Source organism: Loxodonta africana, chromosome 11 (genome assembly GCF_030014295.1).
Source record: "Loxodonta africana isolate mLoxAfr1 chromosome 11, mLoxAfr1.hap2, whole genome shotgun sequence".
Taxonomy (NCBI): domain Eukaryota; kingdom Metazoa; phylum Chordata; class Mammalia; order Proboscidea; family Elephantidae; genus Loxodonta; species Loxodonta africana.
In genome coordinates, this window is record NC_087352.1 from 23,833,471 (window position 1) to 23,886,952 (window position 53,482).

At 42.5% G+C, this 53,482-nt stretch overlaps 2 protein-coding genes across 6 annotated transcripts; one reads left to right on the plus strand and one right to left on the minus strand.

The window, feature by feature from the left end:
- Positions 1 to 2,102: 2,102 nt before the first annotated feature.
- Positions 2,103 to 31,676, plus strand: NCR1 (natural cytotoxicity triggering receptor 1). Of its 5 annotated transcripts, none has more exons than XM_064293344.1 (8): positions 2,103 to 14,392; positions 14,476 to 14,511; positions 14,696 to 14,980; positions 17,870 to 18,148; positions 18,816 to 18,866; positions 19,826 to 19,873; positions 20,016 to 25,821; positions 27,725 to 31,676. In XM_064293344.1, exons 1-7 carry the CDS (start codon positions 14,359 to 14,361, stop codon positions 20,243 to 20,245), a joined length of 963 nt encoding a protein of 320 aa, XP_064149414.1. In that variant the 5' UTR covers positions 2,103 to 14,358; the 3' UTR covers positions 20,246 to 25,821; positions 27,725 to 31,676. The 5 variants fall into 5 exon arrangements, with proteins under 5 accessions (XP_064149414.1, XP_064149417.1, XP_064149413.1 ...); XM_064293347.1 differs by having other exon boundaries at positions 14,834 to 14,980; XM_064293343.1 differs by lacking the exon at positions 14,476 to 14,511 and having other exon boundaries at positions 2,103 to 14,440.
- On the minus strand, positions 29,100 to 53,176 carry LOC100668429 (NACHT, LRR and PYD domains-containing protein 7-like). The gene is given in 13 exon segments (XM_064293186.1): positions 29,100 to 31,731; positions 32,741 to 32,911; positions 35,200 to 35,370; positions 35,716 to 35,970; positions 40,087 to 40,254; positions 42,271 to 42,441; positions 43,146 to 44,739; positions 45,553 to 45,627; positions 48,965 to 49,048; positions 49,051 to 49,169; positions 49,171 to 49,243; positions 51,540 to 51,568; positions 53,169 to 53,176. Coding segments are annotated over 13 exon segments (3,051 nt in total). The 3' UTR covers positions 29,100 to 31,598.
- Between the last annotated feature and the right edge of the window lie 306 nt (positions 53,177 to 53,482).

A 53,482-nucleotide genomic window follows, 5' to 3' on the forward strand; every position in this document is an offset into this window, starting at 1 on the left:
AATAAGGGTTAGTATCTAATTTATGGCTACCTAGATTTCATCCTGGGAGATGCTAACAGTTAAGTACTTGACTGCTAGCAGACAGGGTGGCAGTTCGAACCCACTCAGAGGCACCCTGGAAGATAGGGCCTAAGGATCTCTTTCTGAAAGGCCACAACCTTGAAAACCCTATGGAAAGCAGTTCTACTCTGACACACATGGGGTACCCATGAGTTAGCATTGACAGTAAATGACAACGGAAACAAGATTTTATCCAGGCAGTGATGTTGATGAGCTAAACAGGCAAGGCAATGACAATACGGAATGATATGATTGATAATCTTCACTGGCCTTAATCAAAATTAAAATAGGAAACTATAGCTACATTCTAACATAACCAGATACACTACCAGTTGTGATAGTGTATTCAAATAAATTCTTTCATACAAAACTCAAAACTTTCTAAATACTTCAACAATTTTTCTTTATATAAACTTTCCAAGATCCCTTCCATCCTTTAACCAAAGGAAATCTAAATTGGCCATAAAAAAAGAAAAGAAAAAACCATTGTTGTCAAGTCAATTCCAACTCATAGCCACCCCACAGGACGAAGTAGAACTGCCCCATAGGGTTTCCAAGGCTGTAATCTTTACAGAAGCAGATCAGCGATCACTACAGAGTGACTGGTGGGTTCAAACCACTGACCTTTTAGTTACCAACTGAGTATTTTAACCCACTGTGCCACCAGGGTTCCTAAATTGGCCATACATGTCCCTAAATACCATTTAATTCATTTGCTAGTTCTGTACTCATGGAAACTCCACTATAAAAATGTGGGGTCCCACTGCCAGTGATACTGAAGGTGGTACTACCTAGTTTCATTGTTTACAGAGAGATCAGCTCTACTTGATAAAACTCTTGCTGTGGTCTTGGCTTAATTCACTTCCTGTGATTAAAAAAAAAAAAAAAAAAGCAAAATTTTCTCAGTCCTCCTTGCTAACTGTTTTTCACCTGTTATTGCTCAGATCTACAGCTTGTCCTGAATTTATGAGCAAAACTGAATATCCTTATGTCTGCCTATCTATGAGTTGATTTCTGACTCATAGCAACCCCACGTGACAGAGTAGAACTGCCCCATAGGGTTTCCTAGGCTGCAATCTTTAAAGAAGCAGGTAGCCAAGTTTTTCTCCCTTGGCGTGGCTGGTGCGTTCAACTGCTGACCTTTCGGTTAGCAGCCGAGCACTTAACCATTGTGCAACCCAGGCTCCTTACCAAACTCACAGTTAATATAAAACTAGTTTCAGCCTGGTAAAACACCTGAGAACTCCAAAAGAATCAAATGGAAGACACTATAGCCACAGTAGGAGTCCTTGGGTGGCAAAAATGGTTCAGCACTCTACTACCAGCTGAAAGGTCGGTAATTCGAACCCACCCAGAGGCACCTTGGAAGATAGGCCTGTCAATCTGCTTTTGAAAGGTCACAGCCTTAAAAACCATATGGAGCAATTCTACTCTACACACATAGGGTCACATGAGTCGGAATTGACTCAACAGCAACCGACAACAACATAGCCACACTTATACAGAACAATACACATTGGAATTCTACTGTGATGAACCCTCAGTAAAAATGGTAAACCTCTCCAAAATACGTAAAACAAACTCTAAAACACTGAAAAGAGAAATTGATAGTTCCACAGTAATAGTAGGAGATTTCAACACACCACTCTCGATAAAGGACAGAACATCTAGAAAGAAACTCAACAAAGATACAGAAGAGCTAAAGGCCACAATCAGCCAACTTGAACTCATAGGCATATGTAGAACACTTCACCCAACAGCAGCAAAATACACATTCTTTTCCAACACACATGGAACATTCTCCAGAATAGACCACATCTTAGGCCACAAAGCAACCCTTAGCAAAATCCAAAACATTGAAATAATACAAAGTGTCTTCTCTGATCACAATGCCACCAAAGTAGAAATTAACAACAGGAAGAGCAAGGGAAAAAATCAATTGCATGGAAACTGAATAACACCCTGCTTAACAACTTTTTTTTTTTTTTTTAACAACTGCTGGGTAACAGAAAAAATCAAGATGGAATAAAAAAATTCCTAGAATCAAGTGAGAATGAAAACACTTCACACCAAAACCCTTGGGACACAGCAAAGGCAGTACTCGGAGGTCAATTTATAACAATAGATGCAAACATCAAAAAAGAAGAAAGGGACAAAATCAAAATATTAGCTACACTGGAAAAACATACCTTGCTCGTGGATAGGAAGACTTAACATTATAAAAATGTCTATTCTACCAAAAGCAATCTATGCATTTAATGCAGTTCTGATCCAAATCCCAATGACATTCTTTAATGAGATGGAGAAACAAATCACCAACTTCATATGGAAGGGAAAGAGGCCCCAGATAAATAAGGCATTATTGGAAAAGAAGAACAAAGTGGAAGGCCTTACTTTACCTGATTTTAGAACCTACTATACTGCCACAGTAGTCAAAACAGCCTTGTACTGGTACCAAAACAGATACATGGACCAATGGAACAGAATTGAGAATCCAGATATAAGTCCATCCACATATGAGCAGTTGATATTTGACAAAGGCCCCAAAACAGTTAAATGGGGAAAAGACAGTCTTTTTAACAAATGGTGCCAGCAAAACTGGATATCCACCTGCAAAAAAATGAAACAAGACCCGTACCTCACTCCATGCACAAAAACTAACTCCGAATGGATCAAAGACCCAAATATAAAATCTAAAACGATAAAGATCATGGAAGAAAAAATAGGGACAACGTTAGGAGCCCTAATACATGGCATAAACAGTATACAAAACATTATTAAGAATGCAGAAGAAAAATTAGATAACTGGAGCTCCTAAAAATCAAACACCTATGCTCGTCCAAAGACTTCACCAAAAGAGTAAAAAGACTACCTACAGACTGGGAAAAAGTTTTTAGCTATTACATTTTTTATCAGCGCCTGATCTCTAAAATCTACATGATACTGGAAAAACTCAACTGCAAAAAGACAAATAAGCCAATAAAAAAATAGGCAAAAAATATGAATAGACACTTAATTAAAGAAGACATTTAGGTAGCTAACAGATACATGAGGAAATGTTCACGATCATTAGCCATTAGAAAAATGCAGATCAAAACTACAACGAGATTTTATCTCACTCCAACAAGGCTGGCATTAATCCAAAAACCACAAAATAATGAATGTTGGAGAGGCTGTGGAGAGATTGGAACACTTCTGCACTGCTGGAGGGAATGTAAAATGGTACAACCACTTTGGAAATCGATTTGTCACTTCCTTAAAAAGCTAGAAATAGAACTACGATATGATCCAGCAATCCCACTCCTTGGAATATATCCTAGAGAAATAAGAGTCTTTACACAAAGAGATATATGCAAACCCATGTTTATTGCAGCACTGTTTACAATAGCAAAAACATGGAAGCAACCAAGGTGCCCATCAATGGATGAGTAGATAAATAAATTATGGTATATTCACACAATGGAATACTACGCATCGATAAAGAACAGTGAGGAATCTGTGAAACATTTCATAACATGGAGGAGACTGGAAGGCATTATGCTGAGTGAAATTAGTCAGTTGCAAAAGGACAAATATTGTATAAGACCACTATTGTAAGAACTTGAGAAATAGTTTAAACTGAGAACAAAACATTCTTTTGTGGTTACAAGAGAAGGGAAGGAGGCAGGGTGGGAGAGGGGCATTCACTTATTAGATAGTAGATAAGAACTACTTTAGGTGAAGGGAAAGACAGAACACAATACAGGGGAGGTCAGCACAACTGGACTAAACCAAAAGTAAAGAAGTTTCCTGAACAAACTGAATGCTTCGAAGGCCAGCATAGCAGGGGCGGGGGTTTGGAGACCATGGTTTCAGGGGACATCTAAGTCAATTGGCATAATAAAATCTATTAAGGAAACATCCTGCATCCCACTTTCAAGAGTGGCGTCTGGGGTCTTAAAGGCTAGCAAGCAGCCATCTAAGATGCATCGATTGGGCTCAACCCACCTGGATCAAAGGAGAATGAAGAACACCAAGGACACAAGGCGATTACGAGCCCAAGAGACAGAGAGGGCCACATGAGCCAGAGACTATATCATCCTGAGACCAGAAGAACTAGATGGTGCCTGGCTACAACCAATGACTGCCCGGACAGGGAACACAACAGAGAACCCCTGAGGGAACAGGAGAGCAGTGGGATGCAGACCCCAAATTCTCATAAAAAGACCAGACTTAATGGTCTGACTGAGACTGAAAGGGCCCTGGTGGTCATGGCCCCAGACCTTCTGTTGCCCCAGGACAGCAACCATTCCCGAAGCCGACTCTTTGGACATGGATTGGACTGGACAATGGGTTGGAGAGGGATGCTGGTGAGGAGTGAGCTTCTTGGATCAGGTGGACACTTGAGACTATGTTGGCATCTCCTGCTTGGAGGGAAGATGAGAGTGTGGAGGGAGTTAGAAGCTGGTGAAATGGACAGGAAAAGAGAGAGTGGAGGGAGAGAGCAGCCTGTCTCATTAGGGGGAGAGTAATTGGGAGTGTGTAGCAAGGTGTATATGGGTTTTTGTGTGAGAGACTGACTTGATTTGCAAACTTTCACTTAAAGCACAATAAAAATTATTAAAAAAAATATTAGCTACACAACTTGAACAAATAGAAAGAGAACAGCAAAAGAAGCCCACATCCACCAGAAGAAAGGGAATAATAAAGACCAGAGCAGAAATAAATGAAATAGAGAACAGAAAAACAATAGAAAGAATCAACAAAACCGAAAGTTGGTTCTCCGAAAGGATCAACAAAATTGACAAACCACTGGCCGAAATGACAAAAGAAAAACAGGAGAGGATGTAAATTAGCCAAATGGGGGACATTACAACAGACCCAACTGAAATAAAAAGGATCATAACAGATATTGTGAAAAACTATACTCCAACAAATTTAAAAACCTACAGGAAATGGGCACATTTCTAGAAACACGCTACCTACCCAATCTAAAACAAAATGATGTTGAAAATCTGAACAGAACTATAACAAGAGAAGAGATTGAAAACGTAATTTTAAAAAAACTTCCGACAACAAAAAAAGGCCTGGCCCAGATGGCTCCACTGGAGGATTCTACCAAACATTCAGAGAAGAGCTTACAGCAGTGTTATTCAAAATATTCCAGAACATAAAAAAGGGAGGGATACTTCCGAATTCATTCTATGAAGCCAGCATAACCCTGATACCGAAACTAGGCAAAGACACAACAAACAAAGAAAATTACAGACCAACATCTCTCATGAATATAGATAGAAAAAAAATTCAACAAAATTCTAGCCAATAAAATTCAGCATCATATCAAAGTAACACACTTCGAGCAAGTAGGATTCACACCAGGTCTGCAAGGATGATTCAGCATTAGAAAATCAGTCAAGGTAATCTACCATATAAATAAAAGAATCACAAGATCATCTCAGTCGGTGCAGAAAAGGCAATGGACAAAGTCCAACACCCATTCCTGATAAAAACTCTCAATACAGTAAGTATAGAAGGGAAATTCCTCAACATAATAAAGGGCATCTATGCAACAGCCAACATCATTCTTAATGAACAGAGGCTGAAAACATTCCCCTTGAGAACAGGAACAAGATAAGGATACCTTTTATCACCACTCCTATTTAACACTGTGCTGGAAGTCCTAGCTAGAGCGATAAGGCAAGAAAAAGAAAGAAACATAAAAAAAAATCAGTTGGATTCCTATACACCAACAAAGAGAATGACAAAAAGGAAATCAGGAAAACAATACCATTTATAATAGCCCCTAAAAAAATAAAACACTTAGGAATAAATTTAACCAGGGATGTAAAAGACCTATACAAAGAAAACTACAAAGCACTACTTCAAGAAACCAAGAGACCTACATAAATAGGAAAACATAACATGCTCATGGATAGGTAGACTCAACATTGTGAAAATGACAATTCTACCCAAAGCAATCTACAAGTCCAATGCAATCCCAATTCAAATACCAACAACATTCTTTGAAGAGATGGAAAAACTAATCATTAACTCTATATGGAAAGGGAGGAAGCCCCAGATAAGTAAAGCAATATCAAAGAAGAATAAAGTAGGAGGATCCACACTACCTCACCTCAGAACCTACTATACAGCTACAGCAGTCAAAACAGCCTGGTACTAGTACAATGACAGATACATTGACCAATGGAACAGAATTGAGGACACAGATGTGAATCCATCTCCTATGGTCACCTGACCTTTGACAAGGGCTCAAAGACCATCAAATGGGGAAAAGACAGTATTTTTAACAAATTGTGCTGACAAAACTGGATATTCATCCACAAAAAAATGAAACAGGGCCCACACCTCACACCATACACAAAAACTAATTTGAAATGGATCAAAGACCTAAATATAGAACAAAAATCTATAAAGATCATAGAAGAAAAAACAAGATCAATGCTAGAGGCCCTAATACACGGCCTTAACAGGATACAAACCATAACTAACAACTCACAAACTCCAGAAAATAAGCTAGATAACTAGGATCTTCTAAAAATTAAACACTTATGCTCATCAAAAGACTTCACCAAAAGAGTATAAACCGAGAAAAAAAAATTGGGATGTCAAATCTGACAAAGATCTAATCTCTAAAATCTACAGGAAAATCCAGCACCTCTACACAAAAAGACAAATAATCCAATTAAAAAATGGGCAAAAGAAACGAACGGACACTTCACCAAAGAAGACATTCAAGTGGCTAACAGACACATGAAGAAATGCTCGAGATCACTAGCCATTAGAGAAATGCAAATCAAAACCACAATGAGATATCATCTTACACCAGCATGACTGGCACAAATCAAAAAAACAGACAATAGCAAATGTTGGAGGGCCTGCTGGGAGATTGGAACGCATATGCATTCCTGGTGGGAATGTAAAATGGTACAACCATTCTGGAAAATGGTATGGTGCTTCCTTAGAAAGCTAGAAATAGAAATACCATATGATCCAGCAATCCCACTCCTAGAGAAATAAGAGCAGTCACATGAATAGACATATGCAGACTCACGTTCATTGCAGCATTGTTCACAACACCAAAAAGATGGAAATAGCTTAGATGCCCATCAACAGATGAATGGATAAAAAAAAAAACTATGGTAAACACACACGATGGAGTACTATGCAACAATGAAGAACAATGAAGAATCTGTGAAGCATCTCACAACATGGATGAATCTGGAGGGCATTATGCTGAGTGAAATAAGTCAATCACAAAATGACAAATATTGTATGAGACCACTACTATAAAAACTCATGAAAAGGATTACACACAAAAAGAAACAATCTTTGATAGTTACGAGGGAGGGGAGGAGTAGGGACAGAAAAACACTAAATAGACGATAGATAAGAGGTAACTTTGGTGAAGGGTAAGAGAGTAGACAATACTGGGGAACCCAGCACAACTTGTCCAAGGCTAGGTCATGGAAGCTCCATAGACACATCCAAACTCCCTGAGGGACTATTAGGCAGCATCTAAATCAACTGGTATAACATAGTTTATAAAGAAAATATTCTACATTCTACTTTTGGTGAGTAGCATTTGGGGTCTTAAAAGCCTGTGAGCGGCCATCTAAAATATTCCACTGGTCTCCCCCCTTCGGGAGCAAGGAAGAAAGAAGAAAACTAAAGATATAAGGGAAATATTAGTCCAAAGGGCTAGTGGACCACAACTACCACAGCCTCCACCAGACTGAGTCCAGTACAACTAGATGGTGCCCAGCTACCACCACTGACTGCTCTGACAAGGATCACAACTGAGGGTCCCGGACAGAGCTGGAGAAAAATGAAGAACAAAATTCTAACTCACAAAAAAAGACCAGACTTACTGGCCTGACAGAGACTGGAGAAACCGAGAGTATGGCTTCCAGACACCCTTTTAGCTGAGTAATGAAGTCACTCCTAAGGTTCACCCTTCAGCCAAAGATTAGACAGGCCCATAAAACAAAGCGAGACTAAAGGGGCACACCAGTCTAGGGACAAGGACTAGAAGTCAGAAGGGGACAGGAAAGCTGGTAATAGGGAACCCAAGGTCAAGAAGGGAGAGTGTTGACATGTCATGGGGGTGTTGACCAGTGTCATAAAATAATATGTGTACTAACTGTTTAATGAGAAGCTGGTTTGTTCTGTAAACTTTCATCTAATGTACAATTAAAAAATAAAATAAAATCCAAAATCCAGACCCACACCCACCTACACCATGCCATGGAAATATTGATCACATCCTTTGTGGCACTACAGAGTTGACTCAAATTCCCGAGTGCTGCCTCCCACGAAAATACCACAAATGGATGGCTTTAAAGAACAGAAATTTTTTGTCTCATAGTTTTGAAGTCTAGGAGTCTGAACACAGAGCATCAGTAGGGCTATGTTTTTTCTGTAAACCTTCATCTAAAGCACAGTTAAAAAAAAAAAAAAGTAAACCTCAGAGGAAACAAACCACCTCAAAAATATAATGGTAAGATTAGCACCCTGAAGAACTTAATATCTAGAACTATAAGACGCATATGTAGATTAGTAAAATAGTAAGAGAGGGAAACCATAATGAAACTGAGGCTCCAAAATCCAGACCCATACCCATCCACACCACATGGTGGAAATATTGGCCACATCCTTTGTGGCACCACAGAATTGACTCAAGTTCCTGGGTGCTGCCTCCCACAAGAATATCACAAACGGGTGCTTTTAAAGAACAGAAATTTATTGTCTCATAGTTTTGAAGGCTAGGATTCTGAATTCAGAGCATTGGTAGGGCTATGCTCTGTCCACTCGAGGAGATCATCCCTTGTCTCTTTCTCTTTCTGGCAGCCATGGGCATTTCTTGACATTCCTTGGCTCGTAGACAGAGTCTCACACAGTGTCTTCCCCCCTGGCTATATGTCTCTCTGTGTCTGTTTTCCACTTCTATAAGACACTGCTCATAAAAGATTAGGTTAAGAAAGGTCAACAGTTACTTTAAAACAAAGATGAAAAGGGGGCAGGGAAACTAGATTAATGAAAATGGAACAACCAGAATGGAAATAATGAGAATGTCTACACATTGGGAAGAATGTAACCAAAGCCACTGAACAACTTGTGTAGAAATTGTTGAATGAGAAACTAAACTGTTGTGAAAACCTTCACCAAAAACACAATAAAAAAAAATTTTTTTTAATTAGGTTAAAGACCTACCCTCCTCCTACATGCCCTCATTAACATAAGAAAACGAAAATTTTCTTTCCAAACAAGGTCATTTTCACAGGTACAGGAGTTAAGACTTCAACAAATCTTTTGAGGGGTACAACTCAATCTATGACAAGGACTTAGGGGAAGAGTACAAAAACCTCTTGTGCCCCTTTCTTGTCACATAGCCCGGAATAGTTTGGCAGTGAAGAAAGAGAGTGATTCCTCTCTAATCCTATGCCTTTATCATTATCATTGACGTTGTTGTTGATGATCTCCCAGGAATGCACAGGGAACCTACCTACTCAGATCAGCTCATCCTCTTGTTGTCCCTGCAGGATGACTCTCCACAGTTGCTCACTGTTTTGAATTAGTAGCCTTGCTTACCCAACAAAGATAGAACCAGTTTCTTTTTGCTTTTGTGGGGAAAAATATGCTCAAAATTAGTGTCCCACAGAGAGCCCCTGAGGGAGCAGGAGAGCAGTGGGATGCAGACCCCAAATTCCCATAAGACCAGACTTAATGGTCTGACTGAGACTGGAAGGACCTCGGTGGTCATGGCCCCCAGACCTTCTGTTGCCCCAGGACAGGAACAATTCCCAAAGCCAACTCTTCAGACATGGTTTGGACTGGACAATGGGTTGGAGAGGGATGCTGGTGAGGAGCGAGCTTCTTGGATCAGGTGGACACTTGAGACTATGTTGGCATCTCCTGCGTGGAGGGGAGATGAAGAGGGTGAAGGGGGTTAGAAGCTGGTGAAAAGGACATGATAAAAGACAGTAGAGGGAGAGAGCAGGCTGCCTCATTAGGGGGAGAGTAATTGAGAGTGTGTAGCAAGGTGTATATGGGTTTTTGTGTGAGAGACTGACTTGATTTGTAAACTTTCACTTAAAGCACAATAAAAATTATTAAAAAAAAAAAAAAAGTTAGTGTCCCAGACTAATTTCTCCATACGCAATGGGACACTTGAATGTAGAACATTGTTGTTATTGTTAGTTACCTTTGAGTCAGCTCTGACTCACGGCAACCTTATATACAACAGAACAAAATGTTTATGATCTTTATGATCTTTGGTATGTTTGAGCCCATTATTGTGGCTATTGTGTCAATCCATCTCACTGAGGATTTTCCTCATTTTCACTGACCCTCTACTTTGTTGTTGTGGTTCATTTGGTGCCTCCAAGTCGACTCTGACTCATAGTGACGTTACGTGTAACAGAACGAATTGTTGCCTGGTCCTGCGACATCCTTACAATTGTTGCTATGTTTGAGTCCAATGTTTCACTGTGTCCATCCATCTCATTGAGCATCTCCCTCTTTTCCACTGATCCTCTACTTTACCAAGCATGATATCCTTCTCCAGGGACTGATCTTTCCTGATGATATGTCCAAAGTAAGCTAGATGAAGTCTCACCATCCTCACTTCTAAGGAGCATTCTGGCTGTACTTCCTCCAGGACAGATTTGTTCATTCTTCTGGCAGTCCATGGCATATTCAATATTCTTTACCAACATCCTCTACTTTACCAAACGTGATGTCCTTTTCTGGCAATTGGTCTTTCCTAGTGACATACCCAAAGTAAACGAGTTGAAGTATAAAGATACTGTGCTTCTTCCCTTATCTCTTTCTACCTGTGGTCATCACCAGTAACTCACTGAAGCTCCCATCTAGCATCCAAAATAAAAGCTGTTGCAGAGTCGATTCTGACTCACAGCAACCCTATAGAACAGAATAGAACTGCCCCATATGGTTTCCAAGAGTGGCTGGTGGATTCAAACTGCCGACCTCTTCTTTAGCAACCAAACTCTTAACCCCTGTGCCCATCTAGTGTCATGCTCTATAAATTTTATCCTTGGTTTAGTTCCTCAGCCTTCATGTAGGAAACGCCCATAACATGGAGCTCCAGATTATAGGTGAAACCACCCTATACTTATTCCTATAACATTCTAAAGAATATGCTATTTTTTATGCCACATATAATTGCCTCTTTGCATAAAGGTAATACTGAATGTATTAAGCAAGCACCCATGGTATGCCTGTCATTGAACCAAAATCTCTACAAAATTTTGCATTGTTTGGAGGATTGGAACGGTTCTATACTTTTATTTGGAGACCTGGTGGCACAGTAGTTAAGAGCTCAGCTGCTAACCAAAAGGTCGGCAGTTTGAATCCACCAGCCACTCTTTAGAAACCCTCTGGGGCCAATCTACTCTGTCTTGTAGGGTTGCTATGAGTCGAAATCAACTTTAAGGCAAAGAGTTTTATACTTTTATTGGTGTGGTGGTTACATGATTATACGTATTCATCAAAACTCATAGGACCCAACACTAAAATGAGTGAATTTTACTGTAATTTTTTTTAAGTGAAAAAATGGTGATGTGGCATGAGAGAGCCTCGTCTAACTTCATGAAAAAAAAAAAAAAAAAACTTCATGAGCAGTAAGGATAATCACCGTCACCCCAAAGCTGATTCCCATGAGGTGGAGGTCAGACATACCGCCACTCTCCAACTTTTTACCAATGCTGACACCAGCTGTCCCTCCCATGGCACTATCTACTTCTCTGCTGGGTTCAATAACTCCTTGCAATGACCACACAGAACTCACAGACCATATTCACAGTGATGGGGCTTATCTGGGAGGTAACAGGTCAAAGCTCAGGCTCAGAAACAGCCCAAGACACAGCTCTTCCGTCAGGAAAGCTTCTCAGCCATGCCTGCAGGCAGCCCTCACCCTCTGCCCCTTGGCCCCTCTGCCCCTGCCTTGCTTAAGTGTTACAAAGCTCTTTAGCTCTGCCAGCAAGTACCTGGAGGCACTCCACTTCACCAGGAGAACTATTCTCAAAGGTGTTACAGTGCGAGGGATTGCCTTCATATGGCTTTTCTTGCCATGATCTTCTAACACCCACCAAGTGATTAGGTGGCACTATGCAAATAAAGTGCTTGTGGACCACTCAGAGGATTGGACAGCTTGCTATTAATGCAAATAAGGTTTATGGCAGTGGGACCATGCAAATAAGGTGTATGGAATCCTAACGAGGGGATTGTTCAGTTTTGCCATCCTGCTAGGCTTAACATGAGCTATTCCAGAGGCAGAATGAAGGGACCTCACTATCACCAAGAAGAAGAGATGGGAGCAGAGCACATCCTATGGACCCAGGGTCCCTGCACTGACAACATCCTAGATCTAGGAGACAGAGAGAGAGAGGGAGCTATAAAATGGAAGACAGAGAGAAATGGTGGTACTGCAGTAGCACCAGCAATAGCAGCATGAGACAGCAGGAACCAGGAGACTGGTATGAGAAGGCTGTGGTGAGGCTTGCTGAACTACGGAGCTAAGAGTTGTTAACACTTGCCTGAGAGGGCCCTCAGCAGGGCCCAGGAGCAGAAGGTGAAAAGAAGATGACTTTATCAAGCACTGTATCCTGAGTTGTTCCCCTTGCTTCTGAGTTGTTCCTGATCCTGAGCTGTACCATTACTTCCCTAATAAACTACTCAAACTGTAAGTACAGTTTGTGAGTTCTGTAAGGTGCAGCGAATTATGGACCCCAAAGGTAAGAGGCGGAGTACTGAGGGGGAGGGTGAGTAGTTGATGTTAGAGATGAAGGAGTGGTACAGTGATTTGGAAAAGCTGGACATTCGGCACATCTTTAACCTCCACCTCATAGGAACCAGCAAAAAATTATTCATTTAAGTGTTCAGCTTTCTCGCTCTGTGTGTCGGCAGGCCTAGCTCTGCTGACAAGTACCGGGAGAGACCCCACTCTGCCAGCAAGCCTCCTGCCTGAAGGCTGTCATCTCTCTCGCTCCGTGGGTCAGCATGCCCTGTAGCCACCTTGTGCCGTGTGCTGGGAAGCTCACTGTGCCATTTCGTGCTGGTCTCCCGGCTCTGCTGCCACTATTTCTCTGCTGCTGCTCCTTTGCTGCTGCTTCTCTGCCACTACTTCTCGCCATCTTGCACCATCTTCAATGTTACAGCACTATCTGTCTCCTGGGTCTAGGTAGTTCTCAGAGCATGGACCCTGGGTTCAAAGAACACTCTCCACTCCTAGCTCCTTCTTGGTGGTAGTGAGATTCTCCCCTTTCCACCTCTGGGATGGCTCATTTTAAGCTTAGCAAGATGGCAAAGCTGACCAATCCCCTCATTAGGGTTCCATACACCTTATTTGCATGACCCACCCCACAAGGGTGCCAGACACCTTATTTGCATTATTAGAATGCTGTCCAATTCCCTTGGAGCCAAAGCACCATATTTTCATAGTGCCACTCAATCATTTTTTGGGAGTCACAAGACCATGCATGACTAGAAGGGCCATATCAAATAATTCACTGCACCACAAAACCCTTATTTTTTTATGATTCTCAGGGCTTTTGTGTGTGTGAAAATATACATGGTCATACACCATTATAACAATTTCTACATGTAAAATTCAGTGACATTGATTACATTCTTCAGGTTGTGCAAATGTTCTTATCATCCTCCAAATTGTTCCACCACCATTTACTTAAACCCACTGCCCTGTAAGCTTTTCATCTAACGTTTCCAGTTACTGTTGTCAATTTGATCTTATATAGATGACTCTTTAGAAGAACACAATGCTCAAGGCAGACATATTTTACTTATTAAGATAAGCCATTTTTTGATTCAAAGAAGACTTCAGTGGATAGCTTGGGTTTAAGGTTTAAAGATTATCTCAGAGCAATAGTTTTGGGGGGTTTATCCAGCCTCAATATCTCCAGGATTCCACTGAGTGATTCTCAGGTTTTTGTTCTGTACACTGCTCCATGCCTTCCCTGGGCATAATGTTCACATTTCAGAATGTAGAAGTGGAACCAGAAATGGGTTTCAGGCCAGACAAACAACCATTAGTTAGACCACACATGTGGTCAGAAGTGTCATAGATGCCATGCTCTTTTATCCCTCAGACCCCGTGGTCAGGAGTGGAGGGAAAGCTGTGAACCTTTTTCTAAGAAAGTCAGTGTGAAAGTCCCATGGTGATTGGTGCTGGGCCTCACCTACCACATCCTGTGTGTCCCCTGGCCTGCTGGACTTTGGTCCTCAACCAGCTGCTCCACATTCGCCTGGCAGAATCTGTGTGCTATGCCGTCTACACTCACTGCTCTGCTCTGCCTCGGTGAGCTCTTGTGTGGAAGGAAGATGGAGTCCAGAGGACTGGTTGAGGGTGAGACGATGTATCTCATTATCCCTCTCTTCTAGGGCTGTGTCTGAGCCAGATGATCTGCTCCCAGAAGCGTGAGTCCTTTCAAACCTCAGAAGCACTCTTCCGGGTTCAGACTAAGTCTCCACCTGCGAACATCTGGGGAGAGAGGGCAGGGTCTCTCGACTGCTAGGAGGGTTTGAGGCCAGCAGCTAGGTAGAAAGTAGGGTGGTGGTAGTCGGGGGTATCATCTGCAATCTGTCTCTGGTTCCTTTTCAGATACTCTTGTGAAACCCACCATTTGGGCCAAGCCCAATTCCATAATTCCCAAGGGAAGACCAGTGACTATCTGGTGCCAGGGAATCCATGATGCTATTGAGTACCACCTGCTTTTTAAGGGGCAACTTTATTCCTTAGAGAGACAGAAATCACATGGATTGATGAACAAAGTCAGGTTCCGCATCCCGGCCATGACATTACACACTGCAGGGCGTTACAGCTGTGTCTATCTGAGTGGGGAGTTCTGGTCAGAGCCAAGTGACCCCCTGGATCTGGTGGTAACAGGTAAGAGAAGACAATGAACTCCTTGTCCCATTCCCTAGCTTTGGAGACATCTCCTCAGCCTGAATCCTGGCAGGATCATCTATTAATCCCTTTTAAGCTCTTCCAAGCCCTATTCGACAGTTTCTTTTGGGGTCAACCACTTCCTAAGCGTATGTGTTTTGGGGTGATTCTTCAGAGCGTTGTCTGTATATGAATTTGTCTTAGGTCAGGTTTCCCAGGAAACATTTTGAGATGGATATTTGTGTGCAGGGGTATTATTGGGAAGTGTCCTCAAAAGCAACACATGTGATGGATGAGGGAAGCAAAACTAGAGAAGGAGAAGTTGAACTATAAGACAGTTTCAACAGACAGCTCATGAAACGAACAGGAACTCGAGACCTGGGATGGGCTTTAACAATTGTCTCCAATGAGACTAGAGGTTCAGGGTCTTTATATGCTCAGTATCTACCAATCATTGAATGAAGACCACTCCTAGGGAAGGCAGGTCATCTTTAGCCCAGGGAAGCAGTTCTCATCTTCAGGAGGCATCAGAATCACCTGGAAGGCTTGTCAAAATATAGATGGGTGTCCCTCCCCCTGAGTTTCTGATTCAGTGGGTGTTGTAAATTGAATTGTGTCCCCCTAAAATATATACTGGAACCCTAAACTCCTACACCTGTGGATGTAATCCCATTTGGGAACAGGGTTTTCTTATGTTGTTTTTGTTGTGTGTCATCAAGTCAATTCTGGCTCATAGGGACGCTCTAGGACAGGACAGAGAACAACTACACCACAGCCTAGGTTATAATCTTTATGGGAGCAGGTTTCCAGGTCTTTTCTCCTGTAGAGTGGCTGGTGGGCTAAAACCCACCAGGGCTTTAACCATTTTGCCTCCAGGGCTCCTTTTCGTTATGTTATGAGGCCATATCAGTGTTGCCTCCCCACCACCTCACCCCCCGCAAAAAACTGAAAAACCAAACCCATTGCCTTCAAGTCAATTCCGACTCACAGCAACTGGGCAGGACACAGTAGAACTGCCCCATGGGGTTTCCAAGGCTGTAACCTTTACAGAAGCAGACTGCCATATCTTTCTCCCACAGAGTGGCTGGGTGGGTTCAAACTGCCCACGTTTTGGTTAGCAGCTGAGTGCTTAACCACTGCGGACCAGGGCAGTGTTGAGTGTGTCTTAAACCTAATGACTCTTGAGAGAGAAAAAGAGCAGATTAGACACAGAAAGACGGAAACGCAGGTGGGGGAAAGCTAGATGCCACAGTGCGATCACCAAAGAACTAAAGAACGGCAGGGCTAGAGAAGCTGAGACAAAGATTTTCCCCCAGAGCAAACTTCCTTCCCCTAGAGCTGGTGGCCTGAATTCAGACTTTTAGAATCCTAAACTGTGGGAAAATAAATTTCAGTTCTTTAAAGCCACCTACTGGTGGTATTTCTGTTTCAGCAGCGCTAGGAGGCTAAGACAGTTGGTCTGTGGTGAAGCCTGGAAATTTGCATTTCTAACAAGCTTCTAGATAATGCTGATACTGCTGGTCCAGGGGCCAAACTCTGAGAACCACTGGTGTAGGGCAATTCCCAGAGAAAGATTTAGTTGTAAGCTCTCAAGAGTTAGCACTCCTGGAAGCTGGGAAAGTGAGTGCTTTAGTCTTGAAGGAGAGACCAGGAAAGGTACATCCATTACAAGGAAGAAATCTAGGAAACAGAAGGGACAGAGACTCTGGGATATTTTAGGAGGCTAAGACAGTTGGTCTGTGGTGAAGCCTGGAAATTTGCATTTCTAACAAGCTTCTAGATAATGCTGATACTGCTGGTCCAGGGGCCAAACTCTGAGAACCACTGGTGTAGGGCAATTCCCAGAGAAAGATTTAGTTGTAAGCTCTCAAGAGTTAGCACTCCTGGAAGCTGGGAAAGTGAGTGCTTTAGTCTTGAAGGAGAGACCAGGAAAGGTACATCCATTACAAGGAAGAAATCTAGGAAACAGAAGGGACAGAGACTCTGGGAAGTTATATCCTGGTCTTAAGGGCAAGGGGGATGGGAGATTGTCTTAGTTTCTTAATTCTGCTGTAACAGAAATAGCTCAAGTGGGTGGTATTAATGAAGAGAAATTTATTTTCTCACAGTTTAGGAGGCTAGAAGTTCAAATTCTGGGCACCAGCTCTAGAAGACTGATTCTCTCTCTCTCTCTCTACCTATCTATCTATCTTACTTTCTCTATCTCTCTTTTGGGGCTGGGGGAAGCTCTTTGTCTTTTTTCAGCTTTTGGTCCTCAGTTCCTTGGCAATCTTCATGTGGTGTGGCATCTATCTTCCCCCATCTGTGCTTGCTTGCTTGTTTGTATAATCTGCTCCTTTTATATCTCAAAAATGATTGGCTTAAGAAACTATCCCCTGAAGTCTTCTTTGAACAAAAAAAATAGTTTATCTTAAGTATATCTATCTACCTTGAGTATTGTGCTTTTTTAAAGAGTTATCTATGTGAGATCAAATTGACAACAGCAACTTGAAAGTTTAGATGAGAGGCTCAGGGGGCAGTGGAGTCTAAGTCAATGGTGGTAGAACAATTGGATGGCTGAATGTTTGCATAACTTGAAGAATGTAATCAATGTCACTGAGTTGTACATGTAGAAATTGTTGTAATGGTGTATGATTATGTATTTAAAAAACCACTGCCGTTGAGTCAATTCCAACTCATAGCAATTGGCTTAAGACACACCCTACACTGATATGGCCTCATTAACATAACAAGGAAAACCCTGTTCCCAAATGGGATTACATCCACAGGTATAAGGGTTAGGATTCCAACATATTTTGGGGGGTGGGGAGGGGACACCATTCAATTCATAACAGAATGTAGGAGGCAAGATGAAGATGCTCTTTACCTACCAGTCACCTTCTCTCACAGGGATGTATGACATACCTACCCTCTCAGTGCAACCCGGGCCTGAGGTGGTCTCAGGAGAGAATGTGACCTTCCACTGTCATCTGGGGACTGCAACAAACACATTCTTTCTGCTCAAGGAGGGAAGATCCAGCAGCCCACAGCGAAAATATGGGAAAAATCAGGCAGACTTTCCCATACACTCTATAACGCCAGCCCACAGAGGGACTTACAGATGCTTTGGCTCTTATAATGACTTTGCATGGTCTTTGCCCAGTGCACCTGTGAAGCTCCTGGTGGCAGGTGAGAAAACCCCCAATTTTTCCCGTGTCCTCCCTGGAGCCCTAAGTGAACCCCAGCCAATGATGGGGAAGGTGGGCAAAGGAACAGGTGAGAAGATGCCGACAGGTATCTTCCACCAATGCCCTCACAACACCCACTTCCTAGGGGCTAGTCAGTCTTTGATGAGGAAGAGTGCTAGAGGGACAGGGAGGGGAAGAGTACAGGTAACAGTTAGCTAAGCCAGGTGCTGCGGAGTAGACTCCAGCTCAGGGTGACCTGTGTGTGTCAGAGCAGAATTGTGCTCCGCATAGTTTTAATGGCTGAATTTTGGGAAGTAGATCGCCAGGACTTTCTTCTGAGGTGCCTCTGGGTGGACACAAACCTCCAACCTTTAGGTGAGCAGCACCATCAGGGACTCTAAACCAGTAGTTGTTGAGCCTACTCCAACTCATGGTGACCCATGTGTGTCACGGTAGGACTGTGCTCTAGTCTGGTTCTCAGTGGCTGATTTTTTGGGAGTAGATTTCCAGGACTTTCTTCCAAGGCACCCTGGGTGGACTCAAACCTTCAACCTTTTGGTTAGTAGCTGAGCATGTTAACCATTAGCACCACCCCAGGACAGCAATAAATGAGTAGACCAGAAGAAAGCAAAACCTGTTACTTTTTTTTTTTTTGTCACCATTGCCAGGATTTATTGGAGACAACAGTTCTGCACCTACAGAGCCCACCTCTTATGATGGTGAGTAGCTGATGCTTCAAAGCTCAGGGGAGCAGTTACAGCCTCCCAAAACTCTACAAACATGGTATTCATTCAACACGTCCATTGAGTTCCCAGTGTGTTCCAAGTACTACAGCTTTATCAGTCACCCAAACAGACAAATATTCTTGTATTTGTAGTACTTATATTTTAGCAGGAGAAGAGAACATGAGTCAAAGTCAGGATAACAAAAATGAATTATAGAGCACATAAGTATGAGATGATAATATGGAAAAAGGCAAAGCAGAGCAGGGTAAAAGTGATTGGGAGTGCCCCTTTGTGGGGGAGGGCAGGTAGCAATATTAAGTAGGCTTTTCAAGATTGGCTTCATGGAGTAGGAGGCAACTGAACAAATATTTGAAGTTTATCCTATGCCTATTTGGAGAAAGAGGGTTCCAGAAAGAGCTCGAATGTAAATGCCCTAAGGCAGGAAGATATTCAATGTGATAAAAGAACAGCCGGGAGGAGGAGGAAGATGGAAATTACATCAGAGAGGTGATCTGACATCATTTCCAGATGATGGTGATAGTAGGAGTGGTGATGCGGGTGAGGTAGTAGCTCATGATGGATGGTGGGATAGGGTCAGGTAGAAGCTCATTGAGGACTTTGAAAAAAAATGGTAAGACTTTGAATTTTACTATGTGTGAGGAGGAAGAAATGATATTGATTTAATGAGGAAAATGAGACTTGGGTAGGAGATATGACTTGCATGAAGAGACAGTGTATTAGTTCTAGAGCTCAGTTCTTCCTTGGACTTGTCCATTTTGACTCTTCTATCCTAACTGCCAGATGAAGTCACTAGGACCCAAAGTGTGGGATTGGGACCTTGAAAAGCTATAGAATGTCATGTAGTATACCCAAGGGAAGGAGGGGCTGGGATGGAGAAGACCAACATGATCTTCTTTATCTCACTTCTTCATTTTCCTGATTATCCGCTGAAGACTCTTGGGACCTCTACCCTTCAACCACAGAGACAGAATTACAGAAGGGTAAGTAAGCATGGACTTTTGGCTCTAAAGAGAGGAACTGGGCAAGAAGCATGATTTGTGAAGGAGAGAAGGAAAGAGATGTGGTGAGGTGGTGTATGTTTGTGTGTTCCCATCAGTGACCACTCTGTTCTTCTGACCCCAGAGCTTACTTTCTGGGATCACACCGCCCAGAATCTCTTTCGGATTGGCATGGCTGTGATCATCCTGGTGGCCATAGTAGGTCTGCTGGTTATGGACTGGCTCAGCAGGAAAAGGACTCAAGAGAGAGCCATCAGGGCTTCAAGTTGGGAACACAGGAGAAGGTTTAGAGCACAAAGACCCCTCAACAAACGACCAAGAGGTGCAGTGGCCACAAGTAGAGCTGAAAGCTGATCCTTGAGCTTGGGCTGTGTGAGCTCTGTGTTGGACCTATGGAATAGGGTGTCACTGCAGGAAATATGGGACAACTGTACAGAGGGAAGCAGGGAGGGAGGGATAAGGACTGCCCAATTTTTTGTTATAAAGGTTTCTTGGAAACACTCATGCAACATTTTCATTTATTTCTCAGTGGTCAGGTAATAGTTTGCCTCATCTAGAAGCAAGGTGGGTTTGGAAAAGTAGTCTTTACTTCAGGTGACTAGGTTGCAAGCTAAATATTGGTACTTCTATTATTAGTGAGGATTCCCAGGATGGTGTACACGGTTAACGTGCTCAGTGCTAACCGAAGGGTTGGAGGTTTGAGTGCACGCAGAGATGCCTCAGAAGAAATGCCTGACAGTCTACTTCTAAAACATTAGCCATTTAAAACCCTATGGAGCACAGTTCTGCTGTGACATACATGGAGTCACCATGAGATGGCATCTGGTACTGGTTTTATGTAGATAGATAGAGATATATTTGTATTTATATAAATATATGTTATATAGCAGCCCTGGTGGCACAGGTCAGGCTGCTAGCCAAAAAGTCGGCAGTTCAAATCCACCAGCTGCTCCATGGAAGCCCTATGGGGCAGCTGTACTCTGTCCTATAAGGTCGCTATGAGTTGGAATCGACTGGACAGCAAGAAATTTGTCATTTTGGTTTTTATGTTTATATAATACATACACATATACCTATTGGTAAAGTAGCAGGTAAGCAGAGGAAGACCCTCAACGAGATGGATTGACACAGCGGCTGCAACAATGAGCTCAAAAATAGCAAAGACCACATGGTGCAGACCAGGCAGCCTTTGGTTCTGTTGTACTTAAGGTATGAGTCAGAACCAGCTCCACGGCACCTAACAACAACTTATATGTATACATTTAAAGGGATTTACTTTAAGGAATTCACTCACATGATTGTGGGGCTGGCAAGTCTGAAACCCATAGGGCAGGTGACAGGTTGGAAATTCAGGTAAAAGTTAATGTTGCAGTCTTGAGTCCAAAATCCATAGAGCAGGCAGCAGGCTGGAAACTCGGGCAGGATTTCTAAGTTACAGTCTTGAGGCAGAATCCTTCTCCAGAAAATCTGATTTTGCTCTTAAGGCCTTCAAATGATTGAATTGTACCTACCCAGATCACCACGGGCCATCTCCTTTACTTAAAGTCAATTGATTGTGGATATTAATCAAATCTACAAGATACCTTCACAGCAACATCTAGACTACTAGTGTTTGATCAAACAGCTGAGCACCATAGCCTAGCAGGATTGACAAATAAATTAGCCACCACACCCTCTGTTTGTCCAAAGAAGTGGGAAGTATCTCCTTCTTAGCAGTGTTATAAAGACGTGAGGTCAGCAATCCACAATTATCGTTTCCACCATCGCCACCAATGGGACCTAAGTTCTCCAACTCTGAGTTAGAAGCAGGGGCTAAAGCTTTAGAAAATGGACATGATCATATGGAAGGATGCCCATCCCTCTACCCTTACTGGAGCCCTGGTAGTCCAACAGTTAAGCACTTGGCTGCTAACCAGTAGGTTGACGGTTCAAACCCACCCAGCAGCTCCACTGGAGAAAGACCTGAAGATCTGCTCCCACAAAGATTATAGCCTAGAAAACCCTATGGGGAAGTTCTACTCTGTCACATGGGGTCACTATGAGTCACAATTGACTCGCCGACACGCAACAACTCTCCTTCCTGGTCCACGGAGCCAGAGACCAATTTCTCTGGAATATAACCCACACTGGCAATATCCAATTTTTCCTCCTCAACACGCTGGGAACTGGTTTCTCTCTCCACACTTCTTCTGACGCTTCTGCTGTCACATACATTAATGAGCTTCCTGGAACATGCCGTGGACACGTCTAAGCCCTTATCTTTGTTTATCTGTAAGTTGTGTTCAACACTTGACCACATCCTCCTAGAAATAACCACTTTACTGGCTTCCTCTGAAACCTCTCGACTTATTTTTCTGATACTTCCTGCACCATCAGGTATTATTTTTTATTGAGGTGAAATTCACATAGCCTAAAATTAACCATTTTAAAGTGAATGATTTAATGAATTTAGTACAAACCACCAGTTCTAGCTGGTTCCAAAACATTTTCATCACCTCAAAAGAAAGCACCAAACCCTTAAACAGTTTCACCCCATTTTCCCTCTCTCCCCAACCCCTGGAAACCACCAATCTATGTTCTGTCTCTATGGATTTACCTATTCTAGACATTTCATGTAATTGGAATGGTAAAATATGTGCTGTTTTAGTTATCTACTGCTGCTGTAGTAGAAATACCACAAGTGGGTGGCTTTAATAAACAGGAATTTATTTACTCACATTTAGGAGGCTAGAAGTCCAAATTCAGGGTGTCAGCTGTAGGAGAAGGCTCTGTCTGTCTACTTTGGGGGGAAAATCCTTGTCTCTTTCAGCTTCTCTTCCTCAGTTTCTTGGTGATCTCCACAGGGCATCAATCTTTCCCTATTTGTGCTTCCTTGCTTCTGTGCGTAATCCATTCCTTTTATATCTCAAAAGTGATTGGTTTAAAACACACCCTACATTGATATAGCTTCATTAACATAACAAAGAAAACCTATTCCCAGATGGGATTACATCCACAGGCATAGGGGTTAGGATTCCAACACATACTTTAGGGGACACAGTTCAGTCCGTAACAGTGACCTTTTGTGTCTTTCTCCTCTCAAGCAGCGTTTTCCAGGTTCACCCATGTTGTAGCATGTATCTGGACTTCATTCCTTTTTGTGGATGAATGGAATATTGCATTGTATGGATATACAACATTTTGATTACTCATTCATCTGTTGTAAATTTTATTCAGAGAGGAACTCAATCTATTGTCCCTATGTCTAAGTACCTACAATAGAGCCTGGAACAGCAGGGGAAGGATGGTTAGAGACACTACGTACAGATATGCAGATGGGGCAGCTCTGTGAGGCAATAGCTAAGTCAGGCTTGATTAGCTATTCTGGATATGTCATAGAAATGGAATCATACAATGTGTTGCTGTTGTTGCTTACTGTTGTTGAAAGAGATACACAGCAAAACATATACCAATTCAACAATTTCTACACGTACAATTCAGAGACATTGATTACTTTCTTCAAGTTGTGCAGTCATTCCCCCCCTCCTTTTCTGAATTGTTCCTCCCCCATTAACATAAACTCAGGGCCCCCTAAGCTTCTTTTCTGATCTTTCCAGTTGCTGTTGTCAATTTGATCCCATGTAGCTAGTTCTTCAAATGAACAGGATGGTCAAGGCAAATATTCTTTACTAAATAAACTAACTGCAATGCAGTGAATTACTTAATACAGCCTTTGAGCCATGCATGGTGTTATACCTCCCACAATGATTGGGTGGGACTATAAGAACAAGGTGCTTGTGACCCACCAAGAGGATTGGACAGCTTGCAAACAATGCAAATAAGTTGCATGGAACCCTTGTAGGGGTGGGACCATGCAAATAAGATGTATGAAACCCTAATGAGGGGATTGGTCTGCTTTGCCATCCCACTAGGGTTAAAAGATAGAAAATCCCAGGGGGGAGGGGGTGGTTCTTACTACAACCAAGAAGAATAGACAAGAGCAGTGCACATGCTTTGGACTCAGGGTCTGTGCACTGAGAACCTCCTAGGCCCAGGGGACAGAGACAGAGAACTGTAACACCAGAGACAGCAAGAAGTGGCAGCAGAAAAATGGTGGCAGCAGAACCAGGAGACCGACACAAGATGGCTTGGTGAGCTTCCCAGCCTACAGAGCAAGGGGGCTACAGTGGATGTGCTAACCTATGGAGAGAAAGAGCTGAGTGCTTTTGGGCCGTGGTGGAGTGGAGTACATCCAGGCACTAGGCGGAGCTGGGGTTTGCTGGCCCATGGAGCAAAAGAACTGAGGGCCTTCAGATAAGAGGTTTCCTGGCAGAGTGGGGTGTATCCAGCACTTAGCAGAGCTAAAGAGCTCTTTGTAAGATTTACGAGAGCAGGACAGGGGCCAAGAGGCTGAGGGGCTGAGGGGCTGAGGGCCAGAGAGAGGCCTGCCTGTGAGCATGGCTGAGAAGAAGCTCTTTAGATGGAAGAACTGTATCCTGAGTTGTTCTTGATCTGAATGTAACCTGTTACTTCCGTAATAAACCCCATAATCGTGAGTATTGTTTGTGAGTTCAGTGTGGCCATTGCAACGAATTATTAAACCCAGCAAAGAAGTGGAGTGCCGTGAGAGGGACGGCTCGTGTCAGAACTGGTAAAAAGGTTGGAGGGTGGAGGTGTTTGATCTCCACCCCATAGGAATCAGCCACGGGCTGATGTTGACCTTGATTCTCTCTCCTTCCCCTTGTGAAGTTAGTGGAGGGCTGACGCACCACACCATTTTAACACTAACTTATTGTTTGGTTTAAAGAAGACTTCAGGGAATATTTTTGGTTTAAGGTTCAAAGATTATCTCAGGGCAACATACAATGTTTTAAGTTTCTTCTTTTATGGCCCAGCTCTCCAACAACAGTTCTCTTTAGGGTTCTATAGTAGATCCACCATTCACTGGTTGGCCTCATCCAACCCTGTGGTTTCAGTCTGTCTAAGATTGAGACTCAAATTTGTTTCTCTGAGCTCCAATTTTCTCCAGAGCCCCAGGTTGTTTTTACCAGCCTCTTCCAACCAACCCAAAAGGATAATTTCTTTTATAAGCATCAGCACGAAGCTGGTTCCCATGAGGCGGAATGTAAAAATGGCATGGGGGAGGCTTCTGACCTCCTCTAACTTTACAAGGGAGAGGGAGAATCAAGATCAACAGCCCAAGGCTGATTCCTATGAGGCAAAGGTCAGACGAAACTCCTATCGCAAGCCCTTTTTACCAATTCTGACATTATCTGTCCCTCCCACGGCACACTCTACTTCTCTGCTGAGTTCGTAATTCATTGCAATGGCCACACAGAACTTGGACAATACTCATGATAACAGGGTTTATTAAGGAAGTGACAAATTACAGGTCAGGTTCAGGAATGCTGAGGATACAGCTCTTCCATCAGGACAGCCTCTTTTCAGCCATGCCAACAGGCATGCCTCTCTCTGGCCCCCTGGCTTGTCCCCTGCTCAGGCAAGTATTACAAAGCTGTTTTAGTTCTGCTGATAAGTGCCCAGAGGCACCCCACTCCATCAGTAAGCCTCGGCCCAAAGGCGCTCAGCTCTAGCTCTGTGAGTCAGCAAACCTAGTTCCAGCAAGTACCCAGAGGCACCCTACTTGAACAGCAAGCCTCCTACCAGAAGGTGCTCAGCTTTCTCACTCTGTAGGCTGGGAAGCCTACCACACCTTCTCCTGCCAGCTTCCTGCAGGTCTCCTGCAGTTTCCTGCCAGTCTCTTGGTTCTGCTGCCATCCTTTCTCTACTGCCACTTCTCACCATCTTCATGTTCCAACTCTCTCTTTGTCTCCTGGTTCCAGGAACTCCTCAGCACTCCACTCCTAGTTCTTCTTTCTTGCTGGTGGTGAGATCCACTCTTCCCGCCTCTGGGATGGCTAGCAGGATGGCAAAACCGACCAATTCCCTTGGTGAGCCACAATCACCTTATTTGCATAGTCACACCTAATCACTTGGGTGGAAGTTAAAGGAGCATAGCGAGAAAGGCCACATAAAAGAGACCCATTGCACTGCGCAGAGGTTAAAGATGTCCCAAATGTCCAACTTTTCCAAACTTCTGTACCACTCCATCATCTCTAACATCAGCTTCTCCCCTTCCCTCAATACTCTCCCTCTCACCTTTGGGTTCAGTTATTTACTGCAACATCTCACAGAACTCATGAACCATACTTACAGTTAAGTGGTTTATTAGAGAAGGAAGAGGGTACAACTCAGGATCGGGATCAACTTGGAAGTAACAGGAATAACTCAGGGTGCAGTTCTTTGATCAGGACACCTGTTTCTCACCCTTTACCGCCAGGCCCTGCTGGACGCCTTCTTGTGCAAGTGTTACATCTAGCTCCATGGGTCAGCAAGCCCTGCCGCAGCCATCTCACACCAGTCTCCTGGTTCTGCTGCCTGTTCTGCTGCTCTTCTCATCATCTCTTGCCATCTCTGGTGTTATAGCTCTCCCTCTCTGTCCTGGCTCTGCTGCCTCCGTTACCTCTGTCTTCTGTGTTAGAGCAGCTTCTGTCTCTGTCTCCATTTAGGCCTAGTAGAACAGCAAAATTGACCAATCCTCTTGTCAGGGTTCCATACGCTTTATTTGCCTGTTCTGATCCCAAGAGCGTTATGCACTTTATTTACATTATTAGCAAGCTATCTAATTATCTTGGTGGGCCACAAAGCACCTTATTTGCAGAGTCCCACCCAGTCATTTGGTGGGAGTTCCAAAGACTATGGCTAGAAGAGCCGTAAGTAATTCACGGCACAACCTAAACACATTGTCTTCCTACCACCAAAACTATTCCTCTAATTTGGAAAAATCTCAGCCCTATTCACAGTTCCTTTGCCCTCTTCTCTACACCTATACGTATGCTCTGATCACTGATGAAAAAAGTCCTGGAGGTGCAATGGTTAAGTGCTCAGCTGCTAACCGAAAGGTTGGCAATTTGAACCTAGCCAGCAGCTCTGCAGGAGAAAGGCCTGGTGATCTGCTTTCATAAAGATTACAGCCTAGAAAACCCCACGGAGTTCTACTCTGAGTCCGAGTTGACTCAGCAACACCAACATACTTATGCCTATGATACAGTTTACCTTTTATGTGTTTATGGGTAGAAATATATTTTTATACTTCTCCTAAAAGTCTTGTTGGACAATTTTCTTTTGTCTACTTGTCTATTGAAGTTCTGATCAGGTGAATGTCCTGTATATAATAAATGTTAAGGGTTGCTTGTCTTATAAATTTTAGGAGTGTTTTATATATCACACATATTGTTTATTGGTATTAATACCACAGTGTTTCCTTTATATATAGTATCAATTGCAACTCACATTTTGATTTGTGTAGTCATTGCAAGTTCTTTACTTATGGTTTCTATATTCTTGCATTTCCTTATTTAAAAAGTCTCACAAATGGCAGTACAATGTTAACTTCTTTCTTGTCAAAGTCCTTTTTTTTTAAGATTAGCTATGTTATTAATGTTAAATGTATTTTTATGTCGTACAAGTTAGTTGTTTTTTTCCAGGTGGAAAGCCAACAGAGAAAACACAGGTTATTATATAAACCATCCAGTGGATTGAAGGCCACCATTGTACCTTAGGTTTCCATGTAGTTAGTTTCCATGCTGTTTGTATCAGCAACAGCGGGTGTTTCCACTTTTCTGAAAGTCCTTAAACCATTCCCCATCCATACTGCCCACCTTATCTTTTACTTAAGAAGAACAAGAAAAAGCTGTGACAATTCCCTTGTTATGGATTGAATTGTGTCCCCCCAAAATACATGTTGAAGTCCTAACCCCTGGTAACTATGAACATGACCTTGTTTGGAAATAGGGTCTTTGAAGATGTAATCAGCTAACATGAGATCATACTGGAGTAGAGCAGACCCCAATCCAATCTGAGTGCTATCCTTATAAAAGAGGAGAGACACACACGGAGAGGAAGGATGGCCACGTGAAGATGGAAGATGCATCTAAAATCCAAGGAACACTTGGGGGTACCAGAAGCTAGGAGAGACAAGAAAAGATCTTCCCCTAGAGATTTCAGAGATCATGGCCAGCCAACACACTGACTTGGACTCCTAGCCTCCAGAACTGTGAGATAATAAATTTCTGCTCTTATAACCCATCCAGTTTGAGGAAGTTTTTTTACAACAGCCACAGGAAACTAATACAACCCTCAACTTGCTGCTCTCAGACAAACAACTCACAGCCCCCAACCCACCCTGTCTTCCTGTCACTTTGAACACGGCATCCTCCTCTGGTCTCAGAGTCATCTCACCCAGCCAATTACTCACCTCCTTTATCCCAGCTGTTAAAAAAAAAATCAAACTCACTGAAATTTGAACATAAGGTTTATTCTGAGCTGTTATTCTATATGCATATAACCAAAAACTCATTGCCATTGAGTCGATTCTAACTCATAGTGACCCTATAGGACAGAGTAGAACTGCCCCAGAGTTTCCAAGGAGTCCCTGGTGGACTTGAACCACTGACCTTTTGGTTAGCAGCAACAGCACTTAACCACTACGCCACCAGGGTTTCCATACACTTATAGGGAGGCCATTTTGATTGCAGAAAAAGCAAATGGATCCAAGAAGCTAGGTACAATGAGGCTTATAAAGAGAAAACCAAAAAAAAAAAAAAAAACCAAACCTACTGCCATGGAGTTGATTCTGACTCATAGCAACCCTAAAGGACAGAGTAGAACAGCCCCATAGGGCTTCCAAGGAGTGCTTGGTGGATTTGAACTGCCAACCTTTTAGTTAGCAGCTGTAGCTCTTAACTACTACACCACCAGGGTTTCCCTACAAAAAGAAGAGGGAGAAATAAAGATCAACCAGTGGCTAATCTAAACATGATTGAACTCTGCCCTCCTCCTTCATTGAGATCCACCTGTAGCAGGTTACTTCTGGCCTGGCTGCCAATTTGGCCCACTGCCTACCTGTAGCCTTGAAGCTTTTTGAGATTTAAATTAGAATGATTTGACAATTATTCTTTTTAAGCAGGGTAAGACAAATTTACATTGCTCTAGAGTAGCTTCTGGCAGGCTTTTGCAGTTTGGGTCAGGCTTTTCATGGTGTTTGGTTTCACGGATAAGAAAAACCTTAAAATCAAAGTACGATGTCATTATTAATTCTCCTATTCAACACAGCCTTTGATTTTCTCCTTGCTGCAACCTATAAAAAAAAAAAAAAAAATTTTTTTTTTTTTTTTGCAACCTATATACATGGTAAAATCATTCCCTACTTAAAAAAAAAAAAAAATCACCTAAGGAATGATCTCCAAACAAAATTTTTGACTCCACAATGTCCTTGAGTTGGCCTTCCCACACCTCTATTCCTCTTCAAACTCCCTAGAATAGTCCTTTACAATCATAGTCTATACTAGCTCACCTGCTACTATTTATCATACAAGGATTTTATCTCTAATACACTCTGCAAATGGTTTTGACATTTGATTTTCTAGAAGTCATCCTTCACGCTTTTATCCTGCTTGATTATTCATCTGAGTTTGATACCGCTGATCTTTTTTAACTTCCTTCTGGTGCCTTTGATTAGCCTCTAAGACCAATGCTATCCTTATTGCTGGTGCCTTGTTCTTGGATTTCACAATTTTCAGTCTATACTTCCAAAATTTATCTTCTCAAATTATATAAACATTACCTGGATGATCTTATCCACCCCCTTGAAAAAGAACATAATTCCAGTTCTCTACAAATAAGCACAACTAACTGGAAGCCAAGATTCAGGATATTTCCTGGACTTCTAACCCCACATTTCCCCCAAATTAATGGCCTACGGTGTTTATTATCTTTCGGCAGAGAAAATTGTCTAAGCCAAGGTTTCTCAACTTGTGGCAGTATTGACATTTGGGGCTGGGCAATCCTTTGTTGTGGGGGGCTGTCTTGGGCATTGTAGGATGTTTAGCAGCGTTCCTGACATCTGCCCACTAGAAGCCAAAGCACAAGTAGTTGTGTCAAAAAAAAAAATCCAGAATAAGCAAATTCATAGACACGGAAAACAGATTAGTAATTGCCAGAGGAAGAAGTAATGGGTAAGACTGATTAATGGTTACAGGGCTTCCTTTCAGGGTGATGAAATACTTCTGGAACTACATAGAGATGGTTTGCACAACGCTGTGGATGTCCTAAATGCCACTGAATTATATACTTTAAAATGGTTAAAATGGTAAATTTTGTGTATTTTTTACAACACACATCTCCAGACACTGCCAAGTGTTGCCTAGGGGACAAAAACCACCGCCAGTTAAGAACCACTGCCTTACTCTATAGTAATGAATGACAGACTGCGGGGATTTTCAACTTTGGCCCTATTGATATTTGGGGTTGGATAATTCTGTGAAGGCTGTCCTGTGCATTGTAGAATGTTTAGCAGCATCCCAGACCTCTACCCAATGGATTTCAGCAGCACCCTCTAGTTGTGACAACCAGGAATGTTTCCAGACATTGCCCAATGTCCCTGGGATGGCAAATCACCTCCATGGAGGACCACCGATCTACAGTTCCTAAAAGGCTATGCTGTTTTGCCAAAAAAAATTTTTTTTTAATTTACAAAGTGAGCTACAAGAGAGATCAGTCTTTACCGATCTGATGAACACTGGTTTCGATTCTTGGTCTGGTTATTAGAGGTTTTGTCAATTCAAATCATTGAATCCCCTTCCTCCATTTGTTTCCTTATTTAACAGATAAAATACAATAAAACCTGGGAAAACTGGAACCTGAGTAAGGTGGAAACCTGTTAGAGAAGGAAAACTCATCCAATATTTTCCATTAAAAAAAAGAGATAGGAAAGTGGTAGGACACAACCCCTTCAAAGGTGGAGAACCTTGTGAGTCCTGTTGAGTTCCAGCTCTTACAGGTTTCACTGCAATAACAGGATCTTAAATTGCTGCAAAGGTTTCAATGAAAATGTATTAAAAATATCCAATAAAGTACCTGATCCAGACATGTTTTCAATCATGACCTCCTCCTTCCACTATGTTTGTATCTTTGTTTTAAACTTAAATCTTATCCATCAGCTTTGTACCCAAGTAGAACACTGACTTTTGACTCAATCCCACCTACGATAATGTGATCACTTCCCCAATCCATACGCAAATCTGTACTGGAATAGAAAAAAAATGGAAGGAAATAATCGTCTATGAGCTTCAAGGACCCCTGGTGGTACAATAGTGAAGTGCTTTTCGCTGCTAACCAAAAAGTTGGCAGTTCAAACCCACCCAGCACCTACTCAGCAGACAGACCTGGTGGCCTGCTCCCAAAGATTACAGCCAAGAAAACCCTATGGGGCAGTTCTACTCTCACACACACGGTCGTTCTGAGTTGGAATCAATTCAACAGCGCCTAACAGCAACATGAGCTTCTCAGTAATACGTTTTCGTAGGCTAAGCACACTAAGAATAAAGTTTACTCTAAGTCAGTTCTTGGGCAGAGGGCATATTAATAAATGTACCTTCAAACAAAATGCTTTAATTTTTATTTATTATCCTTTATATCCTATGTGAGATAACATTTTGATATGAATGTGGGTACATGATTGGTAAAGAATTTGCTATAAATCAGAACAAGAAAGAAAACCAACACTAAAGTCTACTTTTTAGAGTGTGATTCACATTTGATTCTGTTTTATAAAGAGATCAGATTCCCCCTTCCAGACATGCAACAAGTAGAGAATGACTCAGGGTGTTCAGGAAAGAAAATCACAACGCAAGGGCTTGTCTGTCCTGGCATCACTGCATTCAATCGTCAGCTGTGGGTTCCTTTCTTTCAGCTCCTCCAACAGCTTCTGAGTTTCCACATTAGACTCATCTATCGTCAACCTGGGGATCAGAGAAAATTAGTGTTTCCTGGTCACCTTGTTTTTTTGTTCCAAGTGATCCATTCTAAAGAACCAAAAAATTGCACGTTTCTACTCTGCACACGTGGGGTTCACCCTGAGTTGGAGGCAACTTGACAGCAACTGACAACATATAAATGTAATTAAAATATATATATATCAGATTAATATCAGACATAGCAATGTAATGGATTGAGTGACTTTAGCCATTTCTATGATCATCACATGGTATCCGGTTCAAGCTCTAATCCTGGTCATCTATGGTGTAACTCTCAAATGTCTACCTTTCTAACGAGCAACTTCTCTGTATACCCTGACCTGGGTCATAGCTGCTACCAGCTAGAGATGAGGGATATATGCATGACAGGAATATAGTTCCTCTAAACCAGCTAAAGAAGCCCTGGTGGTACACTGGTTAAAGTGCTCACCTGCTAACCAAAAGGTTAAGCAGTTCAAACCCACCAGCCACTCTTGCCGGAGAGACGTGGCAGTCTGCTTCCATAAAGATTTACAGCCTTGGAAATTCTATGGGGCAGTTCTGCTCTGTCCTATGAGTGGGAATTGACTCACCAGCAATGGCTTTTTGATAAGCCAGCTAACCTGTTCAGGAAATTTGATTAGAGAGATATTAGATAGTCACTGACATTCAGTGGAACTAAAAAGGTAGGGTCCCTGGGTGGTGCAAACTGTTAATGTTCTAAGCTACTAACCAAAAGACTAGAGGTTCAAGTCCACCCAGAGATGCCTCAGAAGAAAGGCCTGGTGATCTACGTCTGAAAATCAGCCACTGAAAATCCTATGGAACACAGCTCTACTCTGACACACATGGGGTCACCATGAGTTGAAATAAAACCGATGGCAGCTGGTTTGATTTTACACTAGAAGGATGCTATTCACAGATCCCTTACATTGATTCCTGTAAAGTGTGCTTCCCTCAACCCCTCAAACTACTCTTGTGGCAGGAAATTCACCAGGAAACAGAAAGGCCATACCTGAGTTTCTGTAAGAAGCCCTTCTTTTGTTTTAAAGCCTCCAAGAGCACTGTAACTCCACTCTGCCCCAAGATATTCTCGCCCAGGTCCAGAGTCTCCAGGCTTTCGTTGTTGATGAGAGCCGATGCAAGATCTTGACAACAGAGAGTCGTGATGGAACAGCCCCAGAGCCTGTAGAGGAAAAAGCAGAGAAGCCTACTCATTCATGGAGCATTTGGTTGAGATGTGGAGAAAGAAGCACTGCAAAGCTCATTACCCTGTTGATGGAGCCATTTGTTTCCTGGAGTAGCGTCCCATCTGGATCTCACTAGGTATTAAGCTGGGCAGCACAACTGCTTCCTGATCACTGAGTCCAGAAGCAAGATGTTCTTACTTTTGTTTATTGTTGAAAATGTACACAGCAAAACACACACCAATTCTGAGTACTATCTGAGGTCTTAAAAGCTTGTGAGCAGCCATCTAAGATATGACTACTGGTCTCTACTTGTCCAGAGCAAGAGAAAGAAAGAAGGAAGCCAAAGACTCAAACTAGTCTATAGGACAGGACTAATGGTCTACAAGAACCATGGCCTTATGTACGCTGAGACCAGAAGAACTAGATGATGCCCAGCTAACACTACCAACCATTCATATAAGGGACACAATAGATGGAGCCTGATAAAATTGGAGAAAAATGTGGGAACTCAAATTTTCACAAAGTCCATACTTAATGGACTGCTTGAGACTAGAGGACTCCCTGAGACCATTGCCCTGAGATGCTCTTTAAAACAGTTTCTGAGGTCTCCCTCTAGCTAAGTAACAGACTGGCTCACAAAATAAAGAATATCACCATAAGTACTGTGCTCCTTTAAAAAAAAGTCATCTATGAGACCAGTCAACAATTACTTTAAAATAAAAACGAGCAGGTAAAGGGGCAAGGAAACTAGATTAATGGAAATGGACAACCAGAATGGAAATAATGAAAACGTTTATGCATTGTGAAGAGTTTTAACCAATGTCAATGACCAATTTGTGTACAAATTGTTGAATGGGAACCTAACTGCAATGTAAACCTTCACTGAAAACACAGTATTATTTTAAAAAACACAAAATTCAACTACTTCTACGTGTACAATGCAGTGACATTGATTACATTTTTCAAGTTGTATAGTCATTCTCACCCTCCTTTTTTTCCAAGTTGTTCCTCTCCTATATTTATAAACTCATTTCCCCCTAAGCTTCCTATCTAAACTTCTACGTTGGTGTTAAGTTTTTGAAAAGAGCACAAAGCTCATGGTGGACATTTTCTACAAGTTAGACTGTTATTTGGTTTAAAGAAGGCTTCAGGGCATATGTGTATAGGTATATATGTACACATGTGTATATATGTATGCATATCTATAGGGCTGCATGCACATATATTCATATATATAATAATGCACATGGGGACAGTTAGGGATACTTCTTGGATATAAATTCTTAGACATAAATGATCCCTTGTGGATTTCTAGGACCAGCTAGAAGTCATAGTTAACTGGCAGGTGTTAGTTTTATATGAGAGCAAGAGCTCCAGAAAAATCAAAATGAGATATAACTTTTGAACAGAAATAGGTATCCAATCATATGTAAGACTCTTGAATGTTGTCCTAACTATAATTCTATAATTATAAATATAATAAAGTATAATTCTAACATGAACAGAAATTTCATGCTGGACTTGTTCCCATATATGGTCCCCGCACCTGCTTTTTATAAATAAAGTTTTATTGGAACCCAGCCATGCTCATTTCTTTACATGTTCACACAACAATGTCAGAGCTGAGTAATTTCAACAGAGACCACATGATCCACAAAGCCTCAAATATTTACTACCTGGCCCTCTACAGGAAAAAAAAAAACTTCCAACTCACACCATGTAACTCGGGTCCCTGGTGGCGCAAACGGTTTGCACTTAAAACCTAACCAAAAGGTTGGTGGTTTGAAATTGAAACCACGCAACAGTTCTGCAGGAGAAAAGACCTGGCAATCTGCTTCCGTAAAAACCACTGCCAAGGAAATTCCTATAGGGCAGTTCTACTCTTTCATATGGATTCGCTAAGTGGAAAGTGACTTGTTGGCATATAATGACAATGATATAATTCAATCTAGTCACAGTCCCTGGAAGAATTGTTATATGAACTTTAAAGAACATACGAAAAACATCAGATCCAAAAACCAATCACCTACCCCAAATCCCAGAGAAGGAAAGAGCCAGAAGGTTAAACCTGCTCTGAAGGACATGCAAAGGTTAACATCTTTCCTTGGTACTATCCATTCTTCCTCTTAATTTTCACCCAACTTATTACCAATTACATTCAACTTGGGATATTTAGAAAAATTATTAAGTGCTCTCATATCTGTCCTAGTGGAATCCAGGGTGTGCATGTGCCTATGTATACATACACATAAACACATACATTAAGGCGGCAGCAGAGACTTACACCAGGGTCTGTAGTTTACAGTCAGGGTAACTCAAGCCCTCACACAGAAGCTGCACTCCACCATCTCCAAGCTCATTCTTTGCCAAGCTCAGGTGTGTCAGCTTCTGGTTGATGATCAAAGCAGAAGAGAGATCCTTGCAACTGGCTTCTGTAAGATGACAGTTTTCCAACCTGCAGAAGCATCACACAAACAGTAAGATGGTGGGAACACTTCTAAAATCCAGCCTTCTTGGCTCCCTCCAAATGCTAGAGTCCTCAGCTACAGCCCTTCTTGTAATTCCCCCCTCCCCTCTCTCCTGTGCTAGTGATCACAGCCATGAAGGAGGAGGCAGAGAAGGACAAAGTACATGGGCCATGCACTTGGTGCCAAAAATGGGGACCAGGTGTTTCCATCAGTAGGAGGGTTCATGTGTTGCCAACAGCATGCTCTCAATTCCAGTGTTACCACTGCTCTTCTCCCCATGGCCCCAGACCTAAAACAGAGATGCTACAGAGGATGAAAAGGTTAAGACTTACGATAACATCCGCAGAGAGCAGTTCGGGTGTTTCAGAGCAGCACATAGCAACTTCACATCCTCAACTGAGAGCTCACTGTCTGTGAGGTTCAGGCACGTCAGGGACTGGTTCAGTTCGAGGCCTGAGAAGAGACATTCCCATTCCTCAGCGATAGCTGCACAAGATCCCAACCTGCAGGAGAAATGGGAACAAGTCATTCTTGAGAGTCCAAACACTGTCTCTGGCTTCACCTTCACACCATCATCCAAGAGCTCACTGGCTATTTAGTTTAGACATGTTAGAGGCTGGTTGATTTCAAGAGCCAAGGAGCGATCAGCCCATTGCTGAGTGGTGGCTGAACAAGATCCCAACCTGCAGGAAAAATGGGGGTAAGTAATTCTTCTAGGCAGACACAGACACTAAGTCATCGTATTACACTTCCTTGAAGACTATCTCCTTGTTTTCCATCTCATTCTACTCCAGTATGCATCGAGCCCTGGCCTGAATTATTAGAGAGATTTGGTCACCTTTGCATCTCTTTCAACTATCCCCAAGGCCACTTGATCAACATCCAAGGCTCATCTCCAAGAGCAAAAGAAATATGAAATATAACTGTTTGAAATTTCATTGACGTGGCCTGCTAGTTCTCAATGCCACTTTCCATCACAACCACTTTTTGTATCTGAATTGGTCTTAATTCCTCTTAGATTTAAATATGTGTTTTTACAGGAAATTACTGATGCTCAATAAAAGCCCCCCCCCAAAGTCAATCTCATAAGTTATTAGGAATATTCAAAAATAAAGCAACAAGATACAATTCGATACATAGGCAAAAAATAAATAAAACCCATTGCTGTTGGATCAATTCTGACTCACAGTGACCTAGTGTGTGTCAGAGTAAAAACTGTGCTCCACAGAGTTTTCAATGGCTACAGTCTTACAGGCTTCATGGCACCAGTGGGTGAATTCAAACCACCAACTTTTTGGTTAGCAGCCAAGTGCTTAACTGTGCCACCCAGGGACTCTAGGCAGTCAGGTCCAAAGTTTGTTGAGTTTAAATACTGCAAGGATAAGGAGAGTTGGAAACTCCTTCTGTTGATGAGGTAGCCCTGGTAGCACAGTGGTTAAGAGCTACCTCTGCTAACGGAAAGGTCAGCAGTTCAAATCCACCAACCAACCGCTCCTATAGGGGAGAGTTCTACTCTGACCCATAAGCTTGCTATGAGTCAGAACTGACTCTATGTCAGCACGTTTGGCTTGGTTTGGTTTTCTGTTGATGAGAACATGAACTTTGTGCAGTTGTTTTGGAGAACATTTAGGCAATCTATTGATCCCATATGTCAGGCTCTACAACCCAGCTACTCTTCTACACACACACTCACAACATGCAAAAGTGCATTTCAGATGACAACAAGGGACTCTGAGACCAGCTTATTGCTTGAATTATGGTCCTGCTTCTACGTACAATCTTCACAAGTTACCCTTTATAGGATTCCTTTGTTCCCATCTGTACCTTGGGGAAAGACAATATTTTCATGTCAGTAGCTACAGAGATAATCCGTTCACATATTGTGCCTAGTAGAATGTTTATCACATGGGTAAAACTGAAGTTCTTAGAACCAATACTTTTGCTCCCTCAGAGGTTAAACTATGATGTTGCTGTTGGGTGCTTTTCAGTCTATGTCCGACTCATAGGGACACATGTGACATAGAACTGCCCCATTGGGTTTTCCTGGCTGTAATCTTTTCAGAAGCAGATCACCAGGCCTTTCTTCCATGGCACCACTGGATGGGTTTGAACCACCAGCCTTTGGGTTAGCAGCTGAGACTTAACCATGTGCCACCAGGGCTCCTTTAGATTATCAGGACATTATAAATCTACTTAACAGTAATCTGTTCTAAGTGAAAAGATAAGTGCCTCAAATCAAGTGAGCATAAGCAGGAGATGCTGTATTAGCGCTTAAGTTTTTTGGAGCCTCAATTTACTCACATCATTTATAAAAACTTCAAAGCTATGGATTTCGTTTTTTTTCTAATGAAACCTGACATGAAAGGAAAAACAGTAAAACATAAGTCAACAATGATGATAAAAAGCTATCATTGAGTGCATTTTCGCCTGGTCCCTACACTAATCAGTTCATACCCCAGGTTTCATTCATTTCTCACCAGCTTCGTTTTATGGGTGAGAAAACAGCTCAAGATCATATAGGTAGTAACAGAGCAAGTACTTGAGCACATTTCAATTCTAAAAACCTGTGCTGCTACCCAGTATCTTGAGATTGCTAATCAACTAAGTCAAGAAAAATGGTGCCCCAAAGACTAGTGATGGTAATCAGAGTACTCACTAGGTGAAAGGTCAATCCATAGAAAGAGGGAATTTCTCAAGCCAGTTGAGCTACCAGGAACCAGGACACTTGTCACTGAGTGACTAAGTTAAAGTTGATGGCTGCTCTGAATCACAACAGGTAGGCAACACACAACTTGAAATAACATATCCCTAGGCTAAAGGATCCACCACCTGTCCTCAGTTTGTGGTGGCTGAGGTGTTGCTGTGATGCTGGAAGCTATGCCACTCGTATTTCAAATACCAGCAGGGTCACCCACAGTGGACACGTTTCAGTGGAGCTCTCAGACTAAGACAGACTAGGAAGAAAGGCCTGGTGTGGTGATTCACTTCCAAAAATTAACCAATGAAAACCCTATGGATCATAACAGAATATGTCTGATACAGTTAGAAAATGAGCCCCCTAAGTTAGAAGGCACTCAAAATACACAGTGGCCACAACAGTGGACTTGAGCATACCAACGATCGTGAAGGTGGCACAGGACCGGGCAACATTTTGTTCTATTGTACACTGGGAGGTCACGAGTCAGAGACCGACTTCATGGCAACTAATGACAACAGACTAGAGGATGACTAAAACTTCTGGATGCTTCTTTGGACTCAAGGTTAATTATTAAAAGCAGAAGACCAGCTGGAGAGAAGAAGAGGGTAGGGAGGAGAGTAGAGGCTGAAACCCCACCTTTGTTGTTGTTAGGTGCCGTCAAATTGGTTCCAACTAACAGCGACACCATGTACAACAGAAGGAAGCCATTCTCACAATCATTGCTATGTTTGAGCCCACTGTTGCAGCCACTGTGCCAATCCATCTCATTGAGGGTCTTCCTCTTTTTTGCTGACTAACTTTCCTAAGCATGATGTCCTTCTCCAGGGACTGGTCCCTCTTGATAACATGTCCAAAGTGTGTGAGACAGTCTCACCATCCTCACTTCTAAGGAGCATTCTGGCGATACTTCTTCCAAGACAGCATCCTTCTTTGGATGACGTCTTAGTCTCCTAGTGCTGATGTACCACAAGTGGACATCTATAAAGAACAGAAATTTTCTCACACTTCTGGAGGCTAGAACTCTGAATTCAGAGTGTGGCTCTAGGGAGAGGTCTTTCTTTGTCTATGTCAGTTCTAGTAGTTGGCAAACCTTGGAGTTTCTGGGCTTGTAGAATCAAGTGCCTGGTCACCATCAGATTGAGTCTTTCCCATTTGTGTTTGTCTGTGTCTACAGGTCCCTGGGTGGTACAAACAGTTTAGGCTCACCTACTACGGTACAAGTGATCACTTTTGTGTGGCCTTTCTCACCATGGTCTTATAATTCCCACCCAAATGACTGGGTGGGACTGTGCAAATAAGGTAATTGTGGCCCACCAAAGGGTTTCCTCAGTTTTACCATCCCACTAGCTTAAAAGAGAGCCAATTCCAGAGCAGAGAGAGGATCTTACCACCACAAGGAAAAAGAGCCAGCACGTGTTTTGGACCCAGGATCCCCGTGCTGAGCTCCTGGAACCAGGAGACTGAAAGACAGAGAGCGTAACACAGCAGATGACAAGAAGCAGCGGCAGAGAAATGACGGCAGGAGACCGGCAGGAGATGGCGCAGTGGGCTTCCTGGCCCACGGTGTGAGAAAGCTGAGCGCCTTTGGGCAGAAGCCTTGCTGGAGAAGTAGGGTGTTTTTGAGCACTTGGTGGAGCTGGGTTTGCTGACCCATGGAGCTAGAGCTGGGTGCTTTTGGACTGAGGCTTACTGGCAGGATGGGATGCCTCTGGCAGTCCATGGTGTGTTCTTATCAGCAGAGCTAAAAGAACTCTGTAACACTTGCTGGAGCAGGGCAGAGGCTGAGGGCCAGAGAGTCATGCCTATGACCGTGGCTGAGAAGAGCCTGTCCTGATGGAAGAACTTGTATCCCGAGCATTCCTGAACCTGAACTGTAAGCATTTAACCACTACGCCACCAGGGTTTCCATCTACACGTATAGGGGTTAGGATTTACAACACATTTTGAGGGGGGCACAATTCAACCCATAACAGATGGTAAGAACATCAAACACCACGAAATGTACCTCAGAAACTGAAGGTTGCACTTTGAGTGCCTCAGGGCCTCATACAACAGCAGCAGCATCTTCTCACTGTGGACGCTTCCTTCCAGGATCAAGTGTGTTAGAGTCGTCTTACCAACGAGAGCCAGACAGAAGTCCCGATAAGCATCAACAGGAGAGACGTTTTTAATCCTAGGGAAAGTAAATAAGGGATTCCCTCTTAAATTCTTAAACCCTGGTGTAGTGGTTAAGTGCTACAGCTGCTAACCAAAAGGTAGGCAGTTCAAATCCACCAGATGCTCCTTGGAAACCCTATGGGGCAGTTCTACTGTGACCTATAGGGTGGCTATGAGTTGAAATCAACTCAACGGCACTGAGTTTGGTTGGGTTTTTTTGGTTGCTATTGATTCCAACTCATGGTGGCCCCATGTGTGTCAGAAGAGAACTATGTTCCATAGAGTTTCAATGGCTGATTTTTGTTTAGTAGATTGGCAGGTCTTTCTTCCAAGGTACCTCTGGGTAGACTTGAACCTCCAACCTTTGGATCAGCAGCCAAGCGAGCTAACCATGGCACCACCCAAGACTCTTACATTATATTAAAAAAAAAAAACCCAAACCCACTGCCGTTGAGTCGATTCCGACTCATAGTGACCCTATAGGACAGAGTAGAACTGCTGCATAGTTTCCAAGGAGCGCCTGGTGGATTTGAACTGCCAACCTCTTGGTTAGCACCCGTCGCACTTAACCACTACGCCACCAGGGCTTCCCCTACATTGTATAGAGGATTATATAAACAAAAAGCTACAATATGGTTCAGAGTGAGGAACCATTAGAACTTCTAGTTCATTAATTGTCTTAACCTTTTGCAGTGGGAAATAATGATTACCAGTCATTTCACACAAGTGCTTTACTTTTATGCCAATGTTTATTAAAATACTTGATGTAACATGATTTTCCCACTAGACACATTTCTTTGCACCTGGTTGGAGCCCAGCCACACATTGAAATCTTGCTCCCGTATTAAAAATGGAGAGTTTCTGGGTGGTGGGCTGCTAAATGTTCAAGTCCACCCAGCGGTATCTTGGAAAAAAGCCCTGGTGGATCTACTTCTGAAAGGTCATGGCTTTGAAAACCCTATTACCTATACACCAATGTTCATTGCAACATTTTTCATAATAGATGAAAACATCTGAAATGCCCTTCAATAGATGAACGGATAAACAAAAATGTGGTACGTACACACTTGGAATACTACTCAGCCATAAAGAGAAATGAAGTCCTGAGGCATGCCACAACATGAATGAACCTTGATATCATGCCGAGCAAAATAAGTCAATCACAAAAGGACAAATACTGTATGAGCTCACTTATATGAAATAAGCAAATATATAGAAACCAACGATTTGTAGTGGTCACCAGGGTCGCTATGAGTCGGAATTGACTTGAAGGCAACGGGTCGGGTTCCAGGGGTAGAAGGGAGGGAAGAAGTGGGAGCTTCTGCTCAGGGGTAATTGAGTTTGTTAATGGTGGAAGAATTTGGGAAAGGATAGCTAAGAAAGGTCGCACAACTTCAAGAATGTAGTCTACGTCACTGAATTGTACGTGTAGAAGTTGTTGAGATGGCACAGATTTTGTTATGTATATTTTCACCACAATAAAATTAAGAAGAAAATCCTATGTAGCACAGTTCTAATCTGACACATGTGGGGTCACCATGAGTCTGAGTCAACTTGACAGCAACTGGCTATTACAAATTCAAGACGGCTCTCAGGGATTGAGTTGTATCTCCCATAAGTATGTGTTGTAAATCCTAACCTCTGTGCCTATGGTTATAATCCCATTTGGGAACTAGTTGTCTTTGTTATGTTAATGAGGCAGGATTGCTATAAGGTGTATCTTAGTCAATTTCTTTTGAGATAAAAGGTTAAAGCAAGGAAGCTAGAGAAGCAGAGATGGGGGAAGCAGGGATGTCAAGCCACATGGAGATCTCCGAGGAATCAGTAAACAAGCTGAAGAGGCAAGGACCTTCCCCAAGAGCGGACAGAGAGAAAGCCCTTCTCCTGAAGACAGCACCCTGAATTAAGACTTCTAGCCTCCTAAACTGTGAGAAAATAAAGTCCCGTTTGTTCGAGCCCTCCACTGTGGTATTTCTGTCATAGCATAACTACACATCTAGGGATTTTCATCACAGGGTTAGCATCTACTTACACCACCTTCTGGAGATTACAGGTGACACGGGCCATTCGCTCACAAAGAATCCTCACTGAGGTGTCACTCAGGAAGCTGTCACTCACATCCAGAACGCTCAGATTCTTGTTTAAGTTGACCACAGAGCAGAGGTCCACCCAGAGAGGAAGAATGCGATAATCACGCTGGGACCTATGAGGAAGAGACGAAGAATACTTGTTGAAAAGTACATATGCGGACAATACAAAAGGCATTGGTTGTTGTTAGCTGCCATCAAGTTGGCTCTGACTCATAGTGACCCCCCAGCACTATGGAACAAAATGCCACCCGGTCCTGCGCCATCCCCATGATTGGTTGTGGATTGGACCATTGTGATCCACAGGGTTTTCATTAGCTGATTTTTGGAAGTAGACTTCCAGGCCTTTCTTCCTAGTCCATCTGAGTCTGGAAGCCCTGCTGAAACCAGTTCAGCATTATAGCCACATGTAAGCCTCCAATGACAGACAGGTGGTGGGTCCACATGAGGTACACTGGCTGGGAATTCAACCTGGGTCTCCCGCGTGGGAGGTGAGAACTCTACCACTGAACCACCAACGTCCTTAACAGGTATTGGTAGGGAGGAAAGAACGTTTGAAATAGTGACAATGTCTAAGAACGCCCTGGACCCAGTCCCAACATGAAAACCAGAATAAAACAAGACCTGATTCCAAAGCCCCCTTCTAAATCATGACATCATGCCTCCCACCTCAGTGGTCATGGAGGCAGGAAGTCCAACAAAAGGGAAAATTCTGACTCTAAGCTACAGGAAACAGAAGAGGCTTTGGCTTCTTCCTAGTGGAAAATGGGATGAAAGTTGAAGATGGGAGACCCAAGAGAGTAAAAATGAGAATCCTTACCTCTCAAACCGAGAGCCTGGTTCCAAGGAAGTATCATTCTCCAGAAATATCCCTTTTTCTATCTTCAGTGAAATTTTCTCCAAATTTTGACAATGCTTGAGGCAGAAAGAAGCGTGTACAATATCTGTTTCATTTTTCAACTTTAGGGACACTTCCCTGAAATGGGCCATTGCATCCTTCACAAACTGCTCCTTCTGAGATTCATAGAAACAGTAAAAAACATCCTTCATGTCCAGCACTGAGAAGGGTTTGTTCTCATTGGACTTCACTTTCCATCTCAGCAATTCCTGCTTGACATCTATTGACAGTTGGCAGCCAAACGTTGTCTCCAGCTCTCTGGTTCTCTTTTCATTTGAGAGGCCAAACAAGAAGTACCCAACCTGGGGCAGGCTGGGGTTCTTTAATCTTTCTTCCTTGGAAAGCAGCTTTTGTATATTGCCAATATCCTCCCTGTGGCTCTCCCTGTCTTCCTTCTCCTCCTCGCTCCCCAGAACATAGAATATGGCGGCAAAGAACTGCTGGACACTGAGGTGGATGAAGGAGTAGAAGCCTTCACAGCCCTTGACCTTCTGAAGGATATTCTTGTCCAGGAAAGGACTGAGCTCACACTCCTTCACCCCAAGTCTCTCAAGATCTTCTCCATCAAACACAGATGTCTGTGTCCACACACCCTCAGCTGCCAGGAGACACAGAGCCTTCACTGGGGCTTGGAAGCACTGATCAGGGCAACTGTCAGGCACTGGCATAAACTGGCTGCAGATGAAACGCAGGAAAAGCGAGGTGGTAGTTTGGCAAGTGGGTGTGGGGTCCTCCCCCTTGTCCATCTGCAGCTTCAGACAAGTACAGACAACCCAGCACACCATGGGGGCTGAGCCCAGGCTGAACAAGGCTGTGTTGCCCCTCATCAAGTTGAAAGCTCGCAGGGCTTGGTCCTCATCTTGGAAGTGTTTCAGGAAATACTCCTTCTTGTCCACCTCCAAGAAGCCTTCGATGTCTATGAAGAACGGCCGTTCCACCAAGAACCAGAGCTCTCTCATCGCCCAGGGTCGCGTAGTGATCAGTAAAGTTGCTTTGGGAAACATTCTCCTTGTCAACAAACTACTCAAGAGGACGGCCACTGGCTTCTGCTTCTTCCAGTCACCACACATATCACTGATCAGTGCCCCAGGGGGGAATCTCAGCTCATCAAAACCATCAACGATGATCAGGATTCTCTGCGATCTGTCTAGGACCTCCAGAATGGCATCCTGCAACTCAGGACAGTCTTTGGAAATGAGCTCAGCACAAGTGCGTGGCCCCATATGGTTGAGTTCCTTGCAGCTGAGATAGAAAGCATATTTGAATGCCTTTCCGAAGTTGTCCCGTGTCCAGTCCAGCATCAACTTTTTGGCCAGTGTGGTTTTCCCAACACCAGCAGGCCCCTGCAGCACCACTGTGTGTGGCTTTGAAGATTTTTGGGGGTTAAGGAACGGTATGAGGTTTTTGCTCCTCTGGATGACGTCGTAATGCAATTTGTTGCTGTCTCTGGGCCAAAATTTATTCCTCCAGATGGAAGAATATTTCTCCATCATGTTTTTGTATTCCTTGTTTTTGCCTGTAGTGATATGAAATAGGAGACAATTGGGGTGCAGATGATTATACTCTATTTTACAAATGTGCCACATAAAGTACTAGAAAGGAGACTGCTAAGCAAAATGTGGGTCTGTTCTGCGGCAAAAAAACCTGGAAATCCCCTCCTGTAAAGATTACAGTCTAAAAAATCCTATGGGGCAGTTTACTGTCATGTTTGGTCACTATGAGTCCAAAATGACAGCACATAGCAAAAACAACAACAAAGTACTAAAAGTGAGGAATACAAAGAAGCAATTCACATTCCATGCCCTGGAAAACCAGTTCCGTCCTGAACTGTGTCCCCCAAAAAGGTAGACTGAAGGTTTAAACCCCGTACCTGTGAATGTGACCTTGTCTGGAAATAGGGTCTTTGAAGATGTTATCAGTTAGGTTAATAAAAGGGAAGAGACAGCCATGGAAAGACGTATCTATAATGTTCATAAGACCAAAGGGTCAACAACTATTTTAAAGCATAGATGAAAAGGTTGGGGGCAGGAGGGGAGGGAGATTAAGTACATGGAAGTGAAACTAGAACAGAAATAGTGAGAATGTTGACACAATGTGAGGAATGTAACCAATGTCATTGATCATTACATCTAGGAGAGAGACATGGAACAGAATTTTCCACAGGGCCCTCAGAAGGGATCAACACAGCTGACGCTGTGTGAGTTCAGAGTCCCGGCCTCCAGAATTGTAAGATGATAGATTTCTGTTCTTATAAGCCACCCAGTTTGTGGTATTTTATTACAGCAACCTTAGGAGATTAACACACTCCAAAAGGACAGTATTTACCAACCTTGTTTTTCTGCTTCTAAATCCTCTTCCATCTCTCCCAGGCTCAGGTTACCTATTCTTTTCTGCTGTACATATTCTGTAAAATACAGCATGGATATAAGCTTGGCCCATGGGGTCATCTGAACTTCCTAGATCAGACATTATTGTGGATATCCATGAGAGACCCTATTACATACCAACCGACAACCAGTTGCAACAAGTTGATTCGGACTCATAGCAACCCCATGTGTGCAGAGTAGAGCTGTGCTCCACAGGGTTTTTCATGGCTGTGACCTTTTGGAAGATCACCAGGCCTTCCTTCTGACACATCTCTGGATAGACTTGAGCCTCCAACTTTTCTGTTAATAGTCCAATGTCTAACCAATTGCAACACGCTAGGACTTCCACAGTATTACACAGAACCAGGATTTTCAGTTTCACCTGGATATTAGAATCACCTGGCAAGCTTTTTAAAACACCAATAGCACTCAACACCCAACTAATCAAGTCAGAGTCTCTCTGGGTAGAGCTCCAGCAGCAATATTTTGAAATTTCTCTATGTGATATTACATGCAGCTCAGCATGAAATCCACTGTCCTAGAATAAGGGTTAACAAACTATGGCCCACAGGCCTAATCTGGCTTACCATCTATTTTTGTAAAAAATAAAGTTTCATTAAAACACAGCCACACCCGCTCCTTTTTGTCTATGTAGCTTTCGCAGTGCAACAGCAGAACTGAGTAGTTGTATGACCCATAAAGCCTAAAATATTTACTACCTGGCTCTTTACAGAGAAAGTTTGCTGAACCCTGCCTAGAACATTCTGGGTGGAAGAATTTTTCTTTTAATGTGACAGAATTGAAAGAGTTTATTCTGTATGGGAAACCAAACCAAAGGAATTGCTGTCAATTCTGACTCATAGCGACCCCATAAGGACTTCCCCATAGGAATTCCTAGGCTGTAACCTTTATGGGGAAACCCTGGTAGCATAGTGGTTTAAGAGCTACAGCTGCTAACCAAAAGGTTGGCAGTTTGAATCCACCAGGTGGTCCTTGAAAACCCTATGGGGCAGTTCTACTCTCTTATAAGGTCACTATGAGTCAGAATTGACTTGATGGCAATGGGTTTTTTTGTGTTAATCTTTATGGAAGCAGACTGCCACATCCTTTTCCTGTGGAACAGCTGGTGGGTTCAAACTGCTGACCTTTTTGGTTAGCAGCCAAACACTTAACCACCTCACCACCAAAAACCAAAGCCAAACCCATTGCTGTTGAGTTGATTCCTGCATATTATAACATGAAAGGTGACAGCCTTGAAAACGCAATGGACACCCCTGCAAGAATGGCACTGATGGAAAATTCAGAAAATAAATGGTGGAGAGGCTGTGGGGAGACTGAAATTCTTACGCACTGCTGGTGGGAGGGTAAAATAGTACAATTACAATGGAAAACGCTATGGCACTTCCTTAAAAAGCTAGAAATAGAAATACCATATGATCCAGGAAACCTACTCCTAGGAATATATCCTAGAGAAATAAGAGCCATCACATGAATAGACATAGGCACACCCATGTTCACTGCAGCATTACTCACAATAGCAAAAAAATGGAAGCAACCTAAGTATCTATCAACAGATGAGTGAATGAGTGCGTCAACTATGGTACGTACACACAATGGAATACTACACAAGGATAAAAACAATGATGAATCTGCAAAACATCTCACAATATGGATGAATCTTAAAGTCATTAAGCTGAGTGAAATAAGTCAATCACAAAAAGACAAATATTGTATGAGACCACTATTATAAAAACTCAAGAAAAGGTTTACACACAGAAAGAAACCACCTTTGATTGTTATCAGGGTAGGGAGGGACGGGGAGGGAAAATCACTAATTAGATAGTAGACAACTTTGGTGAAGGGAAAAGACAACATACAATGTAGGGGAAGTCAGCATAAGTTGACCAAAGCAAAGGAAGAAACTTAGAGGAACACAAGAAAAAAAGAAAAAGATGCAACCACAGGGAAGTACTATAGCATATACAACCCTACAACAGTAAAAACTAATAATAACTTACAAGCAGATACACAGGCAAATACCTATGCTGAACAGGGGAAGGAGGGCGTATGGGGGTATACCCACATATGTGTATACGTTAGGCTGTAGATATTTTTACATAAATGTATGTACAGCATGTCTATTCATACACACAGTAGAACACAAAGGGGGTACAGTCATAGAAGCTTCCTAGGCACAGCAAACACCTTGAGGGACCAAGTAACTGGGGCTGAGGGCAGGGTACCATGGTCTCAGGGGTTCTACACCCTACTTTAGTGAGGAGCATCTGGGGTCTTAAAAGCTTGTGAGCGGCCATCTAAGATACATCTATTGGTCCCATCCCATCCGGAGCAAAGGAGAATAAGGCGAACCAAAGACACAAGGTAAATATTCGTCCAAAGGACTAACAGACCACGTGAACCACAGCCTCCACCATCCTGAGTCCAGGACTAGAAGGCGCCTGGCTACCACCAACCACACTGACAGAGATCCCAATAGAGGGTCCCGTGCAGAGCAGGAGAAAAATATAGAATGAAATTCAAATTCACAAAAAAGACCAGACTTACTGGTCTGATAGGACTGGAGGAACCCCAGAGACTATGGCCCCCGACACTCTTTTAACTCAGAATTGAAACCACTCCTGAAGTTCACCATTCAGCCAAAGATTAGACAGGCCTATAAAACAATAACACATGTGAGGAACATGCCTCTTAGATCAGCGAAGTAAAGGAAACAGAACAGGCAACACCTGCCCAAAAGCATAGCTGAGAAGTCAGGAAGGGACAGGAAAACCTGACGAACGGAAATGGGGAACATGGAGTTGCCTCACAGCAGGGATTGCATCCAATGTCTTGAAACAATTTGGGTGTAGATTTTTGCATGAGAAACTAATTTGCACTGTAAACATTCACTGAAAGCACAATTAAAAAAAAAATAAACCCCTATGGAACAGATCTACTCTGCATAAAAAAAAAAAAAAAAGGTCAAATCGCCTCGACAGCAACTAACAAGAATCCACGAACAAGGTGAGACCTCGCCACCTGCCTATACTAATGTCTACCGTTTGTAATCAGAGAATAGACCCTGGAAGTTGCAATGATATACCTGCTGTTCCTAAAACCCAGGGAACTTTTGTTCCTTCTTACAAATGCCCAATATGTACCAGGTTCTACTTACCTGGGAAACAGCCAGGTTAAGTTCAGCTGCTAACAAAAAGTTCGTCAGTTCCAACCTACCAGCAGCTCCCTCCAGAGAAAGATATGGCAGTCTGCTCCCATAAAGATGACAGCCTTGGGAAACCCTATGGGGCAGTTCTACTCTGTAGAGTACCTGTGAGTCAGAATCAACTAGAAAACACACAACAATTGAACACTTACCTAGAAGTTGAGCCTTTACCGTCTCAGACATTTCCTTGAAGTTCATCTTCTCCAAGATGTTCACAGTCACAATCCTTATCCAGTATTTTCGGGAGTTTTTATCAGAATTACTGCTAGAGCCTTGCTACTAGCCTCTTCCTCCTCAGACCAAGGTGTCTGCTGAAACTAACCTTGCAGGGGAAGGAGCTGTAACAGAGATTTAAAATCTCAATTTATCCTGGTTCAGCTGCTCCAGAAGAGGCTGCAGGCTAAACTCCGCCTTCAGTGACGTCACATTGCCTCAAGTGTCTGACCTTAGGTTCCAGATTGGAGAAGAATTGGGGATGCGAAGGGGAAAAGAAAAATAAAATAGTTAATCAGATCAAACAGGACCGTTAGGGGGCAATGAGTTTATGTTAGTGGTGGAGGAACAACTCAGAGCAGGAGGGTGAGAATAATTACACAACTCGGAGAATGTAATCGATGTCACTGGATTGTACATTTAGAAACTGTTGAATGGGTATATGTTTGGCTGTGTATATTCTCTACAACAACAACACAATAAATAAATAGTGGATCAGCACCTTTATATGAAACACCAGTTATCTTTGCAGCCAGAGCAAGAATATCCTCAAGCGCCAAAGCTGCGCCTTCAAGAATAACTGCACCCTTGGAGCAACAGAGGAAGAAGGAGAGTCAAGAATAGGAGGATATGGAATGTGTGGTCTGTCTTCCGAGGCACCTCTGGATGTGTATGAACCACCAACCTTTTGGTTAGTAGTCCAGCGCTTAAACGTTTGCACCACCCAAGGACTTCCACAGAGAACTGTTGTGTGCCATGGAGTAGATTCCAGCTCAGAGACCCCATGTGACAGAGTAGAACTGCCACACAGACTTTTCTAGGCTGTAATATTTATGGAAGCAAACTGCCAGGTCTTTCTCCTGGGGAGCTTCTTGGTAGTTTTGAACCTCCAACCTTTCAGTTAGCAACCAAGAGCTTAACGACTGTGGCACCAAGGCTGCTCAAAGAGAGAAGCACCCATCCAAAATTACAGTGGAAACAGGGACTGACTGCATATTATTAGTGGTTTTGGACAACAGAAATGTTCTGAAATTGGATTGTGGTGATGGCTGCACAACACTATCAATCTACTAAAAAATCATTGACTTGTATACTTAAAATGGTATAATTTATGGTGTGTTTTAAATTACACTGTAATAAAGCTCCTAAAAGGGAAAATATTAGACTAATACACTAAACCGCTGGCAGCTGTAAGGACAAATACAAATGGAAAAAAATAGATTTTAATTCTCCCTGTTGAAAATAAGAGGCTCTGCGCCTCCCCTAATTCTTTCAGAATTCACTTTAGGTAAATACCAAACCCAGTGCCACTGAGTCAATTCCCACTCACAGTGACCCTATAGGACAGAGTAGAACTACCCCATAGTTTCCAAGGAGTGCCTGGAGGATTGGAACTGGTTAGCAGCCACAGCTCTTAACCACTACACCACCAGGGTTTCCTAAGATAAATTAAAAAAAAAAAAAAGAATTAAGACAAATTCTTGATCTGCCTCTTTGAAAAGTATGTAAATCAAGAAGGTTCCCTCAAGGACAAGGGAACCAGCTCTTTAGAAATGCAACCAAAGAAGATCACACCCCTACATACCAATTTCCTGGAGACTCCCATAACTTCAGGCATCCAGCCAAAAAAGGTGGGAGAAAATTAGCAATTTTATCAGGATGGCATGAATGCAAAAGGTTGTGTCCACTCTGCTATATAAAGGATCAGATTTCTCTCTGTCTTTGCAATCTCTTTAGCTGATTGCTTGTGATTGTTGAATAGGAAATAATAGACATCTTAATTTAAGGTTTTTTTTATCCACAAGACCAAATATTTACCACAAAAAGGTGAACCAAACTACAAAAACCTACCTGAAGCTGCTCTATAGCAATGTAAATTTGTCTTATCCTGCTAGAAAAGGGCAGTTGCCAAACCCTCCTAATTTAAATTGCAAAAAGCCTCATGGCCGCAGGTGGGTGAAGTGCCAAATTATTAGCAGCCAGGCCAAAAGTTAACTTGGTTATCAGTGAATCTTAAAAAAAGGGAGGGCAGGGTTCATTCAATCATATTAAGAGTGGCCAAAGGATGATCTATTCTTCTCCCTCCTATTCCCTTTATAAGCCCCATTGTACCTAGCTTCTTTAAGCCCTTTGCTTTTTCTGCAATCAAAATGGCCTCCCTACATGCATATAGAATAACTGCTCAGAATAAACCTTATGTTCAAATTCTGATGAGTTTTGATTATTCTTAATATGATGCATCACATTCTGGTGTAATGCTTACTCAGTCATAAATTTTTTCTTTCTCTTCCATTTTTGTGGGGAGGTTTCCAGCGTTGGGAGATTTTGTTTTTGACAAAACTTTCCCCAACACAACTGTCCCCTCTAAACTCATTTACCAAAATTACAGCGGGAGAGTTCGGAACCTCAAAAATCCTTCTGGAAGTCTCACCCCACAATTACAGCTTCCAAAGTCCTATGATAGAAACTCAACATCAACAGCTGTTCACTTAAAATGAAAAAGAGAAGATTTACCTTCCTTAAACCAGGACTTGGCGTCCTGTCTGTGGGTATTACAGACACAGGAAATATCCAATAAGAGGGCACTGCTACTGATCCAAACGCTGTGACTGGCTCTTGGGTGCCTGGGCAGGGGTGGGCCTTCCTGTCCAGAGTGCAGTTGCTCCCACTATGATTACCAATTAGTTGTTCTCAACCTTTAATGTGGGGCTCACATAGCAATCACCTGGACCCTTTCTTCAGCCCTTTTGATTTAATTGGTTGGCATAGGCCTTAGAGAATCAGAAGCTTGCAAAAGCTCCCCAGGTGACTGTAATGTGCAATCCCTTTCCCAGCCTATGGTAAGGGTTTCTCAAACGTGACACTATTAACATTTGGAATGGATGATTCCTTGTTGTAGAGGGATGTCCCAGACATTGAAGGGTGTTTAGCAGCATTCCTGGCCTCTACCCACTAGATGTCAATAGCAAACCCTCCCACTGTGACAACCAAAAATCTCTCCAGACATTGTCAAATGTCCCCCGGAAGCAAGATCAGCCCCTGTTGAGAACCCCAGATCTAGTTGCGATCACCAGCCTCCTTTCATACTTCTTGCTGTTATTGCGGTTAAGTCTATTCTGACTCAGGGTGATCCGGCTTGTGTAGAGTAGAACTGCGCCATAGAGCTTTCAAGGCTGAAACTTTTCAGAAGCTGATCACCAGGCCTGTCTTCCCAAGTGCCTCTGGGTGGGTTCCAACCATCAACCTTTTGGCTAGTAGTCGGACACTATTGAAATACACATTTAGTCTACATTGAATTTACATATCCTAAGTGCCAAGTTCATTTTGATGTTATTTATTTGTTTTGACATTTAAATTAGAATATTTTGATTTACTGCTTTGCCTATTAGGAAGCCTTTTTCCCCCCAAGGAACTTCACTTGAAGACTCTGGGCACTAGAACTGGAAAGTAGCCAATGTCTATACAAGAGGGAGAAAAAAATTAAAAACCTGAGTTTTTGCAGGTTTTATATTGAATTAATCAATTAATTTTTTTTGGCTTGAGGTTTTCTCTTTGAGACACTTGTTTATATCCAATTCTATGGGCCCAAGGAAAGTGAGAGAGAAATTCTAAACTTAGTAGGGGGAAAAGGGAAGCAAGATAAAACGTTGAGGGTTGGGGTAAGGATTATGTTGCCCGTTTAGGGTCTGTGCCTTGGAGCAGTAGAGCCAATGAAAAGTACTCCAAGTCAGAAAGAATGAGAAAGTTTATTCAGGAGATGTATATATCTCCGGGGACCTTATAGCAACACAGACTGTCTCTGCAGAAAAAAAGCAATTTTATATTAGAGCTTACAAAGAATTTTTGCAAGGTTAGAAGTGTCTTTGTAGCCCACAATGGCATGGCCAGAGGAGTTATTCGTTACAAGATAGTAACAAAAGACTCTATCAGACTAAAGAGATACATGCTCTTTATCAGGCTAAAGATATACATGTCAGACATTTGGGCTCTGGTTTCCCCGTAGGGGGTTATAAGTCACAAAACAAAACAAAGTTATTTGCATCAGATCAAACAAAGTACAAAGTTATTAGCATTAGGTTAAAACAAAGTCATTAACAAAGGTATGCCAAGGCTGAGGCAAGCAGAGGAGGGAGAAAAACTTACAGGTTCATCATGGCGTTAGTTATGTCAAGCTCTCAGTCACCCATTTTGAAAAGGAGAAAACATGTTGGGGAGTATTAGGATCACAATTATTATTATTATTATATTAATAATTATATATTTCATAATATAGACTACATAACATGTTGGGGAGTATTAGGATCACAATTATTATTATTATTATATTAATAATTATATATTTCATAATATAGACTACTTAATATTTTACTATAATATATTTATATAAGTTAATATATTCTTTGTATAAGATCGTAAAAACACATAAAATTCAGTGAAGATTGTATGTCATGTACATA

What these genes read in the sequence shown, in the direction of transcription:
- NCR1 (XM_064293343.1), top strand. Translation starts at nt 14,359, where the DNA reads ATGCCGTCTACACTCACTGCTCTGCTCTGCCTCGGTGAGCTCTTGTGT. An exon ending in TGTGAAGCTCCTGGTGGCAG is followed by an intron (nt 18,149 to 18,815) that starts GTGAGAAAACCC and finishes CACCATTGCCAG; the next exon opens with GATTTATTGGAGACAACAGT. An exon ending in AGAGACAGAATTACAGAAGG is followed by an intron (nt 19,874 to 20,015) that starts GTAAGTAAGCAT and finishes TTCTGACCCCAG; the next exon opens with AGCTTACTTTCTGGGATCAC.